The sequence below is a fragment of the Apteryx rowi genome, unplaced genomic scaffold (genome assembly GCF_003343035.1).
Source record: "Apteryx rowi isolate R43461 unplaced genomic scaffold, aptRow1 scaffold_4, whole genome shotgun sequence".
Lineage (NCBI taxonomy): Eukaryota > Metazoa > Chordata > Aves > Apterygiformes > Apterygidae > Apteryx > Apteryx rowi.
Genome location: NW_020450529.1, coordinates 2,023,129 through 2,095,217, shown reverse-complemented (window position 1 = coordinate 2,095,217; position 72,089 = coordinate 2,023,129).

Genomic DNA, 72,089 nt, shown 5'->3' with positions numbered 1-72,089 from the left:
CGGGAGCACACAGAAGAACAGAAAGGGCTCTTCATTCCTCATTCTGAATTTGAGTTAGGCAAGAAGCTGGGAACTCCACATTGTCAAGCAGTCAGCAAGGGACTAGTCACCTTTTTCCAGGAAATCTGGAGAACATTGTAACTGGTAGACACATGCACACAGGCGCATGTCCACAGTGACAAAGGCAGTGAGGGTGGGGATGTTTAAAAAAAATCAAAATTAAATGTCCTGAACACAACATATATTTACTGTTTGTGATTCTTCAGCCAGTCTCATGATTTCTAAACACTTGTTGTTCAAACACAAGTCCTGCAAGATAAACTCCTAACATGTTGGTTAACTAGTATTGGCCCAAACAGTCTCAGCTATATTGAAGAGAAGAAACAAAGGACCATGAAGATGAGAGACATGCCCTAACTAGAGATGCAATATGACCAGAGAAGACCAAACAAATGGAGTAAGTAAAAGATTACATAGCTATAAACAATCTAAAAATGATGTTCCAGAAACACATTTAGTGTTCTATGTAAAAATCACTCTTGGAGAATGTTTGAATATTTCTGTGCTGATATCTTTCTGGTATAATTTGTATTTCCTCTTTGTAATATCAGATTTACCAATTACTGTATCATAATTTGTAAAATAAGGCAACAATTCCCTTTAGGGAATCTGCAGTGAATAAGAGTAATGCATCAAGACTGGTGAAAACCAAGGATATTGTGAAAGCATTTGCATTACAGAATCAGATTTCAGTCAACATCTAATTGAGTTTCTCTACAAATTGTCACAGGCTTTTATTTCTTTTTTCCCTCAGAACTAAAACAAAATGTTAAAAGGCTAATCTGTAGATAGTACAAAGTTCCTTACATTTAAATAGTGGATGTGTATAGGGTAATTAGCTTTGATTGTTCTTTTAATGATGGAATGAATGCACTTTGAACAAAGGTAATGTGGCAGTTGAAGCATGTCAGTCAGTCAAGGGAGAATCATATCTATCAACTAAAAGCTACTGTCTGTCTGAGAGGTTGTTGGTTCGATTGGTTTGGATATTTCAGAAGTGAATTCAGCTATTCTGGAGTTTAAATACAGTTGAGATATATCCTGTTTGTTCAAGAACAGGTAACTATAACAAGGTATTGAAAACATAATTGGCTATCGACAAGTAAGTTAGTCTGCTGTATTCTTTAGTTTATTACACTTCTTGCAGGTTTATTAATGAAAAACAAACATCACTTTTCTGTATTTTGGGGCCAGTTGCCATGGTTGTGCCTCTTTTGCATTTTTACTGTAGGATTGTGTCAAGGAAAGTTGCCACTGTAGAAGCAAATTAATCTGTCAGAACTTTTGGGACTCTATTTTCTCATGCCCACTTTTTTCTCCCATAACAACATGTCCATTTTAAGAGCTCACTCATTTTGACCTTTCTGGCATAGCTTTCATTTATTATGTAGCAAGAGAATTTCTAAATTAGCTTTTGCATTTTTCTATAATCATAGCCTGTTTCAGTTGCGTAGCATTTTACTTGGCTATAAAATAATGTGAGTTGATGTCAAAATCTCTTACAGACTTGAGTTGTGTAATACAGTAAAAAATGGAGTACGAGGACCAATTCAAATGCTCATCTGAAAATTAGCAAATCACAGTGTCTTGAGCCTCAGTACAGAAACGGGGGAAAAAGTAAATACCTGCCTCTTGTGTTCTTATGAAACATACTACTTCTCTCTTAGCAAGCCTGTACGTCAACTAAGCAAATACTTTATCAGAGGACAGGAAGCATCAATGTATCATAGCATTAATGTGGGAAGAACAGTGACAATGTATGTTTTGTGATATGGAATAAAACTTAAAATGGTATAACCGTATACGTCTGTCCTAATGGCATGTGGCATATTAATACAGTGGTGACTTGGAACATGCCAACTGAAAAACTAAGAGTAGCAATATGGGTTTTGATTTTACTGAAACACCATTTGGTTTTAAGAGAGGAAGTTGCTCAGACTGAGGCTTTTTAAATAAACACTGTCTTCGGAATACGTCTCACCTCTTGGTATGAAGCAGTTCAAATCTGCTGACAACTTGCCTGTGCGGCAAAATCCTCTTCTAGATCAGCATTTGGGTGGGGGAGAGGGAAGGGATGGGAATTCTGGTCTCTGAACATTTGGTATCATACAAGATCATCATTCATACAGTATCGAGATACACTTGATTCAGCACTATGAACTACTGGCAACACTCTGTCTCTAAGGGGTTCAGGGATTTATTGAGAGCTGCAAAAGCCTCTGTGATTCTTACAGTCACTTTTACTGCTTTCATTGCCTTGGAAATCAAACCTTGGSTTGGCTGTAAGGGTCGGCACCGCAGCAGAGGCTGCATGAGGGCCGTCTGTGCGTCCCTCAGACCTGAGCAGCCTCTGAGAGCAGGACCTGAGCTCAGACCTCTGCCACAAGATGAATTATTAGCCAACTGTGTTTGGAAGAAAAGGGTTACTCATTCCCTTACAGGGAAGGAGGCAAGGGGAGAGGGAGGGAATCAGCCAAGTTATTTTAAAAATTGTTTTCTATTGGTTTTGCTTTCCTGGAGACATTCTTAATAATCCTTGGTCAGAAAGCCAGGAATCTGTCATTCTAAACGCAACTTACACAATTAAGCAGGCGGTTTCTGCAGAGGTGTCTAGACATTAAAACTGCTTATGTGAAAGAAAGCTATAGAGGAAAATTTAGGAAGGGCTCGGGGGAATTTTATTTTTTGAGTGGATGAAAGAACAAAGACCTTGAACAGTAAATACTGGCTACAAGATCTCACAGAATGGGATTTATTCTTTCAGTACTTTTGCTTTCTATTGTGTCTACTGAATAATATTGGTAACCATTACCTTGAAGTTCTGTTCAGTCCCAATTTAATGACAACTATAAATAATAAAGGGGAAAAAACAGATTGGAGTTTGATGAGGAGGAAAAAATGTAATTATACGGACAGCTTTGCTTGCGCAATGCAACATGGAGGTAGCAAAAGTTCTGTTTCTCATTAATATGAACTTTAATATCATCTGTTAAACTATAAACTAATTATTCAGCCATCTTTGCCAATGTAACATGTTATTTTCTTTTGTTTTGTACTTGATGAGTTTGAATTTAATATGCATATATAGATACAGACTACCTGGCTTTCCAGATTCTTATCCTATTGGTAAAGCAAGAAAACAAAGATACATGCAAGCCAAAACAATAAGACTTCAGTAAGACAATATAGTAAGCCATTTTGTTTTCAAAAAGTCTGGTAGTTGATTAGTATTGATTAGATCAAGGTGACCTGTTCTAATACAGTACAATTCTTATGATCTCAAATTCAAAATAGCTATAGTAAATAAGATTAATAGAACCAATTTGCTACTCCCAAGTAACATTGTAATATAGCTACATATGACGGGGTTCACACTTGAAAATAAATTAAGGGCCAGCAAAACACAGTGGAAGTACAGATGTGAATTTCAAGAGCAGTACACAACCATTAGGTCCTTTATTAATAAGAAGCTTACGAACCAGATTGTCAGCCGTTATCAAGCGACATGGTTCCACAGTATTTGAAGGATTATCACTGATTTCCCCCCCCCCCCCAAGCGGCTAATAAAGTTCACTATTTTCCAAAATGCTCTTTTGCTTCTGCTTTCTACTTTTGTGGTTCAGTTTGCCTTTGGTCAACTATTACACAGTAGGTAGCATGGCTGGGTCATCTAAACATACTTAGAAATACTGGATATAAAATGAAAATCCTTCTGTAAACTCATCAGTACTTAGTGTTAAAATAAGCTGTGGAAAGTAAGGTAAATGCCATGGCAACTGAATTAATTACCTTATTTCTTTTTAACATAGTGTGGAATTCCAAGGGAAAAAAAGGCTGCATTACAGTTGAGTTATTTTCTTTCTGTTTTCTATAGTTGGAAGCCTATATCAGAAGATTTTTTTTTTTTCACAGCCTTGAACAAGAAATTATGAAAAACTCTGATTTGGAGAAAACAAAGACAAAATAGGAGGTTAATGGTATGTTGTGATATATTTTGAAAATCTAATAGATAAACACAAGTGGATACATTTTCATTCTGACTAATTTGAATAAAATTCATACTTTACTATGCTCTTATGTTTTAATTGTGAATATAGCTTCACTGGCAAAAAAGGCATGCCCTATGGAAGCAGCCTTCTTTTAAGCTCAGCAAATTTGCTCTCTTTTTCCCTCTATGCTTCACACCTATTTCTTTCATTTTACCAGTTTTCAACACTTCTCCAGATGTTTATTACGTCCAGAGTGATTTACACAGCCAAGCAACCAATTACATTCTCTAGAAACAAATATGCTACTTATGTCCAATTAAATTCCCTACAGCATGTTAGATGTTGCGGAAAAGCACCCTGCTGAATCCAGGGCAGAGTGGTGCCAGATTAAAGCCCTCCCAAATGACGACTTTCSATGAATAAACAAAGAGGGTTGGTGGAGGTGATGGTAAACAGAATATCTTAATACATGCACTGTTTGTGTAAACATTGTATTAGCTGTTGAATGGTCGTTCTGCTTATCTGCAGACCATTAAAATCAGCCTGGTATTTAAAAGTATGTGCCCTTAGAAAAATGCATATTCATTTCCCCCCTTGAGAAACCCAGATAATATTTTGTCATGAATCAATATTTAATTTTACAGGACAGCCTCAAGACACCAAGAAACTGTTTGAGAAAATCTCTGTGTTCTGAAGCAAGAGGTCAAAGAGGCTATTCATAAGCTCAGCGTTGTCAGCCACGATGCTATTTGTTTTCATCATTTTTCCTGTCTAACATGAAGAAGTCTTATTCTTTTGTCTGCTCCACCTGACGACTCCATAGTATATTGTAGGATACAAATGTAAGCATAATTGTTTTCAGTCAAGTTCTTTACCTTCCTAAGAACATTTTAAAAAATTGAATCTTAAGTGAAGATATTGAGACTATGCAGAGAAAGCCTGGGAAGCACTAGGGGCAAAGAAGAGTTAGCTCTGTGAAATCAGGGGAAGAAAAGGGGAATTTCTGAGAGAGGGAGAGAGAAAAAAAAAAAGTAATAGTAAGCACAGGGCCCATCTCTCCAGCTCTATAATTGTATGTACCTAACACAGTATGGTTAACCGGTATAAGATATTATAAATAATTGGGGAACTTGCTGAACCAACTACCATGCTCATTCAACCACCACTGCTCTGTGGAAAGACTGGATATAGTGATAGAAGTCTTTTAGACTCAGGCTTGAAGTTACTTAAGGAGTAAAAGGATCCCTTTGTTATGCCAAAGTCTCACGCACAGTGTAATTTCATCTGATTTATGTCAGAAGTCTTGGAAAGAGGCAAATTACAGTAACTCTAATGTGTTTGACAATGTTTATGCTTTGGTTCACACTTTTGACTTAAAGTTACAACTTTCATTTTTCTGTTAAATCTTTTACTTTTGTCTTTTCATATCAATTTTGAAGAGATACAGACTGAAGGCAAGTGATGTACATACACCCAGGCACAAACAAGAATTACTTTCACAGGCAACCATAACTCACAGATGCCCATACAAAAATTAAAATATGAATATATATTATTCCTAACAGATACTGCTATTGGACCTTTTATCCCGAAGCATATTAATGTTTTATCTATTAGTTTAGGAAAGGTGCCAGACAGTAAAATGAATCACCCAGGGAAATGGAGACACAGAAATTTAAATAGATGCAAGTTACTCAGAAGGTACTATTGTATATTCACTTCAGTCATGTCAAGATGTTTCAGAGCTAAAAAGAGTAAAGTGACATCTGAAGATTAGGGAGCATTGCCAGTTTAATAGCATACAGAATTGAACAATGTTCTTAAGAGGAGTTTATACTAGAACCCTAAAATCATAATAAGAGGAAACATTCAGTAATGAGTACTGGTGTTTGAGCTAGAAAAGGCAATGAATTATTCTGTAATAGCAAGTTCATAAATGTGTGGTATACCCCCTTTTCAGAGAGAATCTGTTATATCAGGGTCCTACCCTGCAGTAGCTGTAAGTGAGGTATCACGTTGAACATCTTACAGTGAAAATGTTGCTGAAAAATAACTAACAAAGCTGTGATTTAGGGCAATGTGATTGTGCTTGTACAGACTATAAATGAAGTTAAAGTGCTTTGGGCACTGTAATTATCTCTTTTGTCTTTGGTATCCCAGTACTACAGAGAAAACTGTCTTGCTGAAGTTAATAAATCATTCACTAAGAGTACAATGTAGTAGTTCTTGCACAACATAATTAAYAAGCTAAGCTGTGACTACAGTATACACAGCTGTAGAGAAAGGTGTTTAATTAAAAATTATTGTGCTTCCAATGATTTGAATTTGTTTCAGGTTACAATTTCAAGCTTTTACATACTAGGATGTTAATTTGGACTTTATAAACTGAAAACTCCTGTAGCAAATGTAAAATCCTGTATCCTGAAAGTAGGAATAAGATCTGAGTAGGATTGAACTTTTGCTGAATGTTATATTTATTAGCCTAACACCAAATACAATTTCAGACTCTTTGAGAAGAAAAGTAGCTCTGAAAAAAATACAGATAGAGCTCTATAGTGAGACCTCGATGTCATTTAGGCCAGTCTTTGCTTGTCTGAAAGTAAATCTATTTGTATGTATAGGTCTATAGCTACATTTCACTTGCATAAAATTCTTTGTGGAAAAATCAATGCTAATATTTACAACTGGCACAAACAAAAAAATACATTCTGATTTAGCAGGCATGATGGGGTACATCTGAACAGAAGAAGATCCTGTGTTGTCAGACTTGTACAGAGCATGAAAAGAAAGGGTGGCCCTGCTTGCAGGATGTCAGCCTTGGATTTAGGAGAGACAAGCTTTCCTATGAATGTTCTGCACTGAACTTGGCTGCATCACTTAGGCCCAGATCTCTGTTATTGATTCTAATTTAAAATAGTAAGTACCCAAACAACTTTTGAGGCTTTGAGCCTTTGATTCTCTTTGCATTATGTACCATGTGAATTGTATCGTACAGGCTAAGYAAAATTGTCTTTGAACCATTTCCTGCCTTCCCTTTGGAGAAGAGTTTTACACTGTATTGCAACAAGTTGGGAATGCGCATATGTTCTGCTACCTCAACTCAGCAGAGGCGATTGTATCTGCTTTTCAGCTTTTGACCTAATTCAGAATTTATTTAAATTCTCATCAGTAAACTGGATTAGCAGAAAAGCAAATGAATATAAATACATTTTAAAGATTAATGACTTTCATAATCCTAATGCAGCGGGATATATATATTTATATATGTTACTAAAATATGTATGGCTTAACTCCCTTCGTTTGCTGCAAGAGTAGCTACCAGGTGTAAGCAACTGGCAAATGCTAGAGAATGCTAAGAGGTTCCAGTGTATCAGCATCAGAGTGCTGCCACAGGCACCAAGCAGGCTCCTTGTCTAAGCATTTTGAGTACTAAATTCCTCTTTTGCTTTTTATCTGTCGTTAAATATTGTAGAATATTCAATGATTTGCAGTAATGTTATAGGAGTAAATTTCTGTTGCTTTTTAATTAATAAACCTTCATTTTAAAAATATTTAAAATCTGAGACTGGAAAAGAACAATGAGTGATTTGTATTTAAGTGTTAGCCAGCGATACTGTAGAACATATGTGCTATTACAGTAATAGCAGGAATTTAGTGTGTAATGTGCACAAAGGCAAGCTGCTGAACACTGATTAGTGACAAGATGTTTATTCCTTGTTATTAAGAATAACACTAAGGATTTCAGCCTGTTTTATTTAAAAATAAATAAAACATTAATTCCTTTGAAGGTTCTGAATAGCAAATGGAAAGGTTTTGCTTGTCACAAGTTGTACTGCTCATTATTGTAGGAAATTGTAGTCTTCAGTCAGTAGCTCTCACTTTTTTATTTAGATAAATATTGAAAATGCTAATTGAGACTGCTACACAGCATTAATTTACAAAATGTAGTATGTTTCTGTGAAAGAAGCCTTTTATTTTATTCTAGGCATCTGAAAGTCTCAGATTAATAAGAAGAATGTACTGTTGCTCTGCCTTTGTAGTAGATGGTGAAATCCAGTCTTAAGGACACAGGAAAAAAACAAAATACTTTCTCCTCTACCTCAGAAATCTTCTTCTAAAAGACAAATTCCCTGAGTTAGAGAAAGGTCACCTTTTATGTGACACTATAATTGCTAGAGTCACCACAGGGATTTTCACATTGGGTCTGCCACATCCCAGGTGACTTTCGAACCACATTTGTGGCCAGTATAGATATCTCATACATTGAAATGATTCTTTGATTGGACCATGGCTTATAGACAAAATCTTGCATTTTTCCTTGCTTTTTATAAAGTGTTCAGCTGCTTAAACCCTGCCCCCCCCAAAAGACCCAGATAATAGGTTCAAAATTATGCTTACAAAAGTTTGTTATTGTTTGTTTTAAACATGCTTTTTCTGTTCTTATATAACCACTCAGCCTTCCCACAACTCTTAGTATGCTCATAGGTAGGACATTAGAATCCATCTTGCATGATACTGAAACAGGGCTATTACAAATAAAGTATTTCCCCACCTAAGCCCTCTTGGGTTGCTGTTATATTTTATAATATATTGTCATACCCTGCATATTAAGGAAAGATCTTTATATTTTTATTTCTTGATATTTTTGACATTTGTGAATGGTTGCAAGTATTGGGATATATCTCCACAGCACTGTACATTAAAATTCCCTACATTTGCTTAGTTTGTAACAAAAATAGTCCCTAGATGTTCCGTAATGTGTGTATGAAATTGTGATAAYAGGAATTCTGATTGAGCCTTTTCTGAGCTATGTCATCTTTTCAATTACATTCAATTCCTCAACCCTCGTATTAGCCTCTTCATTCAGCATTTCTCTGATGTCAACTCATTATATCTTGTCATCTCTTTGAGTCAGTAACACCCCCTTAATGTGTAACTATACACTCACTCACGAATGAAGAAGCCAAGCAAAAGCTTTTTTTAATTCTAATTGTGAACTGGATCTGAACTTTCTAAAATACATTCTTCCTATTTGCATGAATTTCAAAGTTATTTGGTAACTATAATTTGGAGCACGTTTTCAGTCATGCCTCAACTCACTGGTATGAGTAACCGTGACAAGGTATGACAAAATTGCATAGTAGCAACTTGACAGAAGATGTCTTGAACTATGTCACCAAAGTTTATGCGCTTCTAAGGGTAGAATTAATGTTAACAGAAGTAATGCAAAACTTTGGGGTTTGGGTTTTTAGTTTGTGTTCTGTTTTAGCCCTAAAGGAAGTGGATTGTGTTTTCCAGATTCTTGTAAAGATGATTGCAATGTATGTCTGATCCCATAACCAGCTATCTAATTTTGCACGACTCTACAAAATCAAAAATGCCAGGCCAAATTCCCTCTCATCCAACTCCATTGCAGGGAAGATAAATTTACAATTGTAAATTCTTAAATATGTTCTATTGGGATAAAATGAAGTTCTTTCCATGCACCTTCATTATGCAAATATATATGATTATATTGTGGAGCACATTCATTTAAAAATGTGAGTGGGTATTGCTTACCTAGTCAAGCACTACCAACAAGCCGGAAATAATGATTTAGAGATAATAGCAGCAGATGTCAGATGATTAATACAAATTTCTTATCACTGGTAACAATGTATGCATATTCAACTTCTTTTACTTAACAGCCAGGATTACAGTGAAAGGGATTAATTTGTTGCATGCACAGTCTTCCCCTTTATTTGTTAATCCTCAACTCCAAAACTGGCTGATAAACATTAACTGGGCACAAACAAAGCCTCTCTCATGAGCTCAAAAGTATTAACCTCTCACTCTGAGCATTGTTTATTTTTGCCACACACTGAGAATATGTAGCAGGTAAAATTGACTTCACTGCAGAAGGCCCTGTGCTAAGATCCTGCTCACTGGTAAAATCGTGGGGGAACTGGCAGCCCAGTACCACCGTGGAGTAACCAGCGGGAAGGACCAAACCTGCGTGTCCTGCCACCTTGGTAACATTTACGTTTTCTTGGAAAAGGTTGTGATTTTTACATCCAACCTCCTGTCAGGTCCTTATGTTAAAGAACAGAGTCTAGCTGATGATTTTCATATTGTAAACAGGTGATGAGAAGACCACCTAGGTACTGCAAAAAGACATTGGCTATGTCAACAGATCTCCAGCTGCCTCCTGGCAGGAGATCAAGCACTGCAAATTTGTGTTCAAATCTGTTAGCTAATGTTAAGCTTATGTTAAGCTTATCTAGGTGGTAAGCGATGTTAACAGGCTGCTTTCCTCTTTTTCTTCTCTCCACAGAGAATGTCTATCAAGTCTTCCTGAGTCTTTTAAAAGCAGAAGGGATCGGATATGTATGTATTTTAAAGTAACAAGCCTTCAGTAAAAAAACAAAACAAAACACCAAAGGGAATCACATTATTGTGAAGCCCTTTTGCAACAGCAAGGGACTGGAGGGGGGCTAGGGGCCAAAAAGGGGATGCTTTTACCTGTGCTTTACACATGTGCTTTAACCTGGGCTATTTGCGGGCGACGGGCACCCGGAGTCAGCGTGTGAAGGGGGAGCGAGCCCCAGAGCTTCCCCTTTCAGGGGCTTCCAGCCGCGTCCATAAAGCAGGACTGCATTTGTGTGCCGACCCCTCTCCGAACAACGCACCTGGAGCAGTACGTCCTGGGGTGCCTTTCACTACCACTGGACGTACAGCGCCATAAGGAATTCTCTAGAGTGTTAGTATGGATAGTTTTCCCCCTCAGTTACTATTTTTACTTATTTTTCTAAAAACTGGCTTTCTAGGAGACATAATATCTAAACTATTAGATATTACGCTATTTAAAATATAAAGCTATCTATGAATTTATTTTCTGTGGGAATTTATGAGAGAAAGTTGTGGGGATAATACAATTGTGTCCTCTGATTTCATTTGAAACAAAGCTTATTTATTTCAAATTAAAGAACCTTTGTAGTTGTATTTAGACTCACCAGTCACAGAAGTTCTTCAGAAACTCTCCTGACTACAAGTGTTTTCACGTCCAAGGAGCACAGATTTAGCTCATGGTGAAAAAAACGAGGTAAACGTCGCAGCCTCGGGTCTTGATTCTGTTAACAGAGTAAGTTACAATAACTTCACTGTTTACACACAAACATTCACCTACAAAAGTCAGAACATTAAATGAAGAGGTAGGAGAAAATGCCTCAAAAATTTTTCGGGAAAGTTGTTGCTCTATTTTATGGAGTACTTGTATTTAAAATCTTGTTTAACAAAACAGCAAAAATGGGTTTTACATGCTAAATTTTATTCAAGACTTCTCACACGTGGACCACTGATTTGTTTTCAATAAATAATCCTTCTCTTGCATTTTCCTGCGTTCTCCCTTAGTTCCCCTGCTTTCACGACTGTAATTACTCGAATTAGTGACTCTGCCCGTCAGGCACGTTAACGGGGGGAGGAGAGAGGACGAACAGTTCAGGTAATTACGCCAGGTTTGTAGCTCGTCGTCGTCGTTTTCCAAGGCGGCGCCGCCAAGAGCACCCGGGAGCTTCGCCTCATCCACGGCAGTTTAACGCTCGGAAACGACACTGGAGAAAGCCCGGCCTTAAACCTGCGATGGCCTAAACGCGGTGAATTTCCTGGCGGCACCACGGTGCCTGAGCGCTTCCTCCGCGGCGGATCGTCGTGGCGTTTGTTCCCGTGTCGGGGAGGCCGCGGCCCGCTCCGCGCTGCGGGGGGGGGGGGGGGGGGGTTGGTCACCGGCAGGCGCCGCGCGGGGCGTGGCCGGCGGAGACCCGGCTCCGGCCGACTCGAACCGGCTCGAACCGGAGCGCCGCGCGCCTGCGGCTGTGCTGAGGCTGGCGCGCGGGAAGGGCCCGTGCTCGGAGCCGGGGCCCGGAGCGGCGGAGACCCGGCGGAGACCCGGCGGAGGTAGGTTTCCTCGCAGATCGCGCTTCGTAGCCCGCTGCCCCGCCGGACTCGCCTTCTCCCCGGCTGGTGCCTTGCCGCGCCCGGCGCTCCGGGGGCGGAGGCTGGAAGTTCCTCGACGCCTCTGCCGAAGCGCTTGGCCGCCTGCCCCGGCCCTGCCCCTCCTTGTCGTTAATTACCCAGCCAGAAGGGCTGTTAGCCCGAGGCGGGCGGGGAGCCGCGGGGCCGGGGAGGGAAGGGGAGGGCGCCGCCCGGCGGCCGTGGGGCGCCCTGGCCGAGTCTCCCCCCTCCGCGCCTGCCGCCCCCGCCGAGGGGCGCCTTCACGGGGGCCTGCGCGCTGCCCCGCGGCTGGGGCTGGRGCTGCCCACCCCCGAGGAGGCTGCGTACCCGTGGAGACCCGCGCGGGTGAGTTGTGAGCTCCCCGTGCCGGCTCCAGCAGCGGTTCTTACGGGGGGGGTTTCCGCGGCGTGCTCGGGTGGAAGCGCTCCCCCGGCGAAGCGGCTGGCCGTGGCGGGGACAGCCGGGTGCAGGAGGAAGGGTCGCTGCTGTGTCCGTGTGGGTGGATGAGCCAGGTGTCTTCCCTGCTGAAGTCTTCTAATGCACCTCAGCCGAAGCTGCAAACTTGGAGTCTGAGGGCTGAAACGARAAGTAACCAATATGGGGCACAAAACTTCATGAAAATGAAATTCCTGGAGCTGCCTAACGAGCTTTTTGTGTGCTCTGAGCATCAGAGAAGTAACTTCTATTGGAACTGTGCTTTTATTGTGCTGTGAAACTGGTAATCCCAGCAAGGCTAGGCCTGTTAGTGTTCAGTGTGGGGTGACTAGTTGATGCTCACACGTGGTCCCGGTTTTGCAAGGCAGTGATTTGCCTGCCTGTAATTGAGGATGGCTACGTGAGACTCTCCAGACGTCACTGGTGTTCCTCAACCGTGTCTGTCCTCTGCTCRCCATTCAGGGCTGGGTGTGCTGAGAGACTGTGGTAGCTGCTAACCACAATTCCACTACATGACTTTTATTGGCACATGAGCTACAAGAACCAAAAAGCGTCAGCATTTGAGACTAATGAAGTGTGTGCTTGTGGGTTTTTTTTTTTTATGGCAATATGTAATAGATGAAAAACATACTYGTATATGAGCATGTGCTGTTTGCTTTAAGAAAAACAGCCTATTTTTAGTTGATTATAYGTTTGTTTTAGAATGCTATACTCGGTAAGATTAAGGGAAATGGTGAGACTCTCTAGCTATCGGATCCAAAATGACTCCTGGGATGGTAAAGTATCACTAAAGGAACAATGTTGGCAATATTTCRTGGCTTAACATCAGGATGAGTTATGTTGTTGAACTCTGGTATTGTGCTTGGTGCATAACTCTAAAATCTTATTTTTTTTTAATATGGTGATGCTATGAATATTTTCTATTCCTTTATTGTAAAAAAGAAAGTGTGTTTTGTATGAAAAAAAATTTTCATATGGGAAGATCATATGTGAAGAGCATGCAGTTCCCATGATGCACCATCTAGTTTGTAGATACTTTGGGTATGAAGACAGCAAAAGTACGAGAGTGAAGAGGCTGCAGTGTGATAAGTAGAAATTCATCTGTAAATGCAAGCGTCAGCCTAATGCAAGTCAGTTTATGGATACGCAGGAACACGGAACTGCGTAAAATCTCATAGGTCATCAAAGGGTTTTCAGAAGCAACAGCATCATGCTTTATGAAACAAAGTAGTAAAGCCTACTCATATAACTAGTTCAGTTCTTTCCTGCTCTGGAGAGCTGGAAGGTTATTCCAGAGCTTAATTTTTCTGATTGTTAGAAACCTTGCTTTCCAACCTCCATGTTAATTCAGTCAGTTTATTTATTTTTTTTCTTTTTTAACCTTGTCTTTTAACTTTAAATTGTGAAAAGAGAAGAAATATTATTTACTGGCAATAAACTTAGCCAATTTGCTAGGCTAAATAAGCAATTTTTTTTTTTAATTCCATTATCCATTTCCCTTTCTTGATCATTCAGGTAGTTCTTTGCAATACTGATATGTGTTGTAATTCATCTTTTTTGAGCAAAGGTATCCAAAAGTTCTTGTTTCTGTCTGTCTGTTGGAAAAATGATGCACAATAGGATTTAGCTTGTTTTTTTTCCATTGCAAATTTCCCTTCTACAAAAAACATACTCAGCTTTTCTTTTACTTTTGAGTTTCTGAAATTTAACAAAAATTCTTTTTAGTTCCTTAGAGTATGACCTTGCGTGTTATATTTCATTTAAATGCTGCTGCATTTCTCTCACTAATCATAGTGCTAAAATTGAGTTATTCTGTGACTCAGGATCATCTAGTTCCTTTTAGTGATAGCCTGATACTCCCTGTTGAGTAAACCCTTCTGACTTCTGTTAGTAAATATAATTAGCGTATTTAGGTTGGTACCAAAGTCATCAATAAAGACTTAAAACATAATCTTTTCTAAGACTAATACCTCAGTTAATAACCTTTGCGTAGCTGAGGGTTAACTTTTATGCTTTTTTCTTTCCTAACACTGAAGTTCTCTTTCTAATCCATTTTTCTCCTGAGTTTACAAATTCCATATTGAATGTTTTACTGAAATTCAGATATAATAGATTACTGAGCTCTATTCACAGGTATAACATTGGGGAGGCTAGATGTGGAAAACTTCTGTTTGTTTACTGCTGTGCAAAATGTTTGTTATTATTCATCAGGGAACTACTTGTTTTAATCTTGGTCGCAACAAGACAAGAACATCYGTAGGTAGCAAGACCCCTATACAAAACCAATTAAGGCAAGTTAAAACTCTCAGATAAAGAATTATGATTGAATTAGATTATCTTAGTTATTTAGCAGAAACAACAGAGAATAACGTTCTAATTGGCGTCAAGGAAAATACCACTTCTGCTGATTACTGCTACTAACCTGTTGATTATAAGGCTTGTGTTGTGGAAGGAAGGACTTGCTGCATTTTGTATGGTTCTCTCCAGTGAAGGAAGCATGAAACATAGTGCTTATAGGACAGGAGCTGATRAATAGTCTAATGTCAGACTGCAGTGTGTTAATGATGAGTAGCTATGATTTGGACTATTAAGAGTTACAAGAAGATTTTGCTGAAAAAGTAGTGTGAATATCTGATTTTTTTATTTTTTTGATTTCCTAATTTATCAGAAGATAAATGTGCTGGATTTGGACAGACTCTTGTGAGCAGATTAAAAAGAAAAGTGGTATATTTCACAAACTGGTAACAGCCTTTAAGTTGATCTTAAATAAATCTGAGTAGTACAGTTTCCYATTGGCTTTATTTGTAGTTTAGGCCTACCCCATTGATGTTGCTTGCTAGCTTTGTGTTAGACCTGCTGACTGTGAGGTTTTGTCTCTGACATTTGGTTCAGAAAATATCTTCTATTATTTGTCAAACTGGAAAAAAAATAGTGCTCGAACGAACTTTTTTTTGTCCTATTGGCAAAATCAAGCTGCCAAGCTCAGAAGTTTCTTGCGCTTTTGTGTGTAGCCTTGTTCTTTGCTGCAAGCCTGAATACTCCTATTAGGCATCTCAAGATGAACAAGAGCCTTAAAGGAAACACTGGCAGGTTATGCAAGCTTATCTCAAAACAGAGCTGACTATGCTGAAGAAATAAAATGAGCTACATTGATAGAATTGTGAATGTGGCCTTTGATTCCCTCTGTCAGTTAAATCCATATGAGGACCAGGCCAATTTTCACTGTAGGAATTCTCTTTATGTTGTTTAATAGAGTGTTTATTACCCTTTCTAAATGGAACTGATGCAGGGGCAAAATCAGCCTGTGGCTCCTAAGGAGGAATTTCTGTGCTGTTTTCCCAGTCTCTTTCAGAGCTTTTGTGGTTCTGGTTACTCAGCCAGGTTTTCACAGGTTATTTTGGTGACAACTGCTACTTCAAAGAAGGAAACAAGTCTCTGTCAGCTGATAGTCAGCTCTGACTGTTGTTGCAAGGCATTCTGCTTCTTACCCCAGTTGCTCCTCCCAGATGGTATTTTGGACCTTTGAGAATATTTAAGGGAATAGCTCTTAGAAAGAGCAATGTAAAAATGCTGAAGAAGACCAGAAAAGTGTCACATCTTCCTGCATATCTGCCCAGATGCAGTGCGCTTCAGTTCCATCTCCAGACCGCGGATGAGTAGAAATTACATTCGCTGGGAAGGAGGAGAGAGAAAACATACACAATTTGTTGTGTTTAACTAGTCCTGTGCTTTAAGAAGCTGACTTTAAAAGGACGTATGCCCAGCTCTGACTGGTTTTCTTTAGTATCACAAGTGCAAATGAGAGCACTAGAAAACACTCAAGTAGTCTAAGCCAAATCTAATTGAACCTTGGTCTGGAGAAATGAAAGGAAGGAGACAGGGGAGCAAGGTATGGCATAGAAATGAATGACCTCACAAAAAAAAAGAACTTTTTTTATTATTACTACTATTTTTGCTGCTCTTGATGAACAGGGTAGATGTACTCGTTTTCCAGAAGCAAAGAGTTTAAGACTTTTTGGGGTACTGAAAAATCTCTTRCCTTGCTTTGTAAATATCTTGCATTTTTTCCTTGCTTGAGAACTTGTCACCCAAACAACACGTGAGCTTTCATTGCAATAAATTCACTCCTTGTGGAAGTGGAAATATGCAGGTTTTGGATTTGCAAAGATGTACAGTTGTGGTTATGTTGATCAAAACTGAAAATAATTTTATTTAGATTATGCTGCTGCATGATGTACACTTTTGTTGGTTTGAAGTAGTATTCTGGCCTGTGACTTAGCCTGCCCGGCACCTGTGCTATACTTCATCTACTAGAAACTGCATCATCCATATATTTATTTGCTGACAGACTGCATGGTRACTTTTCCCCTTAAAAAAATCTGTTGTCTAATTGCAGTTAATAGTGATTCTTAATCTTGCTAATTACTGTAAATCATGCTCTTCCAACCAGCCATTTTTTCAGTGGCAATAAGGCTTTTTTCTTCCTTGCAAGGTGTATGCAGTTTATTGTAATAGAAATGTCTCCGTTATTAGGATTTATTAGTGTGGGCTATGGAGGTTTGTGTGGCTGTAGATGAAAGCAACGTGCTGGATGGTTTAAAAAAAAAAAATCAGAACAGAAGAGTCATAGAGCCTGTAAAACATTTTATTAATGCTAATGGTAGTCAGTAGAACTTTAATTTTATGTCTAAACTAAGGTGGCTAATGATAAGACCTTTAATTAAAACTATTAGAAGCCTGTAATGTGGCTGACATACTGTTTGACAGGTGCAATTTCACCTCTAAGCAATTAGCATTTCAAGCACAGTGTATTGGCATCTATGCAGTCCTCCTGTAGATGTCTAATTTTTTAGGACTTTTCATATCTAATGCTTTTGATTTCATGGCTAATCAGTTGGTCAGATCATCAGATCCTATTAGTGTGTAAATTTGGTTAAATTAAGTTCACAAGTTTACATTAAATATAGGTCTGTTTAAGAATCTCCAGATTAGAATAATCAAAATTTTAATCCACTATCGAATTCTTACAGAATTTAGAATTTGAATGTTATCTGCCTGAATATTTTTGTACTTGCATATAAGTATTGATACTGTAGTTGGCTTTGAGGTTTCAGCTTAATTCCTTTGAAGTAAGAAACCTTTCTGTTTAAAGGAAATAGTTAACTTGCACACTTTGCAGAATGCAAGTTTACTTCTTAGCTTTAGGAAGATGATTAGAAAGAATTAAAAAATCACCAAAAATAGATTCTTTGAGACCATGATGATAAAAGCTAATGTGTATTGGGACTCATAAAAAGAAGGCTAAAGCTTATTTTTGATGATTAAATATATACCTAAAATGCTGGATTTGTAATGTGCATCACAGATATTCCAGATTATTGGCTGAGAAAAATATCTGTAAATGCTGCATTCTCACTCTTTGTACTAATACATAGCACACTAGACTTCAGTTACTGTGTTTCCAATCTTGTGTGTTCTTCCAGCCAGCCATGTTAACAGGTATCTGCTGATACTGGCTACATTGCCAGCTCAGACCYGACTGCCTCCTCAGCATCATGCCATTCCATTATATCCCTGTCCTCTCATCCTGTTGTCTATAAGGAGCTGCTAACTACAACCTGCTTTCATTCCCTTATGTTCCTCTTTCATACTTGTTAAATAACAACTACATGTTGAAACCAACTGAGTAATCGTAAAAAGTTGTATTAGTCTCTCCGTCTGACAYGTCACTGTAGAAGGAAATGTTTAATAATGAATTAATATCTAATTTTAAGTCTTCTACACTGTAATTTGTATATATAATTGTGTTATTAAGTACTTAGTGTGGTAGTGAAAGAGACATATTGGCGTACTTCACAGGTTGCTATCTAACTGTGCAGCATCATTTAAAAGATTAGAATGATACTGCTTATAATAAGCGTTGTTATTCTTGGCAGCTCATTGTTACCATGCTTAGAGGCAGTCCGTGAAAGTCCTCCAGTATTATGTGCGTACTGTATTATCCAGGGTTATCAGCTGGTGTCAGGGACCTGTGGTATGGGACAGTATAGAGTCATATAGCAATAGAAAGTCCCAGTTAATCTAAAGTGACTTGACAGACAGAGTACTCTTCCCTGTGATGAAGAGGAGCAATAAGGCACCTGTTTTCCTGTTACAGAACCTGCTGAATGCACCTGAGGCAAAATTTATTGCATATGAAGTCTTTGTCATGGATCATGCTTGGAAAAACCCATGAGAACACCCTTGTTTGCATCTTGAGGGGACCCAAGAGACATCCCACCAGCTTATTAAAACTGTTGCAGGATCCTTAAGGCTATGTGTGGATTTTTATGGAGAAGGCCCTACCTGGAGCACTTTGAGTTCACCARTTATATCCTATAAGACTACATGGCAAGATCCCATATCGCTGTGTTAAGTATTTCATGTGTCTAATGTACCTCTTCAAAACCTCTGTGGCACGCTGGTGATCACTGAGCAGCCTAGCCTGGAGCAGTCAGGGATGTGGATGTGTGAGGACACTGGTTTGACGTGCCCTCAGTGGCATAGTTCTTKGTAGTATCTTTAAAAGCAACATAAAGTACCATAGAAAGCTTATGGTTCCCATATCCTCTTCTACCTTGAAGACAGACTATACTTCCTGCAAACTGATTCTTGAAGGAACAAGGAAATAAATGTGTTTTTCTAGAATCCCAGACCAACTCATTAGTTTAACCCAATGAAGGGGAGAACAGGGAGCTCACATTTGTGAGCTTGAATGTTGCTGTTATGGTCAATCCAAAAAATATTAAAATCCTGAAGATGTTTCTGAAAAAGTATGAAAAGTGAATAAACTGGTAAAATTGCAGTTGTCTTCTGCATGTTTGAAAAGTAGAAAAAGGTTAGATTTTATATTGCGAGTTACTGTTTTCCTTGCTATAAGGAGGCGATTCCAGTTCCTTCAGACAAGAGCTGCATTCCAACCCATACCTTTACCTTTCTGTGAGTGAGTTTATTTTACTCTTTTCTCCTCTTTGGCTTTCCTTGTTCCTACATGCTTCCTGCCTGTATCCAAGTATGTTCTTCTTTAGTCTGGTTTGCTTTTGGTGAATGTTTTTGTTCACTGCATAAATAACCAGAGATACGAAAACTTACTCTGATTCTTATGTTGGAGATGCAATTGCCCTGCCTAGGGGAGGTAATAAAGATCGACAAGGGCACTGACGTTTTGGTTAATTTGTCTTCGGGAGCCTTAGTCATTACGAACTTGACCTGTGTTAGATATGATTCTTCTTGATTCATGAAGAGGTTGGGGAGAGGGAGATGCTGATAAGGGAAAGTTGCCGGAAGGTTAGCAGTTGACAGCCCTTTCCATTGAACATTGATTTAATCTATCGATTAGTCTATCGATGACTACTGGAACTTTGAATTCCCTAGTATTTGAAAGGYGGGGTGAATGGATTGAATTATCAAAAACAAGAGTTTTCAAAGCCCATATGCAAGAAGATATGATCTGAGTTGTGGAGGGCTATCCCTGCTCAGAAGATGGGTGTATAGGACTGAAAGACTTTGTTTTCTATTTTTAGCTTGTGATTAGTGGTTCTGTTTTGGAGTTTGTTTTCTCTGGCCTCTTTCTAGTCTTGTCACTTCATCTTCAGGCACATTTCTGTTGACTTCAGTCAGCCTGAGTATCTGCTCTTAAAACTCACATTACTATGTGAGTGCACAGTTATAAAATCTGCCCCCCCTCACTATTTTCCTCTTTTTTGTCACCTCAACATCAGGGGAACAGATTTTAAAGATGTATAAACCTTGAAAAGTCGATGTGAATTCTTTCAGAGCAAAACTTTCACTTTTTCATCTCATATTTAATTTCTTCCTAAATTTGTAGCTTTTTTCCTTTTAGTTTCTTTATTCTACTTTTTTTTTCACACCTTCAAATATAAGTAAGATAAAATATATTTTGGGGCGAGTTGCTACTGCATTTAGATGCTATAAACATCTTTGTGTTCGTTATCACTAGCACCTTTTTAGTTACTGATAAATTTCTCAATCCTTGAAAACTAGAAGAAAAAAAGTCTCGATGGATTTTTCAGAGTAGATGTTTTTATCTGTGTTTTCAGCTATTTACAGAACCTCTAAACTAGACATCCAGTTAAAGAAAACACTTGTATATTTTAAATACTGTCACTGAAATGTGCTTTATAAGATCGGATGTGAATTTTGAAAGCTTTTGAAGGAAAGGGACATCCAGTTCCATTGTATTTAAATTCTAACGTAGATTTTACAGTCTCTTCCTGGAAATAAAGTACAAGTGATCAAGTGTATTTGGAAATTGACTGCTTTACAAGGTAGGCCTGAAGATTCCTGTAAACTAGGTGAAAATTCTGTTCCTCTGATGAAATAAGCTCCTCTGTTAAGCTAAAGATTTTCCTCAGTTCCAAATGTCCACTTACTATTAACTTAAACTACCTAGTCCATTCTTTTATTTAACTGCACAAAAATCAATACAAATGAATACTAAATTTTTAAAATATGCTAGTCAATAGTTTGCACCATCCTATTCTTGGCTTAAATTACAAATCTTTCTACTAAATTTTCAGAATCATACAAATGTCTTTTAAAATAGTTTTTAATTTGGAACTGCCCACATTTTTATCCAGTTTTGAATACATCAGTTAGGTAGTCRGACAACATCAGTGTGTTTTAATAAGTGTTCTGGCTTCAAATGGTGCTTCCCTTGACAACCAAATCAGTAAGTCAGAACAGATGACACACTGTCACCTACCATCACTATAACAGTGATTGCACTAGTCCAAAACTCGGGGGGTGGGGGGAGAGGGAGTGTAATTTCAAACTATAATTGCAATAAGAAGAGGTGCAGATGAATAGTACCCTTCTTAGGTGATCTGAAACTTCAGTTAGTACAGAAGAATATTTCTCTTTGGAGAAGGAAAAAAAACCCCAAAACTTTTAACTAAGTTAGAGATTGTGTGGGTTTTCTGGGCAGAAAAGTCAGATATGCTGATTGTGCACTGCAGGAATTCTGAATCAGGTTTTCATCAGTACTTAGAAATACTGTGCAATAAATAACTTTTTATGTGCAGGTTCCAAGCCACAAGACCAGACGCTTCATAAATAAGATGAAGGCATGACAATTTGTTTTTCAAATTTAACTCTGTTTTTAGAGGATTTACACATGCCCAAGCAAAAACTTAAAAATGTAGCTTAATTCCTAATTTTTAGAAAGTATCTTTATTTACTTTCCTAATTTTAACTCCTCATTTCARTAAATGCTGCTTCATGTTACTTATTTCCCCTGTGGGAAGAATCCCAAGAAGTTAATCTTAAATATTACTTCGCACCTCTGGGACTRGTCTTGTTTTTCTTCTGGGAAGTGTTAAAGCCATTCCATTTGTGTCAGTGCAGTTTTCTTCTGCAAACTACGTGGTTTATAATTCATGATAATTCTGATCCTTTGAAGGTGTGAATAAATGAAGAATTAATCAAAAGTGTAATTGTTAACATTCTGGTCCATAGCAAAACTCCTGCTGGACTCAAAGGAGGTCAGAATGCTTTAGTATATCATTAATAGGCTAGTTGTATAACAAATTGAGACTATTGACATGCCATGTCTCTGGAAAATAGTCAGAAATATTTGAGTATCCATTTGATACTTAGATTTACTAAATGCAGTTGGAAATGGCAGAAAGTAGACTGACAGTGTATTTGTGACAATATATTTGTCTCCAGCTCAGAAAAAGCATTTGAGATTCACAAAGTAGAATCATTGATTTTACTTAATTGTGATAACAGCTAAGAATAGCAATGGTGTGCTTTAGTTACATCATTGTACAGCAGTTATTTTTAATAGTGCATCTTTCAAAACTCCCAAATGGGGAGAATTATGGTTATCAAGGATGAGTGTTTTTATTTGGGAGGGGAGTGTCTAAATGACTGCTGTATTCATGACGGATTCTGTTTGCTTTTAAGAGTAAGGTGATGATCTGAATCTCAAGATTTGTAATCATTGTTACTTTAATGAGGTATTAGTACCTTCCAGCTGAAGGAATGGATTAGAAATGAGTTAACTAACTCTTGGATGTGATTTCTTTGTCTGTGCTAGATATAGTTTTCATGTCCTCACCAGCCTATTTAATTTGCTTTCAGTAGTAGTTATTTCTTTATTATTTCCTTGGAGAGTTTCTCCATTAATGAGCAAATTAAGATTTCTAGTTTCAGGTTGTTAAGAGCCTCCGGCTTACTTCATGTGAACTGACTTGTGAATGTGTTTAGCCCTGATGTGTGTTTAGCTGGGGGTGTGGTTTCTGTTTACATACCTTTTTCTGGGAGGAAAAAAAAAGCAATATACTTTAAGAATTTAATTTTAATAGATATGTAAACAGTTTAGCAAGTTCATTCTCTCCTTCAACATCCACTGTTATACTGCATAGAGGTACATATGATGTCCATTTTGGGATGCCTAAGTTGAGATACTTTGTTTGATTGTCACAGGTACAGTAACTCACTTGGGGAGTTACAGAAATATAYTGGACTGTGGAAGAGATGTGAGGAAATGTCTGTTTAGGTTGATTTAGTGAGGAGAGGGAAGGGCTGCTTGGAAAAATGAGGGTGAGTCTACAAAGGCAAATTGAACAGTTCCTATATCTATACTTAATCTGCCAGTGATGGCCTCCTCTTTGTTTTTTTATGTTTTCCTTCTTCTCTGTATGGTTTTTGAAATGCTTACTGTTGCTCATCAAGCTGGTCTCAGCAAGTCCAACCTATTGGACCACTTCACACCATGTTGCATCAGCCAGCCATACAATGGTATTTAGGTTGATCACTAATACCACGTGACTCGCTGGAGTGCAACATATGTCAGCTGGAAAACAAAAAGGGAAATCTGTTTAAGTGCAGAGAAGACAAGCCTGTGTCTGCTTCTAAAATTAAGAATGAGTTAAGCCTATATCAAATGTGGATGCATGAAAGGAGTTAAGGCAGGGAGGCTTCTGCAGAGAAAGATGTACTTTTATTTTTGGAAGCATCTTAGAGTTCTTACAAGGCTGATGGCAGTAAATCTCTTGGGATCGAATATAACTTGTTTTAAAGGCTTAAAATCACTTATAGTTTTGCTTGAGCAAGATGTGCAGAGTTAGAGACACTGAATATTCTTCTATTGACTCCATTAGGAACAGAATTGGGTAGATGCTGAGCACTTTGGAAATCCTCTCTGTAGTCTGTCTTGATATTTGGAACTGCAAGACTTTATTTATTCATCTCGTGATTCTGCTTTATTAGCCTTTTGTCAGTAACTTCTCTGACACTCTGCAAAATAAATTTTGTAAGTTASATCTGTTAAAGAGAGATCTGTTAAAGTGTTTTCAATTATACATTGCACAGATCCTAATGGCTCATTGTTCTATTCCTCTGCATGCTTACATCTTCTAATAAATCATGAGAACTGACATGTCCTGATTCAGATACTGTGTTTTTTCTAAGGATGGATAATGCAGTAGAGTTACTAAAAAGGGAAAAAGTATAGATTTTGTCTTTAGCCATTGTGTCATTAAAAGAGTGTAAATCTGACCATTCTGAAAAATCCAAATCAATTTATTGTGTAGTGCTAAAATCCCTTAACGTATTTCCTGTAATGCAGAACAGTCTAGTTTCAGAGTAACAGGCCTTGAAAAACAGGGCTGTTTCTTACATTCGTCTAACTTAAATTTGACTCTGAAATGTTTTTGGAAAGGATTGTAATTGTCAGATGTTAGATGAATCCTACATGTCTTCTTACCATGTGTTTTTTTTGTGTTTTTTTTTTTTTTAAGATCCTTGAATATCGTTTACAGAATTGCACTATTTAGTCCCCAAATACATTAATTCCTACTATCAGTAAAAAAATCATAATGAACTCATGCTCTGTTTTATCAGAGTTCATATAAGTTTATAGGAATTTCTGAAAAGCAAGAAATTGGAAGCCTCTCTTAAAAATCAGGATGGATGTGTGTAGCCCCAGTCTGAATAACAGCGGGTGGGAGAGAGTGGCAACTTGGGCTGTGTCAACAAAGCTTAAAAGTGTATGCTGAACAGGCTGGTACTGGCATGGCAGTGAAGCCTTTTTGTAGTCTGTCTCTATGCTAAATCTGTGCCTGGAATGCAGGGGTATTTTTGTGTCTGAAATACATTCTCTTCTTAATGTTTTTCTTTTATATATTTTCTTAAAGATAAGTTCTTTTGACTCCTCTCCATTATAGATGGGAATAATTCACTGGTAGTTCTTAGGTTTCAATATTTGACATGCAAATAGACATGATTATTTGTAAAACACTTCTGTTCTTTAGTCCAATAACTCCTGTAGCATTTGCTGCAAAGCCCACAGAAATAAGTTAAACACTTAACACTGTCAAAATTAAAATTTTACATGCATATTCTGTTAAGAATAAATGTTCAGTAAACTAACGAACTTACCAGACAGCTCGAAGCTTGATCCTGTTAATATACATACTGAGGACAGGGCTTGAAGTGAGAGGAAAACAAATATATAAGGCAAACTTCAATATAAGGCAACTTTCTTAGAAAATTGAAACAGGTAGTGGACAGAAGAGTTAGAGATGCTGCAAGAGGAAAAAAAAAAAAAGAAGGACTGAACTTATGATGGAATGAAAATCAGTAAGAGGTGTCTAGCCCAAACAACAGAGGTATCTAGCCAACACCAGAGATCAAAAAAGGATTACGTGTCCTCTGCCTGGGCTTTCTCTTTYCCCACCGTTTCAGCCGTCAGGTCTGTCTGAACGGGTAGGGCAGTGTATGATTTTTACTTAAAGGTAGAATTTTTTGATAAGGTGTTTGTAGCATTTACGGTGTATGGAAAATTGCCTTCTGCTGTCTTTTCATATTTCCTGTCCTATGTCTTTTCTCTGTGGCTGCCATTTTTTTTTGGTGTAGTTTTCTGAGAAGGGTAGTTTGTGTCAGTGTCTGATCTGAGAGACAGAAGCTTATTAATTGGTCCGTCATCCTCAGAAGGCCAAATTGGGGGAAGTCAATGTTGTTGGCTGTTTGGAAGTACCTGTAAAAACGACCCTTCCAGATTTCGTAAAGAAGGTGTTCTTTGAGAGAAGGAACTGGGAGCTGTGAAGTACAGAAAAGGTCTTTTTTTTTTTTTTTTTTAATATTAACCTTCAAATGACACTGGAAATTACAAAGTGCTTGAACTGTGTGCTTCTGCCTGTATTTTACATGTAATGCAATTCAAGAACCATACTCTTTATGTGTCTGTCTTTATTTTATAATACATACACATTTGAATGGAAGCTTCATCGGAGCTCAGTGATACAAAAATTGGATGTTGAAGCTCAAGGCCTTGCCAGCCTTAAAGATTTAAACTCAATACTTCATGTAAATATGTATCTGTTTGAATGAGAGGCTTTATATGAATGTATACCTGTTTGAATTAGAGGCATATTTATGAATATTAAGAAGAAGAAATGAGGCACAGCACAGATCTTGACAATTACAATAGTGGACCCATGAAAATGCACTTGAGCTTGTGCATCCCTGCTTGATAGATACTAGTGCACGTACCTGAATAGTGCTTGTATAGTTTGGGGTAACTATCTCATCATACTGAAATTAATTTAAATAGTTTGATTTTATGTTGGTCTGCGAGCATTCATATTGAAGCCTGGTTTATTCTAAATTAAAAAAAAAAAGAACTAATTGAAATATGATACATTTAAAATGAAACTAATGATTTCATCTACTCTTACAATAATAAAACTGAATTAGTTCAAAAACTGAGTTAAAACAAAGAAAAGTTATGTTGCAGACAAGGCCATTGCAGCTAACTAGCTATGGTACATCTGAGACACTTTCAGTCACTTACAGTTTTTATCTGTTGTCATTTAGATGTCTCTCGCCCAAGAAAGAAAAACAATACCATGTATTTGCTGTCATAGCTAGGCAAGATATCTTAGATCTTTAATATTTTGAACTATTCATAATTTAGAGTTTTCAAAACCTTAAGATGAAATGTTGGCTTAAATTAAGTGATGAACAAGGATATTTTCTACCGTGTGAGGATAGCCTTCAAGGGGCCAAAAAAGAATGAAGCTGAGTCTGTCAAATAAGTTATTCACTGCAAATTATTCATTCAGATTTAATGGATGAAGTTTTTTTATATTAGCAGAAAATATATTAATTTGGCTTTTAAAAGTATCTTTCTCTTATGGAAATTAATATAGAAGTATTTTCTCAATGGAAAATAGTTATGTTTCAAGAAAACTATGTTAGGAGAGTAATGGTAATGCCAATAAATCTTCTAGTCAGCTAGCATGAATTTGGCTGCAGTTTAGCTAACGGGCAAAGTTCATATTAGCCTAACTTCMGGAGTGAGAAAGAGAAATGAACTGGTGTTTTACTTGAGAAAATGTCAGAGAAATACCTTGACTGCAAATCAAAGAAATACATTTTGCCTTACTGAGATTTAAGATAGTGTTTTCATGTTGAATTAGCTTCTGTAAGATGAAGATAATTCTATAGTACTGATTGAGATGAAGGGTCTGGCACAGAGTTAATGTTCTTCTGGCATGGAACCAGTGTTCATATGGGGTTTGCATCTGCAGATGCTCCAAAACCCTCCTTGAAACTGCCTTGAGTTTAGGTAAATTATGTATGATTTTCTGCCCTGATAGTTTAATTCCCTATTTTGGAAGGTGGGGACAGGAATAGCATTTACATTTTGACTTTAAATGCCTATTTTTTTTCTTGCATTTATTTTTGATTTCCATGTAATGTCCATATAGGTACCAATGGCACACATTTCACATAATAGTATCACAGCAGTTTTCCCCATCGTAGTAATGTTTTATTCTTCTTTATATACACAATGTATTACATATTGAAAAATTGCCTAATTACTGTGAAAGTCTAATTTCATTTCAGATTTTCTCTTCAAGGGCACTTTTGATTCTGTCTCTGTTGGAAGGCAGCGCAGCAAAATAACAGCAAGTCTGTAGAGACAAGCAGTTGATGCTGCAGACCTGACATCCACCCCATGTGCTTTGGGCTAGCTTCTGCCTGGTCCTATGGAATGAATGCCCATTAGCAGGAACTCATCGGATGTGCTCCTGATGTCTGTCTTCCAGTTTAGCTTCATCTGGTGGCAATCTACTTCTTGCACTGAGACTGCTCCATGATATGAACCAAAGTTTGGTAAATAGGGATGATCAGGAAATTGTCCTCAAAAGTAAACTCTGAGCTGAACTAAAATACTACTGCAGGTACACCCACTGTTCTGCACATACTTGTTTTATTTCTATTCCTTCTTCCATTTGTATCTCTCCTCTGGGCCCTGTCTCTTTTCCTACACATCAGTAGCCCCAAAACAAACTAAAATTTAAAAACTGATCATTTCCATGATGTTGCTGATTTTTATTCTGTGTGTTTTTAATGCTTAGGTTTACAGATTAGTAATTTCGCTCCTTATCATCACAGAATCATAGAATAATTCAGGTTGGAAGGGCTGATAGGATGTCATCTAGTCCAGCCTCCTGCTCAGAGGAAGGTCAACACTGAATTCAATCCAGGTTGCTTAGGGCATGGTCCAGTAGGGTCTTAACCTCCAAGGATGGAGATTTTGTAACAAGCACTGTTTGTTTTTTGTGTATGCAGTTGGAACCTCCACTGTTTCAATTTACAGCCATTGTCTCTTTTTATCCCTTTGTAGTACTTCAATAAAAAGCTTAGTTCTGTCATGACCTCCTCTTAGGTAGAGGAAGACAGTATTAGGTCCACTGCCACCCYCTTCTCTTCTCCAGATTAAACAAGCCCAGTTCCCTCAGCCTCAGGTGCTCCAGACCCCCCATGTTGGTGGCCCTCCACCAGACTTGTTCAAGTTTATCAACAACTTTCTTGCACTGGGGAGCCCAAAGCTGGACAGAGTGTTCCTGATGTGGTCTAATGGGTGTTAAGGGGAATTGTACTTCCCATGATCTACTGGATGCGCTCTTGCGATATGCAGCTTGGGGTGCTGCTTGCTTTGACTGCTGCTTGGACACATGCTGGCTCATGTTATGTTTCTGGAAGCTTTTGGCACACTTTGTATACTGTGACAAGGGCTTTATGGAGTCCGATCCTCCTACTGTATACCTTTCGGAAGGATTAGGATATATGTTTTTAGAGGGGTCCTTTCTATAAATAATGTTGGAATAGTTCATGTTTAGTGGTTGGAAAATGTATGTGCATACGTTCCTCACCTATTTCTAGTGTAAAAAGAAGCAAGGTAAAGTAGGACAGTGTTCTCATCTGTGTGACAAAGATAATCAAACAGAAAATGACTTAATCTCCTCTTGAGACACTGACAGCAAATGAAAATGCAAAATGGTGCAAATGGAACTTCTTTTAACTACGAACTTGGCTTTGATTTTCTGTAGTTCTCCCTGGAAGATGTAAGAATTGTCTTTGTGATGGTGTCTGGGCTCATGGGTTAGTCTACCAGTTTCAAAAGGCAAGCAATACATATTGCTTATCCCTCTCTATTTGTAGGCCAGATGTACCATACTACTGTTTTCTGATTTATCATAATGTGGATTGATTTTTGTGCCCCCCCCCCCAAAAAAAAAAAACAAAAAACCAACCCTGGAAATTACTGCAAAGCTGTTTGTCATCTGCTGGTCCCTTTAGCTGAGAGACACTAGCAGTAAATCTCATTCCTCATTCTTATTTCTGCAGGTAAGTGCTGCCTCTAGCCTGCTGCCACAACTGGCCAACTGGGCTTGCTTTGGCAGTTTGTTAAATGTAATTGACAGGGGTTTTTGTGTGTGTCTTTTCTGCAAAATATAACTTTCCCCGAGTGCTCCATATGCTTCAAAATGGAGTCAGATCTCAGTTTAGGATTTGGTATGGTCTGCATGTCAGAGTTCTGTAATAGTTATGTGATATTAAAGCAATAGATTCCTTTAAGACCATAATGTAACCTTTCATAGTTTGCAGTCTTTTTTGGGTCACTTTCTATTCTTTTAATGATGGTGTGCAGGAAATGCTTATCCAGCTGTTTTCTAGCTCCATGTGCTCATGTTCTGTGCCTTGGATTATATATTGTGTATTACTAAGAGTACTGCCAGCTGTCCTCTTTCCTGCTAGTTGTTTATGCAATCCTATGGGGCTTATGTGTCACAAAACACCAACAACTGTAAGCAGTTGTGTGTGTTCTCCRAGACTCCTGATGGAGCATCCCATAGGACTGCAAAAGTGTTGATGAGAGAACRGGAACCTGATCCATAGCTCATTGAAGTCAGGGGAAATAGTCCTATTGACTGTGGAGAAATGGAAACCCTCTCGAGTGAGTAATGTGATGTGTGATTGCATGCTCTATTAGAGAAGGAATGCCATACAAAATCTGTTAATTTATTTCATTTGTTTATGTAGGTTTATATACACATGCCTCACAGCACAGTTTTTTGCTTGTGGATAGTGCCTTTGGACAGTTTAACAGAGAAAACAAAAACAAAACCAGCATGAATTTGAAAACATGGTAGTACACTCCCTCCCTCCCCCATGTTCTGGAGGAGAAAAAAGGTGTTTTATTCATGAAGGTTCAGACAGTTTCAAAGCAGAAAATGTTCTTGAAAGCTACAGGGCCCGCACAGACAACATGCATGGCACTGGCACGCCACTGCTGCTGCCTCTGCACACCTTAGTCATAGGGGGGACCGAGTGATAAAGGCGGTCGTATTTGCACTGCGTAAGGAATTAGCTGAACACTTCTAAGGCGGAAACGTGGGCAATCAGTATAAACCTATGGAAGGTGGATCTTTACGTCTGCATAACCTTCCTTACCAAGCTGGTGGTACACTTCATGTCAGCTGTTGTTTATAAATAACACTTGAATGTAAAGTCACATGACACTCTCTGCAGCAGTCTGTGCTGATTGGGTCAGAGATATGAATCACACCAGTCTTTTGTCAGAAAGATGAATTGCAACCACTTGTATGTCTGTCAGGTGTAACAAGCCTGCTTGTCTGCACCAGCTGATCTTGCRCTGGCACTGCCGAGTTCCATCAGGTCCTTCGGTTATGAATGCGATAACAGTGGTGTATGTGTACCCTCATTTAAAGATGTCTGGATGCTTTGTGGCACTCAGACTCTCACTGAACTTTGGCTTCATGCAGATTGCTTCATTGCCTGATCCAGTCAGTGAATTGTCCTTCAGTAAGCTGCACATGCCCCTTGGTTCTGTGGTTTTATAGCTCAGATATCTGAGAGTAGATCTGATGCATAGATGATGCTTTTCAGAATGTGTTTATCCAGATAAATAGTTGGGGAGTAAAATACCTAGTTTACTCAAATACTTTAAGCATGGCTAGGTCATATTGCTAGGAAACTTATTCTAGGACAGCTGATGGCAATAATTTGTTCCACAGTTTTTCATATTGTTGCGTTATTCTTTGACGACAAGGCTATATGTTTAGAGAAGCATGATGAACATCAGGATGGTTTGCTTTCTGTCTTAATCTCTGTAGGAGGAGAAGCTCTTCAGTCAGAGTTGCTCCCGGGAAACTAGGCACTGATGAAATACTTGTGTTACACAGTCCCATCATAAAGGTGTAGGGAAGCCAAGACTTAAGACCCATACTTGTCATCAGTGATTTCTGCTGCACTGGGAATCTTTGAGTATCATTTTTGTTTGCAAACTTTGACTGTATCTCCATTAATGAGTCATTCAGCACACAGGAGATGGTAGGTAGATTAAAGCAGTTGGAGCCTGTATCTACACTATATGCAGAATGGGGCTTTCTTCAGACTAAATTCACTGTGGTCCCCAGGACCAAACTATGCATGTCATTCAAAGCTGTCTGAAGAACCAGCAAGTGGTTGGGATCATATGTACCTGGAGCTTATGTGTTGCATACAGTCCAAACCAATCTCCCCACCACTACCACCACTTTTGGACACTAAAGTAGATTCAGCCTCTTAGGTGACATTGGGATGCAACTGTCGAAAGAGGAGGCAGCGGAATACTGTAATGGCTGTTGGAGTGATAGGTTGGGATTTCCTGTGGACCAGTTAAAATCCTAGTTTTTTAATATGACATCTCACAACATTAAAAAGATGTATTGGAGGAATTCACCTGTGTAGCTTAAGTGAGAGAGAGATTGAAAAGCATTTTTCTACACATAGGTTATGCGGAAATACCAATTTGCACATTGTGTTGGCTTTTGTCAACCTACTACTCATTGTGCACACGTGGAACTTTTGTGATCAAATCGTGGGGATTCAGTCACATGTAAGATATGGGCTCATAAAAAGAGAGTATGAGGAAATCAGGTCTTCAGCTAATGTTCCGTAAGTGTATGTTCATGCTGTTATTCCACATCCAGGTTCTTTGTTCCTTTTTTTTTTTTTTTTCCTTGTTGTGACCTTAGAGTGTTGGTAGCATGGAAACTTGCTACGATTTGTGCTTAATCAGCACTGGAATGGTCCTGAATAATCCCACTCTTCATATGGGATTTGAGGTTTGGTGATGCGATGGCTACAAGGACATTGGCATAGTGATTCTCATAGTAATTATCACTAGCCTGGTTCTCATATGTAAGTAATATCTAAGTCTATGCTTATGTTAAGTCTTCATTTTCTCATATCTTGATGAGAACTCCTGCTCACTAAACAAGGTTTCCCTCTTACGGTCTGCTAACATAATGACTTGTGCTTTGAATCCTAGAGGACTGATTTGTGTTCTGACTGCAGCCTCCTGGTGTAGAGATACCATGCCTTACTAATCACCAGAATTAAATACTGGTATAGGACTGAGTTTGCCAATATGCTATCACTTCATATTTCTCTTCTRTTTTTAGACTAGAAGTGAATATATATCTTCCAAAATTAAATTATTCAGCAGTGCAGCTCATGAATCTTAGCAATGTGCACAATGTCGTGCATGCTCTATGCTATCATCTAAGAAATGTCTTAGCATTGTGTAATAGGCAATTTAGGAAAATATACTTTGATCAGATATCTTTATGTTGCTAAGCAGAGAATGAATACAGAAGAAAATGCTTTTTTCACAAAAACTGGGTATCTTTCAAGAAGCATTTAAATGATTCATGGAAATTTACTGCAGATTTCTAATTAAAACTAATTAGAATCATTCTATTTTATCACACGTGATTTACCTCTCAACAGTCTCATTCTTTATAAGAAGACATTTTTGTATGGATGTTTTTGCCCTGTAATTAATGTAGATTTAAAAAATACTTGTTTTAACTTTCTGTGGGTGAGGTTTAAAAAAAAAAAGTGCTTTTTCCCCTCCACAGTGATTTAGGGCTCTATTTCCAGAAAAGCATTCAACTTGGTTAAAAGAGTCGTTAAAGTTGTTCATACGAATCACTGGGCTATCTCTGTATTCCTCTAGATATCTGTTTTTATATTTGCCTCTTGTGACATTGTTTTGTTAAAACTAGGTTGAGCTAATAACCTCCCTAAAGCAAGCTAATTTGCTGTGCAGTAGACTTTGACATGTTTTTATTAGTAAAAGCTACACTTCCAGTTTAGTTGTGCATATATTTTTGGCCTATTTCAAATACAGGTTTGCATGCTTGGTTGCCACTCTAGCRGTTATTTTCTGAATCTATTTGGGTATGTAATCTTGGCATCGAGGCTCTGTTTGGAACTTAGGAAAACATGGAGAAGATGCTTCTGTGTGTCAGCAAAGCAGTTGCCTGACGGGCAGGGCTGTTGTCCCTGCCTCATGTTTTATTTTCCCTGTGTTTGAAGATCTGCAAACAGAGTGATGRGGGGAGTTAGGTGCTCAGATCCAGCAGTTCCCCGTCATAGGAAGACCCAGCCGTTCTTGAGGTATCTGCAGAAATGGTGGAGGCTGGCAGCCCAGAGTTTGTCCTGGGGCTGTGGACTGCCGAGGGGGTCTGGAGGCCTGTGGGGGACCGTGCGGCTCTGAGCTGCCTTGCTTGCCCATTCCGAGTCCTGGCAGCCCCAGAGCAAATGGGCTCAGCTCTGTTGTAGCAATCTAGAGATGCGCGTGCAGCAGTCAGCCACGTGCGGTCTACGTGCAGGGCTTCTAGGAAGGCAGTTACTGCTTTATGATAGAACCTTCCCCAGCCCCGATGCCAACCTGATTTTTTTTTTTTTTTTAAACAACATGAGAATCATAAGGATATAAAAATAGGGTAGCAATGAAAAAAATGTATTTGCTCTGCCTCAGGAATTCTAGAGATGCAATTAGATGAAACTGAGTTAAACTCTTTGTAGAGTTTAACTCGTGTTCTGACCCAGTTAAATCCTGCTGTCCCAAACTCTTCCCTCTAATTTCTAGGGGAAACTGTGCTGATCTTTTTTTCCCTGTGTTACTGTGCCCACCTTTATGTAGTGGTGTCTCAGTCAGGACTTGACTGCATTTCAGGGACTGAGAGAGATGAAAACTGGTCTGTGTGGGGTTTGTAAGTGTACAAAGTGGATTGTAATTTTTCAGTATAAAACATATGTCTTGGCTATTCTGTTTTGTTTTTTTTTTTAATATAACTACGATATTAACAGGGATTAAACTTCTTTTTTAAAGATGCAGCTTGTTTTCTTTACTCCTGGAGCTTAATATTTGCAATATTTTTTCTCTTTGTGAATGTTTCACAAACATTATCAATCTCCCTAAGTAATTAGTTCATAATTATACATGATATTTTCAATAACTGTTTACAGGTTAGGTGCTAGCATAGCATTCTTCCATCCAGTCTTCTGAAAGTACTRAAGAAAAAAACATGAAAAGCTATAAAAAAAGGGGGAAAAGTTTCTTTATATACAGCACTTTGACTAGTAAATATAAGACTTGCACTGTCTATTAAGGAAATAATTGAACTGTTCAATTAAAAGATGTTTTAATTGCTTTTTTCTTTAATGAAGGTATGTGGTTATTACTTCCTTTAAATTGCACTCAGTAAATACGTATTTCTTCATAGTGTGTGTGACCTTGAATAAAATAAGTACTTCAACATGTTGAAATAAGTGAACGATCTTAGTGGTATAGTGAGCTATTACAGAAGTTGTCTTCTGAGAGTGTTCTTTGATGCCACATCAAGGGGGCAGTTGCCTAGTGAAGAAAGGACTGTATAGAAAATAAATGTGCCATGGTCTTCTCACTAAAATGACTCTAGGCATCCACTGGTGGAGCGGTCACCTGTAGGAGGAATGGGCAGCATTCCAGCACTAGCTCTTCAAAGCACTATTTCATTGGGATTGGCTCAAATCAGATACTGGCAAGGGCAGCTAAATTGCCAGAGGAAGCAGTAAGCAATTAACTCCAAGGGCAGTAATATCTGTAGTTGAACTACTCCAGAGGCACCAGTCAAGGGTGCTTTYCTAGAGAAGGTGGTTTTGGTGTTGCTGTTTTTAATTGCTAAATACTCTCTAGGAGTTTAATAGTAGCCTAAATCCTTAAGCTTGCTTAACTTCTGCTAAGCTCTCGTAAATCCATTTAATTCATTTATTTGTACCATACTCTTGGTAATATATGAGGAGTTGCAGTAGTTTAGGTCTTTCATATGCTTATAAAATAATGGTTGCTCAGTCAAAGATAGAARATCATGTTGCTTGTGACTTGCATCTTAAATCAAAGAGCAAATTATAAATACTTCTCCTGAATAATTTGTGAGCTTGCCCTGATTGTTCATTTAAAAAGATAGAGCATTCTATTAAACTTGTAGAGATCCGTTTTTATTATGTGTATTGTAATCTTAACGAGTTAACCCAAGTTAAGTTTGGGTTAAGGTTTATGATGATTTCCTACATGCTTGCATGCAACTGTCATAACTGCTACCAGTCTTTGCACTGGGCTGGTCAAGCATGTACCTACRTAGGATGGGACAGTGTTTACAGTGCAAAGATGGTATGTGAGTGCCCTATGTTAATGCAAAATGTCAGGGGTTAGAGAACACTTTATCTAAAGATGAATGAAGATGTGTTGAAGTAAGTTATGCTGTAGGGTTTTGAATTCCTGTTGAGAATGACGTATCAAGGTAGGAAACCTCACCTTGGGCTTGACTTATCAGGAGTAGATAGAAGGAACTTTGTCACTTTTCAGGCATGAGGAGCAAGCTAATCAGCTCAGTGAACGGAGCTGCAACTGTCATAGCCAGCAGACGTCTCAGCAAGCTGTATATAGACAGCAGCAACGCAAAGGGCAGTAAACAAGGGAGTTAAGGCCTGGAACACATAGTGAGAGCAGGCAGGCATCAGATTTTGTACCAGTGCCTGACCGCAGCAGGAGAGCGGCTGGCAGAGAAGCCAGCCAAGGAAGAGCCCGATAGACTTTCACACCTGAACGAGCCAAGCTGGCAGAGGGCCCGGCTAGTAAGAAGGTGGCCAATTTCCTAGCAGTAATGTGGACCTTGAATCTGGGGTCAGCAAGCTTGGCAGAGGGAACAAGGAAGAGTATGCATTACTCCTCATGATCAGTAACATCCATAGGCAAACTTGTGTATTTTTAATTGTAGGATGGGTTTGAAAAACTAAAATATAATACTGCTTCTTACTGTTATTTTAATTGCAGAATAATTTATCTGTGAGAGCCTAATGGTTGCAAATACAGCTGCTTGAAAGATTTTTTTTCTAGGATGTTTTACGTATGTATGCACACTTTCTCATGTAAATATGTCATTGCTTGGCAGTGGATTATCATGCTGGGCATTCTTTCAAGGCTTCTTGGGTTAACTGCATTTGAGAGAATATGAATACTCTGAGTGGAACCAAGCAATATTGCTGGAGTTCCTCACAGCCTGAAAAAAGAGTCTACAGAATGATAGTTTACATGACTATTTAACCTTTTATCAGGGAAAGGAAGTTTTCTGGGTATAGCAGAAGTGTTTAAAGTCATCAGTGAAATGACCTTTTTTTTTTTATTGGCATATTATATGTGTCAAAAATACACTAAGAGTTAAGCTTTGTATCAAAGTGCTAAGATTTATGGTATAGTTCATTTTATAGAGAATCCTCATTTCACAAAGTCAAGTTTTGTAAAAATGCTGGGAGCAACATCAACAGTATCAACAGCAACCTGGAAGCTGACTTACTCTTATTTTGAGAAGCACGTATGTAAACGTTTCTAATCTAATGCAGTTAGCCAAACTCTCAGTAAAACCTGTGAAACTAGTTTATACTGGCCTTTTTCCCCCCCGATTTTATATATTTTAACTGTTAAGATACAATATCAGTACTTGATGTTATAGATAATTTCACCACTTGTAAATGTTGTTTTCATTGTTAGCTTGTTTCTTTCTTACTTTTTAAATTCAAACAAAGTTTAACACCACCAAGCAGGGAAGTGCTTTGAAATAGAATCTTCAAATTTATAGTTGCCTTGAGGATATGGGGTTGAATTTTGTAAGGGTTCCTTCAACTGCATTGTGCTTCTGAGAGTTTTTTGGTAATTTCTTTCAATCATATTCATCAGTTATCTAGAAACTGGCATGTTCTTCTACAAGCAGTTGCAAGTGCAAAATAACGGAATTAGCTTCTAATTTTTAAACTCATCTCATGACATAAAAATCATTATGTTCTAGATTTTTCAGCTTTTCTCTTGTTTTAGATTTTTATCAATGTGTTTAATTTGTTTAGAACTATTATAAAACTGAAAGGAGGGGAGGCAAAAAAGGAGGGAACAATAAAAGAAGGGGAAGTTCTTAGGGACTTCACTGCAGGTTGAGCCTCAACTTTCCTCTTTTCCTGAGGTATTCCAGTGATACCTTCAGTTTATATCTGAAAACAATGGCATTTTCAAAAACGTTTGAAAGAAGATCAGCTTCTTGTACTGTATGTTTATGCTGATTGTACAGCAAGACAACTTAGCACTTAAGGTTACAGGGATCTGAGACAGAATGGGACAAATACTTAGTTGAGTAGAAAGACATTTCACTTCTCATAGGGGATTATGCAAATAGGATATTACCTTTAATGAAGGTGGGTAAAAGTAACAAAATTTAGCCATGTTGCCCTTTTTCATTGCTCTCTCTGTACAGTAGGAGAGATGCATACCTGATTCTCCCCTTTTGTAATAATTACCTCCTGTAGAGAATAAAATCCACTTCACATACAGCACATCCTGCATTTAATGTTATGTTGAATACTATGCTTTCTGGGACAAAAGTGGAATTTCATAAATACCTGTTTTTCCCAATGTAAGAATCCCGCTGAATTGACCGACAGTTATCTAGTTTCATTGCTAGCAATAGAACAATGAAATTGTTTGATTTTTAAGATTATTCAAAAGTAATAACTCCTAATGATAAATTAAAAAAAAATACTTTTATACAGAAAGTCAAATAGAACAAAACGAGCAATGTCGTTTCTTGCAATCTGTAAACTTTTTTTTTTGTGATCAACTTATCAGTTACACTGTTGAGCAGTTGAGCTAAAAATTAAAAAGGCTAGATTCAGAACATCATTATGTGTTTTTATTAAGAACAGATGGGTAGAAAATTCCCTTGAGCTCTATATTAACTGCCTGCCATTCATGAGATGGCAGCTGATAATATTCTTGATGGACTTTTCTATCCATCTGTTAGTCCATCTAGCCAATATTCTCTGGTTTAGGGAACATTTTAAACTTGAAACTTCAAACAGCATAGTTAAGTGCCAGAGATATTTTGTAATATTTATAGATTACACTAGATCACATTTGAGAACATTTCCTGTGATTCATCAAGAGTTATCTTGATTTGTATCKTTTATTAAGAATGTATCTTAATGAGCTATATATATCTTATGTAGCTGTACTGTTTGATATTTAGTGTTCTGATGAGACAATTTGAAATAAAACTATGCTATATTTCATTACTGACTGATTATCATATACTAATTCATGAACATTTTAAAGTACAGATTTTACTTCAACATATTACATTACTGTGGGAAGAAATGATTTGGTGTTTTCAGAYGAGGAAAATGAAAAAAGCTTCAGCAATTAGCCTGCCTCTCTAGCTTGTATTTGGCTTTGGGTGACCAGGGATTCTGCATGCTAAGTGGAAAAGCTATTAATCTGGTTGACAAGTAAAACGGCCATCCCACTAAAGAGAGAACACTTAATGGATTTGGGGGGTGTGATTGATCTTTATTTTTCCCTTATTTCCTGTTGTCTGATCTATACTTGATTGGGAAAAGTGCCTTGGAAAAAAAAACAGCAAACAAAAAGAGCTTCATAACTTAGATTGGATTGCTCTTGGCTCCAGCACAGTTAAGACGTGCATCCTTTAGGAAAGAATGTGTTTTGCAACTCCCCTGTGTATTAAACAAATAAATATAAAAGGATTAACACCAGCTTATATAGTTACCCAGGAGTTAAAGCGTTACTTACAGCACTAAAAAGGATGTGAAGATTTAGTGCTGCTGCGCAATACACTAAATAACACCTGATTAACTCATAAAACATGTCAAGACTTGGTACACCAGCCATTCCATCTGTGTAGAGCTGCCCCCTGTTAACAGTACTGTAATTCTACCTACTGTGCTTGTGATGAGGCTTTGTAGGCACTTTCAGACAAAATGCTCAGTGGTGCAACATACTTTATGAAGATACTTACCTAAACCAGAGCTGGACTAATTTTARAGCATGTTATAAGGTCATAAATAAGAATGATTATAAATCCAAGTGTCTGTTCTCCATGAAAAGGCTCTTAAACAAGGAATGGGATTGGAGGAGGGAGAGAGCAGAAAACGACTCAGTCGCTAGTGTCCACTTGAGACTTGCAATATAAATCTAATTTATGTGGGGGTTATTTAGACAGCACAGTAACATTTGCTATGGCTATTCCTAAGAAAGCTGTTTAAGATGTTTGGAAATATTTGATGGTCTTCTAAAATATTTTCATGATTTGGACAACATCATAGCAAATTGACAACTTCCCCTGACTTAGTAACATCTGTCTGCAGTTACTGTAGGAACTGCAGAAAATATTTAATTGGAAAGTTTATGTAGCTACTTTCACTGTATTTGTTAACTATTTTTGGTGAGACAGCAGGAGAAGGGAACCCTGTATTTTACTCTTTATTTATTACCTGCAGTGATCTGTCTTCTTTTCCTTCCTGTTATGCCACTAATCCTCTCTGGGCTTCTCCTTTGCTCATGGACTTCTCCATGCCACAACTTGGTGCACCATTCCTGATTCATGTGGCTCTCCACTGCACAGATYATTTTTACCCTTCTCTCTAGTACATACGTTTCTTCTTCCAAGGACCTGAGCTGCAGTATTTTCCTAGTCTTACCAGTGGTCTGAAAAAAGGTTTTGTTTTCTTTCTGCTAAGTAACCTTAGCCATTGGTTGAAGTGGTTGTGTGGACTCCTTTTCTATTTTTCCTGCTGCATCTACAAGCATCTTGACATTTTGGCAATGAAAAGTTTGGAGAATGTATCTTTTCTTGGAAAAGTGCAGGTTGGGTGACAGTCTGAACTCTGCAAGCAAACAGGAAGTGCTAAACACTCATGTTTCACAGGTTTTACTTTATGAAATTCCGCTTAGATGGAAAAAAAGTGCTTGAATTATTTGGACGTAATTTTGAAATCATAGATGAGTACACTTGGCCTCCACTTGAATGTGTCATGCAAACAATGCGGTCTGCTCTGCAGAATAAAATAATGGAGGGTGTTTTTGCTTCAGATAAGAGAAGCTGATTCATCAGAGTAATAAAAAGATTAATTACATACCTAACTGGAAGTTGTTCTGTTTAGTCAGCTATGACTGCTTGTATGAACTCATTATTCTTTTGTGTATAAATGTAAATACTCTCTTGTTGCCAAATAACCCTAAAATATTATTTGTAATGATAAATTTTATTTAGGGCCTGAGAAGTTTCACAGAAGTGTTGAGTTCATGGCTTTCAAAGTATTAAGCACACTTGCTGTTGAGTAGAAGTTGTGAAAACTCTTTCAGTGTAGAATTTCAAGATGATTTATTTCTTGTCTGAGTACAGGGTAGATGGTCTAGATGACCTCCTGATACTCCGTTAAGCCCTGTATTTCTATGATTCTATAAACTTATCTCTACTTCCAGAAAAGGAAAAGATCCCCTATGGGAGCAGTGTGTAAAGTTGTGCTGGGAGATCCCGGCTTTTAGCGGTACTCACAGGGAAGGGCAGTCAGACTTTCTCAGGAGTCCAGGGTTTGCTCGAGACTTCATGACTCTTTAAAGTTCTGCATTGTGCCTGCTTTTCTCTATGGGGTTTGTGATCTTATTAATRTAGTATCTAAGCATATCATTAAGAAAGTAATTTACTAATGTACCTGCGATATCATAACTATCCTTACAGTACCCTTGCAAGGTACTGGAAAAGTTAACTTCATTCTGCCATTGGGAAAACTGTAAAGGGCACATCAAAACAGGATTTTTGCCATTGGGAAATACCTGAGTTTCCATTCATTATGTGRAAGTCTTGGTGCCCAGAATAAGTTCTAGTTCCTATTCTAGATATGTGGAAGTTACTGCTACGCTAGCTAGGAGCTGTTTTGTAGTCCTACAAGACTAAAAGCATGCAAAAGTGTGTTGTTGCCCATGCTAGTTGCTGGGCAGTCTTTGTTCCTTCCTTGTTTCAAGAAAAATGAGGCTCTGTATAATCATACTGCATTCACATAGTGTGGTTTTACAGTTTGGGAAAACAATAAAAATACTATCTGTGTATTAAATTATTTCATATAATCACACCATCATAGGAAATAGGATTGTCGGGACCCTTTAGAAATAATCTAGTTTAATCCCATGTTTTATGGACATCTGATGCTTCCCAGGCATCGATCTTGGAAAAATTAGTAAGCTAACTAGGAACAGACCCACACATACAATTGCTAATTCTGTATGTCGACTTTGGGGATGTTACAGTTAGAAGCTGGCACTAGATGGTTACTGCAGCCTAATTAAAATGTTTGTAACTATAACAGTAAAAGTGCAGTTAGATAAAAAAGAGATTATTTCACAAATGTATTTAATTATGCCTCTCTCTCTCAATCATTAAGCTGTGGCTTTTTTTTTCCTCTACTAAACAGTAGGCAGGTGAATTCATTAAAAACTTATTAGAATATACCTTCTTGCTCTGATTACACTGACTGATAAATATTTCTGAGTGATAATTGTATAGCTTGTTCTTACGCACCCACCCGCCCCTCCAGTGATGGACTTTAACCCTTGCTAAACAATCTCTTTTGGAGCTTGACTGTTTGTACCGCTGTAATACCTTTCACAGTGCATAGTCTGTGGACGTGCAAGCTGTGCTTGCCCTYGAGTTTTCCTGCGGCCTTTTACTACATGACACCCACAAAACACGTGGCTGGAGGCCATTTAGAGATGTTTTAGCCACATCGTTGGTGATGACCACAGAACTTTAAATTCAGGTTTTGAACTTCTGGGTTTGGGTTTGAAGTTACAGATTTGGCCTCTGGATCGGAAGTTACCAGTTTGAACTTCTACCAGTATGATGGGCATTTTCATGGTGAGACTAGGTGCATAAAACTTCAGCTGTCAAAGCCACAGACAGATTAAATGATTGCAAACGAGTTTCAAAATACTGAAAAAGAATAAGTGGCAGATTTAGCATGACCTCAGATGGAGTGGCTGAAAAGTTTGAATCCTTTTTTCTTTCAGAGAATAAAAACTTGGTGAAATTGCCCAAAACAAATAATAATGAAGATATATATAGTGGAACTCTTTTTTAAAAATTGATGTTTAGAAAAAAGGTGATACCTAAACCTTTGAAATAGATGTCTCAATTACTTTTGTATAATTTTGTTCATGTGATTAAAATAGTATAAAAGTAGTCTGAATTAYGGCAGATAAACATTCATTTGAAAATCTTTTGAAGTTAAATTATAGGAAGCATGCAAATAATTTTAAAATAAAAAAAAAAAATTCTTAGAGACTATTATGTCTATATGCAATTGTATAGCTTCCTGTTACTGACTTCTTGATCACTCAATAGCTCAATGTTGAGGCTTCTTTGGTATGTTTAGTGCATTCGCTGTGCTATTAAGACATTCTTTAGTCAGATTAACTCATTGTTTTCCAATTTAACCATCTGGTTTATTATTAAGTGTGGAAGTGGGAACATATCCGCATTTCAGTTGTTCATATATATATTCTTAAGCAAAACAAAGCGGAAGGGGGTAGTACATTTTTATTACATCAGAAAAAAGTGGAAGAGGTGGGTGCCTGGTCTAACAAAACATTACCATTTCCTGCAAACTTTGCCTTTCTATAACTTTGGACTATTACAGCCACAAGAGTGCAACTGCTGCATAAGTTTTTATGTTCTTGTACAATATCAAGTTAGTTACTAAAGAAACAAAGATTGTTATGAAATTCTGTTTTCTCTTAAAACTATGTACTCCTGCTTTCATTTGCAAGTTTCTCTTTACTTCCAAAACAGATATTGTATTACATTATGGGATCAGCATATGCGATTTGATAGCTGAGTCATCAGTGGAAAGAAAGGATAGAGAGTGGAAGAGGAGCTGTAGCTTTCTATACCTGCAGGAGAAGATAAAATGTTTGTTTTTCCTTCATGCTGTATAGACATAATTGACCAATTGTTCTTATACTTGGCATTTTGCATCAGCTGATTTAGTGAAGATTTTGTCCTGAGTTTTCTGATACAAGGTGGACCACTAGACTGGTGGTTTGATTTTCAGAAGATGATGGCTATGAGTATTTAAACTCCTTTTCTACCTGTGTTTCCAGTCCCTGTGGAGTGTCTTAATTTTAAGTGGCAGCAACCCATTTCTTTCAGTGTGGCATGGAGGTGCCTGTTCATCTACAGCAGGGTCTGCTGTCACTGTCTGGCCCTTCTTTACTTGCTCACATAAAACGTTCTTCAAAAGCAAAAGGGAATGTAGTTCTTTGCAGATTATTTCCTGACCAGTTGATTATTGATTATCAGAGATGATCAGTCTACAAGAGATTTCATTTCAAAGTTTTCAAGTATTATATTTGAGTATACTTTAAGTTAATTTACTTTGAAAGGCACCTAGAGGTATTAGTAGTTAGTACATAAGAACTGGAATTAATAAAGAGTAATGAAAAAAATCCATGTAGAGGTTAAGGAAGATGAGATATCAAAAAAATCAGGTGTGGATTCATTGAAAAGAAGTCTAGAACTGATATCCAAAATCTTTGCTGGTTCAGGCAGTAATTGGAAAATTGGTCTCTGTATTTAAGGAAAACTAAAATTTGAAATTAAATGGACTGAACTGCCTTAGTTGTTTAAAGTTATTCCCTGCCTCGTTGTGTGCAAAGTCATAACACGAAAATGGGCTTTAATTCAAAGTGAAGCCAAAAAACAACAAAGCAACTGAAGATGATTGTAAAATTATGTGGTCAGAGGCATGGATTAATCTGGCAGCAGAAAAAATAATCATGTGTTACCACAAGAGGCAGCTAAATATAATGCAGAATTTGAGGCTGCCCTCCAGTTGGTTAGCTTATTGAACAAATTTCAAATCCATTCCGTTTTCAGTAGTTTCTCAAAGTAAAAGAGAAAAGCACCTGGTGCAAAACACCAGGTTGTCTTTGGATAGAAACATGCATATGGCTGTAGAAGCAAAGTCAAGGGTGTTGCTGTTCAGAAATGACGTCTAGTGGTTTTTCCCACTCCAGTGGGCAATTATATAGTAAATTTTAAAGTGGTCCAAGTTTTGATCAGTTAAAATCACCTGGTTTGAAATTGAATGGAAAAGAAAGATAAACTGTTTAAAAATTGAAGCCATTTATCTGTGACATTTAATTAGTGTAAAGGGATTTCTCCTGATCTRTGAAAACCCCAGTTCAGCATAAATGTAGCTAAACCTCATCAATGATAAGGACATCCATCGGCTTATATAGCTTTGTTTCTGTTATTGCAAGTTTATCCTCAGATCTAACAAAGGCCCTTCATAATTTTTTTTTTTTTTGAGAGAGAGAGGGAGAGAGAGGGAGGATATTATATAATTCCAAGCTCAAAATCAGGCTGTGATAACACCTCTGTATCTCACATACCAACCTTTCAATCGTGTTTTATCACAGCTACAGATGTCAATAAACTAAAAATAAGGATAGCTTTTCCCCAGAAACAATATAGATAAGTGAGAGTGGCTGAGAAGGTGTTAGGAGTAATTTAGAGAGGAAAGCAGGTCTGGCAGATGTTTTTATTTTTGTTATCCTTTATGGGAAAAAGCACAGAAGAAACCATATGTTAAAAAATAATTTAAAATAACTCAATAAGCTGATTCTTCTAGCTCTTATTTGTCTGCCCCAGAGAAGAAGTAGAAGAATACTTTGTCAGTCATATGGGAGCTTGTATTAAAGAACTCCTGTAAGTGTCTGAGAAACCTGCTACTGAGAAAGCAGAAGTTCAGTTCCTATTAAAGAGAATGCAAAGGTTTTTTTCTTCAGTGAAACATGGGTCTCAAAGAAAAAGGAAAAAAATTTTAGTAAGCTGGAACTGACCTTTGTAATCATATGGGTTATATTCAGTTGATTACTAAACTAAACTGATCCTCCTCATCAGAGGAGCTGTGTTCAGCTGATTCAGGAAATTTGATATTTCCTTTTTTTCTGTGGGTCTACAGACAAAGTTGGTGGCTGCTGAAAAGTAATTAACAAATTGATGAGGAAATATACTTTCTCTTATTTTTCTAACAGAATAAAATTGCGAAGTAATGTTGAGCCAAATGACACCTTCTGTTTAATTTGATGTGAAGCAGCTGTTTTTTAGTCTCAAGTTAGAGTTTGAAATAATTTAAAACAACAACAACAACAAAATTTTAGTGTGAAAACACTTGAAATAATGATTTGGCTTCTCCAAATTTGTTCATGTTTCCTCCTCTGACCCCCAATTAAAACTACATGATTAATTTGACAGACATAAAACTTACTGAAGTCAACATGAATCACGTGCTTTTGGGGGGAAAAGGTGGTGATGGAGTCCTGGGGAGAATGTTGCAAATAAAAAATGCCACCTAATTCTAATTCTTAAATCCAGTTTCCAACAAGGTTGTGTAGAAACTTACTGAAAAAAGATGCACAGACCGTATCTTTGTATATTCCATTTAAAATGGGAATGCGGGGGGGGGGGGAAATGACATTTTTTAAAAGAATATCAAGTTTAACCAGAAGTATTGGTTTAAAGCTTCACTGCTTGTAGAGATGATATAAAATACCTTGTGGAAGTAGCTGCAATGTATATCCAGCTCAGTTTTACTCACAAAGTGTAGATATCCTAGATTTTTTTTATTCTTCTGTCATGTAAACAACTATTTTCTCTTGGTTCTCTCACCTCTTTCGATTTCATTTTGACTATTTTATGATCTCCTCCTCTCATTGTATTTGGTTTGTRTTCATGAACTGCATGTAACTAATAAAATGAGCGTATTCCTTAAAAATAAGAGTATTTCTAAAATTAAACTATTTACATAGATACAGAGATGCTGCAGCTCTAGGTGGAACTCCAGTCCAGTACATTGGAGGACCTTCTTCTCCAAACTTCCCTTTTCTAGCCAGCAAATTTCATAGGTGACTGCATCACTTAGCACTTTCTCTTGTGTCTTCCTTGCCAGCATCTGAAGCTGCACAATGGCTAAAGCCAGCCCTTCTTACCTGACCTTTATCAGTTGGCCTCAGAAGCCTTCAAATATATTCGCCTTGCACTGGTCTCAATTTTTGTTTATTCTGTTGTTGTTAAGGGAGTTAGTTTGGGCTCCTGATGCATGAACTCTGTTGGTAGATATCTTCCCAGTCCTGTGTTTGTCCATATACTCCTTTTTCTTAAAAAAAATTTTTTTAAGTAAAAAAAAATTTTTTTTAAATTTTATTTCTTAGTTTGTTTTCAGTTTTGTCTTCATGACYATCAGGAATTAGTACCTGCTCATTTTCTTCAGAATGATTTTTGCTGTGAATTGGTAATGTTTCTGCACACTGCAACAGCAGCTCACTCCTTTTGTTGGTTCTGTGGTACAGTTGAAAGGGCTTTTCAACTAAAACCATTCAGRTATGTTGAATCTGGGACCTGAACTTGACTATCCTGTCTAAAGCCCCACTACTTGCATGTGCGAAGCACCCCCTGTGTGAGTAAATGTCCACGAGTGTCTTCTGTGACATCTTTTGTGTCCTCCTGAACTCTGTGTTTTCCTTTTTCTTCCTGAAACACCTGCATAAAAACCCGAGATGAAATGTCATTCTTCCTCTCACTTCCCTTTTCACGGAAATCCATGAGTTGTGCTGTGCTCCTCTTTTTTTGTCCTTTTTTGTTGCTTTTAATAATGCCTAGATAGCCTGCATTCCCAGCTTGTGTTATGCCGCGCTCTGGGTCTTGCCCCGCTGCCTGTGTCAGTTTTGCTGGTTTTCCTGGTTTCCTTGAGTAGTTCAGCTCTTCCACCTGGGGGGAATCTTTCTGGTTTAGATTACAGCTATTYTTGAGCAATATTTCCGAATGCTGGATTTGTATGTTCATTAAGGAATATTTACTGTCCCTGAGCTATATGTAGGTCCTGGGATTCTCCACTCTGATACAAGCATCTTTTCTCATTTGACTGATTCTAGGTGTCTCTGTATAGGCTTAGTCTTTCTGAGCACACAGTGCTTATCAAATGGCAGTAGCAGTTTCACAAGTTTCTTGAGCACTATTTTTGGTACTGGTTTCTCTTACCTCCTTTCTTTCTTTCTTTTTCTTTTTTTTTCTTTCTCCTTCTTCCTTTTGCTCACTGACATTCTGAAGAAGATGATTTCCTTAACTTTATCCCTCGTAGTCTTCTCTTGGTATAGACCCAACTGTTGMTTTACAGCTAGTGCCAGGTTCTCTGTTAGGGGGATAAAATTATTCCCAATGATCCCAGTTGATCTGTGAGGCCAGGTAGTTGTATGTATAGGTGCCATTTCATTTTCCTGTAAACCAGAGTCTTTCCTGTGGTCAGATTTGCCAGACTGACTTTTCTCTGCCATTTCCTAGGTAGTGACCTGGGAGGCTGCGTGTTTCTGAAACCAGGCTGGCACACTGTTAACCTGGGGCAGGCGTTGCGGGCGTGCAGCCCTGGGTTTCTCTGTGCCTCTGTGTTTGTTGCTACTTCGACCTGATTTCCTCAGTCTCTCCCCGAGTTTTTAAATTGCCTGTATTAATGGTGTATGGTGAAGGCCTGTTTTTATTTAACCATAATTTCRTTTCTCTCATATGTTGCCTGTTACACTTCCTTTATTTTCTAAYACTTGGTTCCAGTGCAGAGAGTTCTGGTTAGTGCTGGAAACCATGTTATTCACTTGTTTACTTTTTGTTTTTTTGGTATATTTTATTTCTGTTTCTTCTTTACTTGTGAGACAGATTCTGCTTGTATTTGGCATATGTGTTGAGAAGAAAAATAATTGGATACTGGACTGAGCAACATAATCATGTTTTCAAGAAGCAAACTTTTGAAATGATGCTTTTTGTGAAGTATGTTAAATCTAAGTCTCAATAAATTTAGCGCTCTGCTTGTATGTTGCACAGTGCAGGAAAATGCAGCTAATTATATTTTCATTATGTGAACTAGACTGTTCAGGAGGCTAAACTGGTTGGTGACTTGGAGGAGACAAGCTCTTGTCTCATCAGGCCGTACCGTGGGATACCAACATTGTTATCTCCTTCTAGGGGGGAAAATGGTACTCACAAAATGTAATACATCGTTTAAGCAAACTCAGTGACATTTGCACTGAGCTTTCATTAGCCCATAACCTGTTTTCTTATTGACATACTTCTGTGCCTTCCAGGCTTGGTTATTCAGTGAAACATTCTGTTTTATTTTTTAATGGTAGAAAGCTTTGTTTACATGCTTGAGCTTTTATTACGTGATTGATCATTTTGCAGGAAGAATAAACTTTATTGGACTTCTACCAATTTATGCTATATTTAAATTTGGTCTTGTGAGGCACTTGTCTTCTGAAATTGTGTTCTACTTGAATTCAAACAACCACTCTGGAAATAGTCTGTATTACCAAAAAGTGAACCCAAACACTATTTTTTATGTTTGTTTATTGGAGTCTGAGGACTAGCTAGTTGTCGCTACAGTATCTTAGAATTGCAATATAAGTTTGTCRTCTTATAAATATAAATTTTGGAAATGCATGAATTCTGACGTAGTAGGAAATTAAGTTCAGTTGTACTTCTTTTACTGAGGTAATAAAACAAAAATTGAAATATTGCTGGGTTGTGAATTAGTGTTGATAAGTGAGATATAACTGACGTGAAAACAGGCCCTCGAATGTCTTTAATGGGCAACAGGAATTATTATAGACATGGCAGGAATTGAGGGCAAAAGGACATCAACCTTCAGGTTTCAGTGGTGGTGGCTGTGACTCAAGAAGCGGGCTTCACCATGAATTTGTATTCAGAACAGGTTGATCAACTAAAGAGAAGAAAAAATCTTTCTACAAACCAATATATATTACTCGGTGCTCTGGTGTTCCAGGTCCACTAAAACTTCGCTAATGAGAAATTAAGAACTAAGCAGCCTGTGGAACTGGAGAAATTTTGATTTATGCCTGAGGAGGAGTTGGTCAGAAGTCCCAGTCCAAATGTAAGGTTGAAATATGAAACCATCACATTTAGTGTCCATCACTATGGACCCTTGATAATTCTTCAGGAAGATGCCTGTCAGTACATTCACTGTTCCTTAGAATTTATTAGTAAGAAAGGAATAACTATAGATCATATTTTGGGGAAGAACAAAAACAAAAACAGGTTTCATAACCTGAATCAGTGAGCAGCATTACTAGATTAGTGTTTCAAAAATGAGATTGTTTTATGGCTAATGTGAATTTGCACAAAATCACATTAAAGTGCATTTTGGGACAAATGGAACTTCAGTATAATTTAAGCAAGCAGGTTTCCTTGGACTTAAATAGGAATTGTATAAGGCATTAGGCACCTTTGTATTCATACATGATTTAAGAATTATTAAGATAGATTACACTTAAACACACTGGTATTAAAGGTATAGAAGCACCCAATTGAAGAGAGTGATCTTCTGTTATACACAAACTTCTGTAATTAATTTCTAATTATTGATCATACCAGAATTCTGGTATGATCCAGTATCTGCAAATGTTAAAAGATAATATATTATACTCATGGATTACCAAAACTAAATATTATAATCTGTTTAAAAACAGGTATGTTCCATAAAGCATAAAGATAAACTTGATGCTTGATGGAATTTAGAGTCGTCTTAGTGCTAAAAAAAAAAGAAAAAAAGAAAAAACAAAAAAAAAATGTTTTTGGATGATTTGAATACAGCCTTCTCTTGATCATGCAGAGGTCAGAACCAGCAGGTACTACCTTACCATTGCTTCAGAAAGAGGCAGCAAAGCACTCTTGGCAAGAGAGCTGGAGCCGGAGTTGGATGTCAGCATTTCCAGGCCAATGTTCTGGAATATTTGTTCGCTCTGGGCGTTACCTTATGCACAGTACCTCTTGGCACTTTAGTATAGTTGCATAATGATACTCTAATGATGCTCTTTTTCATATTGGCTTAGTTTTTAAAGGCAGATACTGTGCGTTCATCTGACCTGATGGCAAAACGGAGGGGCAGCCCAGGGCTCTCGTGGATCAGGTAGTCCTGGCCAATGGCCCGGCCCCTCGCGGCTCTGCATGCCTTTTCCCCTGCGTTTCTGGGTTTCTTCTTTTAAAAACTAGGAACGGGGGAAGGAATTTTCCTCTGCTGTACCCTGTGGTTCGTGGGGGAGGTGTTTGCTTCATTGCTGTCTGCTCAGGTGTTACAGAGCAGAGGGCTTTTACCTGCTCTATTTCAGGAATGAAGCGAAAAAGGGATTAGTGCGTGTGTGTATTTATCTGTATCAGAGTTTGCAGTAATAATAGCAAAACTCTGCATAACAGCTGCACAAGTTCTTATGTAAGCTTCCTTTCAGTATTACTGTAGTAGCAAATATTTTTTTCTTCAAGAGCAATAATCTATGGCAGCCAAAAATGGATAAAGAGTTAAGTCAATTCTGTGCTCCTATACCAAGAACTTATTAATTTCCTTTATATAGCGACCTAACAATGGTAATTCAGAAGCAATCAGTCAATGATTCTAGTTTACTTGCTTTTTAAATATAGCCAAGATAAAGGCTCCAGTGCCCTGTTGTGACAACAAAAAGTAAATTAGGTCAGAGCAACTCTCTTAATATGGTTCAATTTATTTGCATTGCTCTGATCCTCTTGCTGCAGAGGACTACTGAAATAACAACCGTATTTAAAAATGCTCAGTGTGGAAGCACTTTCACAAATCTGACAAGGCATTATAAGTAGAAGCTCAAAATTGTCTTGCAGCATTTGATTGCCACATACCAGCTGTATGTAATATGTCAGCTGGGTTGTTCCTCCAGCACTCCCTTCTGCTGCCCCTCCTTCAGAAACCAATGGGGCTCCATGCGCAAATTGCAATAGAAAAGCTAGAGTAGGCTGAAGAGTAATTCCTGTTTTAAAGTATGGGAGTGCTAAAGTTATACCTATATTTCCAAATATACTTGCAAAAGGTTGGCCTTTCCTTCTGCAGCTAACAGATTCTGTTAGCTAGCCGAGTGGCTAATAATATACTCCTATGTATAAACAAATAACATTCTCTATATATTTGCCTGTCCCTAAGTGATCACTGAAAATCAGGTCATAGAATCATTTTGTCAGAATTTCATTCTCGACCCTTTTTGCTTTGTTTTATGTGAATCTACGTTTCTTCAGATGGTACAATGCAGAGAAAAATTACATTTTTATATTCTACCTCAGTAAAATCAGTAATATTTGAAACTATTTTTCTTATTTTTACTTTACGTTCGCTTAAGTAGGCACTGATAATAAGAAKGTATTTCATTATTTCTATTCAAAATCCTAATATCATCTTTGAATATTTATGTAATGAAAAAATATATTTTTCCTAAAAGAACATGTAAAGTACTACATTATTGTATTTGTATTTTAAAGCAAATATTTTATTGAAACATCACTTCGTGATGTTAATCTGCCTGGCTCAATTCTGCTTGCTGTGGGCTCTTGTTTCAAATATTGCATGAAGACTAGGAATCAGCATGTTTTGAAGCAGCAGTGTGAAAGAACCTTAGTAGCCTAAATGACATTATTATTTCAAACATCCACAGCTTTGGATGATTGCACTAGCTGAATCACCGTATTTCTTTAGGTTTCCCAGCTTGATATGGTACTGATTTGCAAATACTTATTAATGTGAGTAATTTTGTGTGTGACTTCAATGTGTGTATATGTATTTTTTTTCTACATACTTAAATATTTAGTAAAAGCTTAATTGTTTAAATGATTCAAATCCTGCAGATGTTTTRCTCTTAGTTGCTTTGGAAAGATGCATCGCACCATGCTTATAGCTAATGCTGCTGAGGGAGAAGCTGAATCGTGTATGATGTACATCAGTCAGATTTCAGCAGTGTTGTTATAGTCTGGAGGTTTTGTGTGTCAGTAGGTGTCAGCATTCAGTTACTGTGTAATTGAACAGTGTGATTGAATACTCATGGCAAYACGCCTGTAGAATTAATGCCAAGTACTCTACAAACTGTGCTTTAAGATATGATTATTCCACCAGAAGTTTCTGGCAAAGTGGAGTGGTAGGACCATCATTCTTCTTACTGGTTGCTGCTACTTCTCAGGAAAGATGCTCTGAGGAAGAGCAACTGCTTGGCTTTTCCTTATTGCATGGCTTCAGTTTTGGCCCATTATAAGGAAATCATATGATGACATAATAGATCAGAAATGACTCCRAGATTGTAATTGGATTACCACTGAAAAATAAAATAAGGTGTAGAAGGAAGCTCTTCTGTATAAAAAAAATAGAATGTGATTTTGGATTTTAAAAAGTGCAATGGTTGTTAATACTCTTAAATTAATGCCCGGATTCTGTGCATGTGTGTGTAACTGCAAGTGGCCAGTCACTGGTAAATAATCCCGTTGTGAACCAGAGCCACCTCTTCATGTAGATCACAGTTCATTGGACCTGAGTAATTTACTATGTGTAATTAGCTTTGTGAAGAACTAAGATCCAGTTTGCTTTCTRTACAGTTATTTTCATATATCTGTCGTAATACTGTTTACTCCAGCAAAAGCAGAAACTTAAGTTAAAATAAAAAGGCTCAGATATGCTTATGTCTTCTGTTTCTTCCCTACTGGCATCTCTCTTTTCCTATCCACTGCAACTGCTGTCAGAGTTGAAACAGCAATAAGTAATATTTTTTTTCACAGACCTAATGTGCAAATGTCATTGGATTTATAAACCTGAAGGGGGCTTGCTTACCTCACCAGACTTGAAGTTTTAGGAGACACTTTGTCTCAGCTGCAAAATGCAACTGTAAGAAAAATGTGTTCTATTGCCTACTGAGTCCAGCTCCAAAGAGTCCAGAAAAAGGTGGGGAAATCGGAAGACTGGCAGTGGTGGCTTGGCTCTCTGTTGGTATTAGGAACAGATTAATTCTTGCATCAGGTAGCAGCTATGCCCGAGGCAATGTCTCTCAGGTTTTATGGTCTAATTCAGTCAATTACAGATCTTTCTGTATCTTGTCATAGAGAAGGTTCATGGATTGGGAATCCCTTTATGCCTCATTTATTTCCAGTGGTTAAGTGGCTTCACAGGCTGAGAAATTCCATCCYTGAGGGATTATCCAAAGTATGTAACTGAACCTTGCTAATGCAGCCCCTTTTCTGCTGGGTTTGGGGAGGTGGGTGCTGGAGCCRGCTTTGCTTTCTCTGCAGCTGTTGAGGGCTACCCTTGGCACTGTAGCTGGCCTCTGCTCTTTTGTCCTGCTTCTTAAAACATCACCGTCTGGTAATTKGCCTCCTTTTCTGACCATACCTTTGATGTTGGGAACGTGATGTGTCCTAGTACGTGATGTGCTGCATTGATACAAGAACGCTGGGTGTCATTTGCCAGCTGCAGTGCGTGTCCCTGGCTGCATTGCTTCATCTCTATCATTCTTGTTTCTCCAGCTGTAATTAGGAGGTCAAATAATTCTTTTGAAAGGTTGTTTACATCTAAAGGGAAAAAGTATTGTTAAACACGCAGTAGTGGTGATGGTATAGGAATTTTTATTATTTTTACTGTTTTAAAATATTGACGAAAGAAAAGAATAATTACCAATTATTCATCAAGTGTTCCTTTTAACCATCATACTGCAAGAATATAGCTAGCACTGGCATCCAATCTCCTTGTAGGCTTTTGTGAAAAATGCAGGATTATTTCCTTCCTTTCACCTATTCAGCTTGTTTCTAGCTCATTTTACCTTGCTATTTCTCTAAAGAATGCCAGTTCAGCTTCATGACTCCGTCCCTTCCTGGCTGAGACATTCATTCCTCCTCAGGAGTCTCTGTACTGTATTCCTTAGTAGCTCAGTATTATATTCTAACTTCAAAATAATGATTTAATTTAAAACGCTAAAACTTTCTCATCCTACAACTTTAAAATATGCTACGTTTTGCTTTGCTGCTGTCTGCATTCAGCAGCCTAATGCAAGCAGAACTGAATCAGAAACATTCATATTACAAATTGTTGTGTGTTAATGGAATCATTATTCTTAGGATGGAACATAATAGTGTAATATCTTGTAGCATCGTCTTTTCAATTGAATTCTCTCTCATTCTTAAACACTCTCAGAGGAAGAGGAGAGCATCTTTTTGTCAGTAGAAATGGAAATGGTATGGGCTATTGACATTTGTCAAATTTAAGATGCTTTATGTTACAGTTTAGGTAAGTACAGCTGTGAATCGTGTTATAATGAGTGTGATGGAATCATTTAGTAATTCCCTCTCCTAGTACCCAGCTGTTTGTGCCACGATATGGTTGCAAATAATGACAAACATCTTCAGAACCTTTCATGAATATGTATACCTAGGCAAAGGAAATAATGCGAGGATGCATTGAAGACCACTGGCCATATAGTCATGATTTAAAGAAAAAAAACATAATCCAGAAATGTGGGTAGAGAAAAAGTGATCAAAAAGTGTTTGAAGATTTGGGGGAGGGGGGGTGGGGGGGGGAGGAGATCCACTAGCAGTTGGGAGAAAATCTACTGTATTCTGAGTATTTGGGCTTTTCCTCTGCAGAAGTCGCATAGGGTAGAAAAGAGTGTGGGGCTGGAGCACAGACCTCAAGGGTAGCTTTGTTCTTAATAAAGTTCTGATGACATTACTCTTAATTTTTAGATTTGGGGCAGCATGTAAGGCTAGCAAGGTAACTATGTGAAGTGTGAGGTGTTCTGTGGATTCAGTCTGAGGCCATTGGTTTCTGCATCAGCATGTTGATCTTTCTTTGGTTCTAAGGGGGAGTGAAAGGTTTTCCTGGGAGGTTCTTCAGCCATGTCTTCTGAGGAAGGGACGTATTTAACTACCATTCATTCTTGGTAAAAAGCTACCTATCTGCAGATTTGGCAAATGCTTTGTGAATAGATTATCTAGTCTAAAACAAATTTAAAAATCATATGAACATTAAAAATCAGAATCTCTGAAATAAATTGCATTTTAGGTTTTGGATTATAAAATATTTTCAGTCCCAAATGAAGTTGTTATATTTGTGCATTTGTTTTGGAATTACAACTGAACCAAAAAAGCATTTTTTTTTTCCCCTTTCATCCCCCATTTTGATACAGTGAGAATTACAAAAGGTGCAAGGTTATGTATAGGCTGTGTGCTTCTTGCAGAATACTTAATTGGATTCCTCTCACCTTACAATGGTGGATTACATTTTTGAGAATGATAATTACAGGCATACCTCATTTTATTGCACTTTGCTTTATTACGCTTCACAGATACTGTTTTTTTTTKGGKTTTTTTTTTACAAATTGAAGGTTTGTGGCAACCCTGCGTCAAGYAAGTCTGTCGGTGCCATTTTTCCAACATCATGTGCTCACTTTGTGTCTCTGTGTCCCATTTTGGTAATTCTCGCAATATTTCAAACTTTTTCATTATTATTATATCTGTTATGGTGACCTGTGATCAGTGATCTTTGATGTTACTATTGTAATTGTTTTGGGGTGCCACGAACTGCATCCGTTTAAGACGGCCAACTTAATCGATAAATGTTGTGTGCGCTCTGACTGCTCCCCCAACCMGCTGTTCCTCCATCTCTCTCCCTCTCCTCAGGCCTCCCTATTCCCTGAGACACAACAATATGGAAAWTAGGGCAATTAATAACCCTACAGTGGCCTCTAAGTGTTCAAGTGAAAGGCAGAGTCGCACATMTCTCACTTGAAATCAAAAGTTAGAAATGATGAAGCTTAGTGAGGAGGGCATGCTGAAAGCTGAGATTGGTGCAAGAGGCCTAGCTTTTGGCCTAACAGCCAAGTTGTGAATGCAAAGGGAAAGTTCTTGAAGGAAATTCAAAGTGCTACTCCAGTGAACACRCAAATGATAAGAAAGCGAAACAGCCTTACTGCTGATATGGAGAAGGTTTGAGTGGTCTGGATAGAAGATCAAACCAGCCACAACATTCCCTTAAGCCAAAGCCTAATGCAGAGCAAGGCCCTAACTCCCTTCAATTCTGTGAAGGCTGAGAGAGGTGAGGAAGCTGCAGAAGAAAAGTTTGAAGCTAGCAGAGGTTGATTCATGAGGTTTAAGGAAAGAAGCTGTCTCCATAACATAGAAGTGCAAGGTGAAGCAACAAGTGCTGATGTAGAAGCTGCAGCAAGTTATCCAGAAGATCTAGCTAAGAGAATTGATGAAGGCAGCTACACTAAACAACAGATTTTCAATGTAGATGAAATAGCCTTCTATTGGAAGAAGATGCCATCTAGGACTTCATAGCTAGAGAGGAGAAGTCAATGCCTGGCTTCAAAGCTTCAAAGGACAGGCTGACTCTCTTGTTAGGGGCTAATGCAGCTGGTGACTTTGTTGAAGCCAACGCTCATTTACCATTCTGGAAATCTGAGGGCCCTTAGGAATTATGCTAAATCTACTCTGCCTGTGCTCTGTAAATGGAACAACAAAGCCTGGATGACAGCACATCTGTTTACAACATGGTTTACTGAATATTCTGAGCCCACTGTCGAGAGCTACTGCTCAGAAAAAAAGATTTCTTTCAAAATATTACTGCTCATTTACAGTGCACCTGGTCACCCAAGAGCTCTGATGGAGAGATGTACAAYRAGATTAATGTTGTTTTCATGCCTGCTAACACAACATCCATTCTGCAGCCCATGGATCAAGGAGTAATTTCGACTTTCAAGTCTTATTATTTAAGAAATACATTTTGTAAGGCTGGAGCTGCCATAAATAGTGCTTGCTCTGACGGATCTGGGCAAAGTAAATTGAGAACCTTCTGGAAAGGATTCACTATTCTAGATGCCATGAAGAACATTGGTGGTTCATGGGGGAGGTCAAAATATCAACATTCACAGGAGTTTGGAAGAAGTTGATTCCAGCCCTCATGGATGYCTTGGAGGGGTTCAAGCCTTCAGTGGAGGAAGTAAGTGCAGATGTGGTGGAAACAGCAAGAGAAGTAGACTGAAAAGTGGAGCCTGAAGATGTGACTGAATTGCTGCAATCTCATGATAAAACTTGAACAGGTGAGGAGTTGCTTCTTACAGATGAGCAAAGAAAGTGGTTTCTTGAGATGGAATCTGCTCCTGGTGAAGATGCTGTGAACATTGTTGAAATGACAACAAAGGATTTAGAATATTGCATAAACTTAGTTGATAAAGCAGTGGCAGGGTTTGAGAGGATTGACTTCAATTTTGAAAGAACTTCTATTGTGGGTAAAACGCTATCAAACAGCATCTCATGCTTCAGAGAAATCCTTTGTGGAAGGAAGAGTCAATGGATGCGGCAGACTTCATTGCTGCCTTATTTTAAGAAATTGCCACAGCCACCCCAGGCTTCAGCAACCACCACCCTGATCAGTCAGCAGCCATCAACATCGAGGCAAGACCCTCCATCAGCAAAAAGATTACAACTCACTGAAGGCTCAGGAGATGGTTAGCACTTTTTAGCAATAAAGTATTTTTTAATTAAGGTATGTACATTGTTTTTTTTAGACATAATGCTATTGCACACTTAATAGACTACAGTATAGTGTGAACATAACTTTTATATGCACTGGGAGACCAAAAAATGTGTGTGACTTGCTTTATTACGATATTCACTTTATTGTGGTGGTCTGGACCAGAACCCGCAATATCTCCGAGGTATGCCTGTTCTGATTCTCAAGCTACTAGCAAATGGAAGTGTGTGCTACCTATCATCCTCTTCATAGAACTAGATAGAAAAGCTCTTAGTGTAACTCAAGAAGTGTTATAGAAGTATTTCATAGTGACATTACTTCTGTGGCATTGCAGTTCTTTACCTAACACTCCTTTAAAATGTATCACCTCTATTATACGCTAGCAGGGTCAAAAGAAAAACAAACTGAGAACCTGCTTTAGACCCAGAGCTGACATGGATTCTTTTGCACCATAACACCCTGGCTCTGTTGGTACATACTCTCTTTGCTTCCCTCCTCCTGTGTTTTGTTATGTGAGTTTTTGTGCCTGTGCTAATCTGGAATAAATTCTGATGGTCACTAAGGCCAGTACTTCTGCACTGTTACTTAATTCTATTTTCCTCCTTTACATATGCAGTTTACCAACATGTGCTGATTTGTTTTCCTGGCACCCCACTTATATTTCACTTTTCTTTATCAGATGATTTACTGCTTCCAGACAGAAGATGAATAGTTTGCACTTTGTACTTTTAAATCAAAACAGAATGGAAAAGACTGGTTTAATCATATTTTATTCCAACCCCACTTATCTCTATCACCTATTGCTTAGCCCTGTCAGGAGTGATATGTCTGCAGTATCCTATCTTTGGTGTTTGCTTGCTACAGGATCACAGGTTTTGCTTATTCATGATTCCAGCTTTGTTTTACAACAAAAAAATTGCTCTCTGAGCTTTTAAAAGAGCTTTCTGATGACTTAAATCATGGGACAGAGTTTAATCAGGAAAAGCAATTAAATAATAGTTTATATTTCCATTTAAGCCTGGTCATATTTTGAACCTGAGTTATAATCACTATTACGTCTCAGTTCAACAGGATGTTTACACATACTCTTAACATTAAACATATATGTAGCTGGAAAGCTTGAAATATATCACCTCCTTCAGGTAAAATATATTTGGACTAATGTTTATTTTAATGTGTGATGATATATCTTGTTCGGTCTGGGGCTGAATGCAAAGACCAGTGCGTGCGTGTGCATATATATACATATACATACATACACAYGCACATACATACTGGACTTTGAATTTCATGGTTGCAGCTTCATGAATAAATCCACCCTAATGTTTTGGCTCATACATCTGTAAATAAGTGATCTGTTACTTTCATGGTCAAAAATACAATATTAAAACTATCTCAGTGTAGCTTGACAATGCAAAATATTTTAGAACTTCAACTTTTTTGCCCTGAAAAATTTTGGATTTGAAAATGAAATCTAGTGAGTAAATTTCTCACCACCATTATTGCTATATTTGTGCTTCTTGTGGAGATGTCAAAATAGCAATATTCTCATTCACTTGTGTAACTAAATAGACAGAAATAGACATATATTTTATTTCAATAAAGCCTTCAGTCTTGCAGACCAAAAGTACTCAAAAGAAAATAAGCTTAGRCCATGATATTCAAGCATACACAAAAATAAGGAAAACATATCAAACTTTTTTTATGATAGTTGTACAAGAGTTTCATACTTTAAGTTCAGACTATACTGGAGAAAGTATTTTTTCCATATATATTTTTTTATTATCGTATAAACTGGGAAGGGAAAAAGAAAYGGGATTTTAAAAGTGATCCTTGTCAGCAGAAGCTTTGACTGTTTTAGTTTGTGTCCTATAGATGGGATGTCAGATCTTTTTTCTTCAGAACCAAGCGCGTGACRGAATGGACACGGCTGGGCAGGGGCCTGCAGGAGGCTGAATCCTGGCAGATTTTCTCAAGGTATCTATGTCACAAGCCTGCTTGGGAGGTACAGGTTTGGGCTTGCTTTAAGCCAGTGTTTAAAAACGTATGTATATACACGGTGCCTTTGATTTACTCTTCACCAAAAGAAAATCTCTGACAGAGGTAGACTGCAACAGGATGTTTCTTCATTCCTTCTTTCTTGAGCTGTATTTGAAGTGACATGATGTGGGTAAAAGAGCTGACCTTTAAATGGAGTTCGGTTTTTCAACGTAAAAGCATACTGGAAGTTTTTGCTCTGCTGTACTGAGCTACTTTTAGTGATAAAGCAATTAAACTATCCTTTATTTGATAAGCTGGAGAGCACCATTAATGTAATTTTCATTCTACTTTTTGTCTTTTGCCAGAATACATAATGATTTAATAATGGCCTGAGCAATACTGTTTTTGGCTGTATAGTTTCTTCAGTTTCTTTCACTGGAGTGTAGCCCTGTAAGTAGTATGATGTGTTTGTAATTTGTTTGCTATTTTATTGCTTGTGAATCAAACAATGAAATAGGTTATGTGTTCAGGTTCTATGTTATCATTTAACCCTGTGGTCCCCCTTAGTGGACTATGCTAAACTGAGTTACAGCTTTTACAGGCAACAGCTAAAACCAGAGTCCTGACTGAGCAAGGCTTTTCAAAGTTATGTGATGTACTATATTTTTCACTTTGATAATAATATTTTAATAGCTTTCTCCACAATCCAGTTAAAAAATCACTTTTCTATTTTGATCACTCATCATGTTATTATGTAGCAATTCCTTTGCCGCAGTCAAAGGAAATTATTTAGTTCAAGATACTGTATTATTGAGATAAAATGCAACTTTGAATTCAGTCAGACTAATTGAATTATTGGCCACCTCAGACTGTGAGCTGTTGTGTGGATCAGCATGGAAGTGATTCATGCTGAACAGTCACAGGATAGCTGGAGAGGCTGGTTGAAGGGTGTATATCCTTTGACCAGCTACAACTAATTTGAACCAATAAGAGTAAAAATGCATTTGTTTTAAAGGTCTTGGCTTGTCCAGTCATTAAATCCCACACCCTTATTTTTTTCCACTGTTAAGTGGTATTTAATTTGAACTTGTTTTTAATGTCATGGGGATCACTTAAGCCCTAACCTGATGTTCTGGTCACACATGGCATTACTTTGTTATGCTTCACCACTCAAATTCAATTAGTGAAACCTCAAGTTCTTCCTACAAAAATAAGTTAAAAGGTTATAATATGTCTCTAGCAATCTATTGTAACATTTGTGAGAAGTGCCATGGGATATTTAGAGACAGCAGCTCCCAATCCTAGTTTGTAGGCAGGCGTTTGTAGTAAGAAGCAGTCCAGAGGTTCAGCTGTCAAAAGCTCAAGCCTCTTTCCTCAAGAGAAAGAAGCAGCTGAGACTGATAATTTTGGTTCAGGAGATGCTGAGGCTGTTAAGTGGTGTGAGTAGCTTGTGCAGTCTGTATATGGTCTATATAATGTGTAAGAATAGCCTTGTATCCCTTAGAAAACGTTTGTGAGGGCTTCATCAGGTGTAACTGTTGAATGCCTCCTGTGTTTTGCTGAAGCAAGACCTGTTCTAAAACTCAGGAAAACCAATTGGCTTTTCCTGATAACTCTCACTATGTTACTAGATTGTTACTCTTCCCTTGTTGTTTTTCTTAGGATATTTGTTATTTTCAAGACTGATGCAGCTGCAGAGTCATGTCTTAATTCGATATTGTTGTGATATTACTGAGTACTTAAAGGTGGGATTTAGCCTTTTGAGCCTAACTTTGCATTGGATTTCTTGTCTGGTAAACGAAGGAAACATGTTCTGGTGATGCCTGTCTTTCTCCAGGAATTAGGGAATCCTAGACACGCAACATACTTCAACAGCCAGCATTGAGATGAAGAATACCCTGCATGTCTAAGAGGAGATATCTGTAAAAGAATACCACTAGTAATTGTAGGTGGACCAAGCTATGCTGCCCTCTGAAGAAATCTTTCGAACTTGCATGTGTTGCAGTCATTCTTGTGGTCTTTGTCATACAGCAAATCTAGCTGTAGGATTCATTGTTGTTTTGTGCTTACTGTCTTTGGAAATAATAGAAGAATTATGGGCATTTCAGTTATGAAATGATAATTCTGAGTATAACTCCTTTGATCCAGTTTCTTCTAGAACATACTTATGGAATACATGGAAATCATTTTTGGTTTTAAAGCCCAAATTGTCTTGTTAGATTGTTGCTTTTGAGTGAAGGAATCGATTGACATTGGTTCCCTTTCTTCTTCATTGATATCCAAGCTTTTTGTGTCAGTTTGATCTGACAGAAACTGAGATCAATCTTTATCATTTTTAGACCACTTGACAGTTCAGTGTCTTTGACATGTAGGGAAAAGTTTCACATGCCTGTTCTTGCTCTGTTTAACATCCCCCCCCTCCCCCCCACATTTATTCTGAACGCAATACAAAGTTGACTCCAAAGAGAACGAGTCCTGATTAAGATGTGTAAAGCTTTAATAAATATAGTAATTAAATTACCCTTGTTTGATTTCTAGCATTTAGGCAACATGTACCAGACTTCCAGCCAGCTCATACCTGTCTCATGAGAAGAGTTCACATCACTGTTAAATGCTGTTCTACTRGAATAGCTGCTCCCATGTAGTTATTATAGCAATAATAAAGATATATCCTTAGTCTGTTATTGTCCAATAACATTCAGTATGTTGCCCCTGAAATTTAAATATGTTCAGACTGGTCCTGCATCTCCCACSAAGTTATTCTGTAATGATTTACTACTATCTGTATTACTTCTTTTATCTCTATTTTTAAGACTCTGGTACCTGTAATATTTTAGTTTTGCATTGCCTTTCTTTCTCTAATATGAATGCATTCCATCTTGAATTTCTCCCTGTGAATTTAGAAGTGAAATCTAAATGTAAATCACAGAGCATTCCTGTATATGAAGAAAACCTCTAATAATTACYCATGTGAAAAATATATATTGGAAACCAAAGGGTTACTTACACATGCGCACACACAGAGGGAGAGAGAGTGTGGGCGTGCGAGCGTGCAGGCTGGAATGGGTGTGCAAGCATGTGAAGTGTCTATCAAGCCAAGCTTCTGAGGTCTAACCCGTATCCCTGTCGGATGCTTCTCTTGGTACAAGTCACTTGTGCTGTGACATGTCATGGCACTATGCTGGCTAATAATTGCTTTATGACTAGCATAAATAAATCAGACTGGGTGTCTGGAGCAAGGAGAAAAAAGCAGAAATAAATTCTAGTAATAACTTTACTGAGGATTCAATAGTGAATAATTTACAGATTAGTGATTGTAGACAGTCTTTGAAAGTAGCAATTTTAAAGGAGTGTGTATACCTTGTCAAATACCCCACTTTTTATTCCATGGCTGTTTTTCCCATAAAAATATCCTCTAGTCTGTCCCTGTCATTGATTCATGTCTATTTGCAAATCACATTTGAAAACATATTTCTTCAGTGGTTGTATCTTTTAATTTCTTTTTTCCTCTACCATTATTTTATCTTTATAACTGTATTATATAACTTTGTAAATCATTCTGGGAAATAAATTCTGTGAATTACATTTATGTAGAACAACGGTATATTGTACTGAATTGTGTAAGTAATTTATCTATAAATTCTTAGTACAACACTCTTCAAGCGGGTCAGATACTAGGCAAGAGCAAATGTTGAGTAAAACCATTCATCAGTGGAAAACTGACTCGAAGAGAGTCGCCATTTGGCTGTATCTGGATTGGATGGATTATTCTGGCTGTCATGGGAATGTGAGTAAAGGTTTTGTCTTCGGAACGACAAACCAATGTATGCTGTATACCAGGCCTCTGAACTGAGGACTGACAGTGGTTAATCAAAGTGATAAACAAGGGTGATAGTATCTTCTCAACAGCACATAGTGGTTGCAATATATAGTAGAGGTAAATTTCAGGCAATATTTATTGCCAGTTGTAAATGAGCTCTCATTTGAGCTTGTTCATAGTTTTTCTCTAGTGTGTGATCTGTGAATACTTTGGAAATTAGGTCTTGTTTGTATGCCATGTTCACCAAAGACTGCACATAACACAGTTAGCCATAGCCTACTATCCGTTGAGTCATACGGTATTTAGTTTAGTTCCTGTTAAATGATTTATTAACCAATGCTATGTAAATTTCAAATATTGCYGTTTAATATGCAAATACTGTTCTATTTTGGGGTTTTGGGGGGGTAAATGTAAACAAATTAATTTGGCAAGTTACCGTTGACATGCATTTACTTAAATTGCAGGGCCAATTATATGTTCAGTCTGATTGTTAATGTCTTTCTAATTACAGTAGGGAAGAGTTATTGACTGCAAAAGTTCATAGCAATACTTTCCTAATCATTTTATGGGTAGTTTGGAAAATGAAAAAAATTAAATAAACACTTCTGTGGGTTTTTTCTTTCAGAAATTAGCCATTAAGACAATCGTTCAAGAAAGTACTATTAATTTAAATGAGCATGGTGTGTATATATTTTTGGGAAGTGGCCTATCTTCATCTTAATGTGACTAAATACTCCTTAATTTCTGGCAGTCAGTGTATTGCTAACTCAGAGCCAAGAGGGAGAATGGAAAATGCCTGTTTAGGGCCTGATCCTGGGAGTACTGTAACAGAGGATTGACTCTGCTGATGTTAACAGTATTCATGTTTAAACTTAATTCCTAGACTTTATCAAAATGCTGTTGTTCTTTTCTCTCTTATTACTACTTTTCCCCGTCTTTCACAGCATTACTGTTAAGCTCAGGTCATTAAGTGTTATAAATACTTAGTAATATTAATGTATTTGAGGTTTACTCATGTTATAAGATATTGAAATTTACTCTCCAGTGTTTTTTTTTTTCCTCTCATAATTTCTCTCTTCTCCAAATATTGAAGTTTAAATACTTTAGATGGTCCCATTGGTCTTTGTGTGTGTATATATATATATATATATTTTTTTCTGGCTACTACATTGTTCTAAATTAGATAAAGCATTGAGAGGCTTTTGTTTACTGCACGGGTAACTTCTCCATTTCACTTTGTCACAATTCTCATTCTTAACTGGACGGTTTAGCTGTGAATTGTGAAGTCTGTGAGTGGGGGAAGATGCTTGTACAAACTGGTGTAGGCTGGCTGAGGATGTGAGCAGCAGTGCGCTTCCCTCYGCCCTCCCGGGCGCACAGGCGTGGAGCAGGCAAAGGGATCTGCACGAGCTCCATGCAGCTRCATGGGAGAAAAAGCTGTGTTTCTACTAGGAAAACTGTTCCTAATGGAAAACTGAGTTTAAGTCATTTCTTTTGTGGTGTTCATTGGAAATGCAAATTTAACTTTTTCACCCAATCTGAAACAAAAAGCCAGCTATTCAGCTGAAACTACTTTTTTTTTTTTTTTTTTTGGGTTTAACCCCAAGCCATTACAATTTCATATATCTTGGGTGTATGGATTCATGTAGTTAGGTTTGTCTCTTTGAAAAAGCATACGACATTTTTGAGTATATTTTGTATGTTGATAGAAAAATATCTATGCTAGCCCCTTTAATTAGGAAGGGCAAAGGGAAGGAACCTACAGATGACTGTATGTTTGCCTGCCAAGCAGACTGCTTTATGTGGGAAAAATTAAATATTTTCAACACTTAGGATGATACAGTCATTCCAGAATGTCATCCTGATTTCTCACTGACAAGTAAGAAATTGCTACAGAAAAATGAGTACTATATGTTGGCACTTCAACTAAATAATGTTTATAACTTTTCTCAACTTTTTTTGGCTTTTATGGACTCGGTATCAGTCCATTTGAACAGGAAAAAGGAGATAAGTCTGTTTGTAAGAAGACACAGATGAAGGCTGCATGGGGTTAATAAGCCTTTGGTCCTGTTCAGTATGGCCACATTTTTATTTAGCTCATTAGTCTGCTGTATAGCAATAGGCTTTTCCAAGCTCCAGCAATCTGCAGCTCTGGGATTTCCCAGTCCTTTAACCTTCCTTTTAATGTTCCAGTTAGCTACAGAACAGACCGTTTTTATTTCCCCTAATCCTGCACCTTGATCTTGACCTAGAAAGACAATTATTTAAAATTCCAAGGGCCAGTTAATCTTTGAYCTCTTTATGGAAGACAGAACAAATCAGATGTTCTTAAGATGTAGACATCTATCTTGTAGAAAATGGTCTGAGATCAAAAGGTTACAGGTGAATGAGGAGCCAGTAAAGATCTATGGAACTGCTTCTGCAGTTGTGAGGTGTCTGTTGAACAGAGGTCAGTTTCTTGGAAAACACCTTCGGAGGCTTCATTCGTGTTGGGGCTTTCTTCTCAGTCTTTATTATGGACTATCTGAGATGCAAATTTGAGTCAGCCTTGTGGGTGAACGTGAGTTTACGTCTGGACTTGATGCTAATCCATGTCACAAAAGCATTGCATGTAGAAGGAATTTTTTTTTTCCCCCTTGTGTGATAGTCCAGTTCTGTGCTAGTCTCTGATGACACCAGTGAATTACAAAAAGAAATTTTCAGTGGGTTAGTTCTTCTTTGATGGATGAGTGCTCTTTTTTTTCCATTATAGACCAGACTGAAGGATGTATTTGATCATCAGGAATTAATTATTAAAGAGGGAAAGGTAGATTCATTTTAAAAGCTGATGGTTCTTAACATTCATGGCAAACTGGAAGCAAGTCAGTTTGCCTCGAACTGTGTGGACTTCTATCAATAAACAGCTGAGTAACAAATGAAAATAAATAATGGAAAGAAAATTACATTAATTGTTTTTCTGCGAGAATAATATGGCCTTGTCTTACCAGTCATCAAAGGAAAGAAGACAAAGAGGGTAAAGATTTGGGACTTATTCCTGGGTCTGCATGGCTTACTGATTTACATGCTATGTTGCATCTGTTCATCAAAGCAAAGTCATTTCTGTAGGGAATAATGAAAGTTAGTAGACTATAGAGCAAAATTTATCAACAACTGTTGTTTTGTGCAAGGCAAAAACTTTTAGATCAACAAAGCATATATGAGATGGGACTTTAAAGAATATAATGATCTAATACTTCTGTGGTTATGGAAATCATATTCGGTCTAAAATAATGCCAAGCATTTAGTAAGTTTGCTGCTTACTGTCTGCTCTAAGGCCTTGTGTTGATGCACTTTGATAGGCGTTGGATAAAACCCCAAGCTCATTGCATTCAAACATGAGGTTTTGAGTCTTTTAGAGCTTTCACTTAAAAATTCATTAAGAAATAACCATTCTAGGCAGAGCTCTGACCACCTGGCGAGTTGGCTATCCACCCTTTCAGAAATAGGATTTAAAGGCTTTCACGTGTTTGCAAACCAACCACTCTTAAAATGTGTGAACTTTCCTTCTYTCCTCCTTCCATCCCACCTTATGCATAGAAATACCAAAGGGTTATTCCTAGAAAATACTCACAGGTTTTGAATARTTGCTTCATAACTATTTTTACTGTAAAAAAGCAGCCTAACAGGTTAATGCACCTGATTTATAATGTGATACATAGAAAGTATTTACAGAAAGCTGCTTGTGAATATCATAGGAAACAGGAGAAATCTAAACTTTAGTGTTTTTTATAGGTGTGTAAGATGATGGACCATTCTTTTGAAATCATCCCCAAAACGTAAATAAGTTATGATATTAATAAATTCATTTGAGAATGAATTTATCTGCCATATAACCTTTGACAACTTAAATATACACTTAAACGCAGTACTGCTTTGTAGAAGAAATAAAGCTGCTTTGAAACATAACAGCAGCATGGCCTGGTGTTACTGCATGCATTATTTTGAATCATCCACAATTATAAACTATACAACCACATGGAAAAGCATGTTGATGGATCCCAGCATGTTAAACTGGTTTCTGCTATGAAACGTATCCATTACAGTATTAAAGTAAGTTCTAAATGAACTTAAATGTGCTAAATGAACTTAAGTGTACTCTCATTGCTATTATTAGATGTTATTACTCCTGATAACTGCACTGAATTGGCTGTTGAAATTGGTGCCTTGTTTCTCAGTTTAACTTCTGCTAGGTAGGCTGCAATGGGATGGTTAAACTTCCAAGCATGCTCCCTGGTAGGGTTTGTTCACATTGATGAACTGCTTTAGCACAATTATTAGTTCATAAGCTACATTAGTGACACAGTTCCTGAAAATCTAGCTTGGTGGCTTCCCTTAAATTCTATATTATCCTTTTATTAATATAAAAGACTGTTTCATTTTTGTTTTGATTTTTAATCTGCCCAAATCTGTATAAGGTTTTGTGTGCTCATGGACGTGTTTGGCTGTACAGTCTCTTTTGGCCTTGATCTTCAGATTACATTGAGATCTCTGAAATCTCTACCTTTAAAAATGGAAGACCACAATTGGTATTAGTCACTTCCAAATTAGTTCTGTACCTTTTCCATATCTGTAATACCCTCTCACTGTGGGAATTTAATTCTGAATCTCGGTTAGCACTTGGTCAAAACTACGCCTGTCCTTTTCCCAATTCATGTACTAAATTTCTGGCTGTGACTAGTGTTCTCTGGTTTCTGTTCATGGTCATTTCATCTCAAAATACATGCTATAGGCAGGAGGGTAGTTTTTGTTTTAGGGTGCAGTTCTGCCTAATTGGTAAAACATTGCTTTTGTTGAAATAAGTCCAAATCTTTCTGCAGATACAATAGAGATAAAAGTCCTATCTGGGCTGAATGCCAGTCAGGCGCTATGCTTAAGTAATAAACACCATTATCTTGCTAATAAACACCAACTCATGTTCACAGATATATAGAATGCTTAAATGTTAAGTGGAATTAATTAAAACCGGAAAGAGGTTTTGTCACAGGCAAAGATACATTAGTAAATAATTGCATGTGCTTTCAGTATAGTAATTATTTCACTTTCTTTCAGAATTTGGTATTTACCTTAACTCACCATGGGAAAATAGTGTTAAAGCTGTGACAGTTTTGCATAAACAAATATTTTCCTCTTAAAATAATACTCCTTGAACCAAATAATATGATATATAGAGCCATACTATTAGTATAGAAGTTTTCTGTATATAAAGTATATAGGAAAGATGATGATGTTGAACTATAATCATGTATGCTGCTGGAAGGTGTGTGGGKTTTTTTTTGTTTTGCTTTTTTTACATATCCAGTGGTGCAAATTTAGATTCAAATAAAAGTTGTAGTTTAAAATTCTGTATTCTGTTCTTCACAGTGGATCCCTAATATTGTCTTATTCATTTTCTTGCTCTCAAATTCTGATTATTCTGTTTTCTGACTTAACTTCACTTTTTCAACATAGTTTATAAAATACAGGTGAGACTTGACTTAAGTCTTGCTAACACACTCTACATGGAGGAGTATTTATACTCAAGCATTCTTAACCTTCTCATGTCTTTTCTTCTGTCAGTATAGTTTGTATCAGTCCTCTGAGCCATAGCATCAGTGAACATTTCAAGATGAGTTGCTCATCAAGTATGATCCCCAAAGGTCCTCTACAAGTACAGAARAATATTATTCATTCTTAACAATATGGAGACAGAGCTAATGTTTACTTCAGGTACCTAAATTGACTACAAACATACTGCAAGCTGCAGTCTTTAAAAATGCTTTACTGTGTCATCTCTGTCCTACAGCAGTGTCATACAGGTCTCAAAGGGAAGAGAAGAGGGTAAGACTTCCCTTTTAAAGTTTCCTTGCCTTTTAGACTGTAGAGTGTGTTCTTTCCAGTCCTGTCAAACACGCTGACAGGTGTTCTTGCTGCAATCCTTCACGGATAGTTTTGAACACCTGTGCGGCATTGGCCTGCCTAGTATTTTCCTTTTAAGTTTTAGACTTAATTGGGATCTGTGTAGACATTTATTTAGTTTGTTGTATTGCACAGCAGCAGAATAGAATATTCCCTCCCATGGATGTAGACTCAGGAGAGGGCTTCAGGGCAGATAGCTCTGTGAAGACCCTTGCCAGTCACAAGCAGTTTCCGCCTCCTTTTTTGAGGGCAGAGGAGAGTTTCATGGGATCGGTGTCATCTGTATGCTTCCACACTGACATTAATCAAGCTCTTCTGCCAGGTAACTCCTCCCCATGGTCCCCTCTTAAAGAGAATTTTCTAGTTCAGAGGCTCTGCAGAAATCTAATGCATCTAAACTATCTCGTCCTGTGAGACCCCTGAGCCTGCAAGGAGTTTATTGCTGAAAGTCCCTTGATCTGTAATTATAGTGAAGGTCTGCAGGATGTGGATATCTGTCCTGGTGGAATTCCTTGCAAGGACTGGAAGAAAGTGAATGCTCCTCTTTTTTTACTCCTTTACTTCATGGCTTTTTTTTTTTTTTTATATTATTTTTTTAACTTCATCTGCCCTATAGATGAAGCCCCTCATACACAAGCAAAGATGTGTGCTTTCTTTTCTCTTTTTTTTTCTTCCTCCTTTCTCTAGCTAGTATTTTAATGAAGAGCCTTTCATTCTTCAGGACTAGTAATTTTGGTCAAGACGCAGTTTACTGGAATAGCCGTATATCTAAYAGCGAGTGCTTTTTGGAGAGCTTTCCCAGAATGCTATTAACACACACAGGCCTGAATATCTAGTTACTCCAAGGTCTGGTCATCTTAGCTTKTCAGAAAAGGTGATTCACTTGAAATTTAAATGGACAGATGGACTTGCTTGTATTTAGAAATGCAGTCATGGCTTTTTGTTGAAGACAATATTAAGAAAGAAAAAAAGATAATGTATAAAATGCTAATTTTGGAATAGATAATTTTTCTGTACAGCTTAGAAAGCTGCTAATAAGAACAAAGTATTTAGACAACATAGAGTTAACAGATGCTGAAGCAATGAAATGGAAGACTGAAGATATAACACAGAATAACAGTGCAAATCTGCGGAAACAAGATAGAAAAAAGGGAAAAATCATATACAAACCTGACTTTCTGTAGAAGAGATAGGAGGCCATTCTTCATGTCTGCCTGTAGTCCAGAGAAAATAGCATATGAAAACTGAGAAGTGGGTACAGTCTACCAGTATATAYGTGAACAGACGTCCAAAGTGTAAGGTCTGTTTGAGCATGGATTCCAGCAGTAATTGTTCCCGCTCTTGGGAAAGGATGGATGTAGGAGTTCTGCAAGTAGGCTGTGTTAGGAAAAAGTGTAGATGCATACAGATGCCTGTGCATCTAAGTACCTGATTTGAACAGGAATTAATCTTGCTCTCTCCAAAATACTGCCCAACCCATAGTGCAGATAAGATGTGCGTAGAATTTCTAGAAAAAATGAATTTCTTTTCCTGAAAGAGGTGATTCCATGTGGACCCATCCAGACATCCTGCGGCTCCAACGGGAATGACAGAGGCTGTCTAAACTGATTAGGTACGCTGGAGCTGTGCTGCACGAAGCACTGGTGCACTCTTTAGAAAATGACCTACGCTATAGGTAATACTCTCTCCTAAACTCACTGGTACCCTTCCATTTGTAAATGGTTGAGGCCTGTAAGGAGGCTTTGAGATGGTGACGCAGAGGCCATGTGATGCAATTTCCCTGCCCCTGCTAGTCATTCTGACTTATAAATGTGGGATCCTCTGTCTTCCTTTGTGTAAGCAGTACTTTTAGCAGCCTAGTTTAAACTAATTTGCAGGAAATATTTTAATTCTCTTCTATGAGTTAAATATATCTGCTAAAAATTTTAAAAGCTGGACTATAGTTATCAGTACGATTGTTTATTTCTAATTTCTAATCGATGAAACAAAGATGAAACAATGATATTCCAAACAAATGCCTGTTTAATTTTGGGTGATTTATTTTACTCAACAAAAGCCTGACAAGTAGCTTTAAGAATCAAGTAGCTTTAAAGATCATGTTATCAGATAACTATTTTGTTAGATTTAGAACATAGAATTGTTTAATTACCATATTCTGTATGTTCAGCACCTTAGGATATTTTCCCTTTTCAGCTCAAGAAATCAGCACACCCCTAGGCAGGCTATAAATTATAAAATATCACCATCAGAGCTGAGTGTCTCAATATTTTGAGTGGATATTTACTCAAAAAAAGAAAAACAAAAGAAAAAAGATGACAAATAAGAATTTGCTTTACCACTTTCTTTGAATTTGCTTTTTTCAAAGGCAACTAATTTATTGGGATGAATAGTTGTAGACACAGCAAACAACGGAGAATATCTATGGAAAGTGAATCTTAAACTCAAACRTGAATATTAGTGCTGGAAAGCTGAATCTGAGTTTTCTTATCCATGAAAATACCACAAATATTGCAATGCAACTTAAACATCTGTAGGTCCAGCAAAACTGAACTCCACTGTGAAATGGGATAATGAATATTGGTACTTAACTGCTCATAAACCGTTGATGCCATTTTATGTGGATGAGTAATTACGTGGAGGTAGTTGCTGGCAAATAATACTTATTAAATAACTTTTAGATGACCTGAGAATTTGAAGAGGGGAAAAGATTGCTCATATGTTACTGAATGGTAATCAAATTCATTTTTTGTTATTATTTCACTCAAATAATAACCAGTTTGTTATTATTTCACTCACAACTTCCATGGCTGACCATATTTATCCCAGCTACCTGTGCTAATTAAAATAATTATTCTGACCCAGTAGAAATAGATTTCTTGCTCATGTGGTACAAAGAAATAAGCTGTTGAAATGTCACAGGTGCA